The sequence below is a fragment of the Carcharhinus amblyrhynchos genome, chromosome 20 (assembly GCF_965287045.1).
Source record: "Carcharhinus amblyrhynchos chromosome 20, sCarAmb.v2.hapA, whole genome shotgun sequence".
NCBI classification, from domain to species: domain Eukaryota; kingdom Metazoa; phylum Chordata; class Chondrichthyes; order Carcharhiniformes; family Carcharhinidae; genus Carcharhinus; species Carcharhinus amblyrhynchos.
Genome location: NC_137343.1, coordinates 13,350,035 through 13,422,123, shown reverse-complemented (window position 1 = coordinate 13,422,123; position 72,089 = coordinate 13,350,035). Strand labels below are relative to the sequence as shown.

General features: G+C 41.5%; 2 protein-coding genes across 4 annotated transcripts; one reads left to right on the top strand and one right to left on the bottom strand.

Annotated features, from left to right (window-relative positions):
- Positions 1 to 29,223: 29,223 nt before the first annotated feature.
- mvk (mevalonate kinase) lies at positions 29,224 to 56,874 on the bottom strand. Of its 3 annotated transcripts, none has more exons than XM_080208100.1 (11): positions 56,699 to 56,874; positions 54,480 to 54,571; positions 49,023 to 49,170; positions 46,852 to 47,002; positions 44,478 to 44,633; positions 43,710 to 43,813; positions 41,030 to 41,075; positions 37,238 to 37,328; positions 34,168 to 34,287; positions 32,646 to 32,799; positions 29,224 to 29,938 (listed from the first exon to the last, which is right to left on the bottom strand). In XM_080208100.1, exons 2-11 carry the CDS (start codon positions 54,555 to 54,557, stop codon positions 29,781 to 29,783), a joined length of 1,206 nt encoding a protein of 401 aa, XP_080064226.1. In that variant the 5' UTR covers positions 54,558 to 54,571; positions 56,699 to 56,874; the 3' UTR covers positions 29,224 to 29,780. The 3 variants fall into 3 exon arrangements, with proteins under 3 accessions (XP_080064226.1, XP_080064227.1, XP_080064228.1); XM_080208101.1 differs by having other exon boundaries at positions 46,852 to 46,999; XM_080208102.1 differs by having other exon boundaries at positions 29,786 to 29,938; positions 32,725 to 32,799.
- A 322-nt stretch (positions 56,875 to 57,196) lies between these two features.
- On the top strand, positions 57,197 to 71,392 carry mmab (metabolism of cobalamin associated B). Its single transcript, XM_080208103.1, has 9 exons — positions 57,197 to 57,335; positions 59,514 to 59,575; positions 59,907 to 60,000; positions 61,699 to 61,756; positions 64,878 to 64,950; positions 66,363 to 66,460; positions 68,039 to 68,103; positions 68,819 to 68,878; positions 69,824 to 71,392. The coding sequence occupies exons 1-9, from the start codon at positions 57,229 to 57,231 to the stop codon at positions 69,912 to 69,914; spliced, it is 708 nt and encodes a 235-aa protein (XP_080064229.1). The 5' UTR covers positions 57,197 to 57,228; the 3' UTR covers positions 69,915 to 71,392.
- Positions 71,393 to 72,089: the final 697 nt, after the last annotated feature.

Here is a 72,089-nt window from a genome sequence, read left to right as displayed (position 1 = left end):
ACAGCCATCTTACACTGGATGCAGACTTAATTGCCTCACGTGGAGACTTCTGCCCCCATTTGGGGAGCAAGTCACATCTTAGAGAGCTGCCAACCACTTCAATTGGCCTGCCAATCCAGCAGTGCCAGGTTTAAGAGGTAGCCATGGCTTGGAGAATCCCAGAACAAGAGGAGGTTACGGAGGGAGGACTTCAGGGTAGGGCTAGGGTTTTGGAGAGGCCTGGCAGCAGATCTCAGCAAGGAGGGTGCAGAGACCAGATTTGAAAGGTGTTGGGTGGGGGCACAGGGACAGGCGCTGGGGGGGGTGGGGGTGGTGGTTAGAGGGGGAGGTTGGGGGGGATGGGCACTGAGTGTCTGTTTGTTTGTGTTTTTGTGTGTGTGTGTGTGTGGGTGGGTGGGTGGTTCAAGGGAAGGTGCCATTAGCCCAGGGGAACGCCAACACCAGCCCATGCAATAAAAGCTGCCATGCTAACCACCTGGCCTGGACCTCACCCTGCTGCGGGTGAAATAGTGACAGAGGCAGAATGGAGCATCTAGGTCATTACTTGACTGCTTAAACCTCAGTAGGCCCAAGGGCGGTCTGCTTGACATTTCCCTGCCCAGCATAAAATGAATGACAGGTTAGGGGTTAGTACAGGTGGTGGGACGGCCACATCTTGTATTTAACAAACCCTCCACCTTCAAATGCAGTGATGGGGGATCCAAAACTCCTGTCTACTAATTTCCTTTTACCTCTGTTCAATTTTAGTAGCAGATGGTTTGCTTTTTTGTCCCCAACTAAACAACAGCCCATTGTTAGACTGAGCTGTCGCCGTGGGGAGCTGGCAGCAAATGTAAGTGTTAGTGTAACTGCCCGTCTGCAATGAAGAAACTAATGTTTACATCGTACTGGGAAATGAGGCAGAAATTACAATAGAAAACTGTTCTGTTCAAAGTAAGCAGAGGAGGTGTGAGGAGGAAGGAGTATGATGGCAAGAATAATTGGAAACCAAACTGCAGACTGTATGGAGGAGAGCATTAGAAAAAGTATTTGGAAATGTCGGAAAGCAAGAGACAAGAGAAATGGGAAAATATTGTGAGTGAGAAAAATGAGAGAGTAAAAGATTATGAAAGAGCAAAAATATCTTATTAAAGCAAGTTATAAGTGTAGAAGCAGTCAGGTTTTGACATAAATATTCCCTTGGTATTTTTAATATAAATAATTACACATATTTACCTTGTAAAAATGATATTTTTAATGTAAAGAAAGCTTGTGCCATTTAGTTACAGAATTCATAGCAATGATAATGGTGAAGTGAGCGTTAAGCTTGCCTATCTAATGAGCTGCAATCACATCGACAATCAGCTGTCGCTTCTGCTTTTTTGTAAAGTAAATCCTATTTTACCTCCGTGTACAGGAAAGCAGCAGAGCTGGAAAAGGCAAAATATTTCTAAAGCTGGCCATGGTTCTTCAAAAGATTATACATTAAAAAAAAGATTCCAATAGTGGGATTCACTTCTTAAAGCCAGTTTGTGCTCATTAAATTGTGTGAATTTCATCACTGGGAGTATTTACAGTCAATGTCCTTGTGAGTTACAGCCTGAGAATATCTGTAAAATCAGAGATCGGACCTAGGACTTCTCCTGATTCCAATGTGTTTTCATGGGTTTTATGATTACATAAAGGCTGAAACAATGGCACAGTGGTTAGTACTGCTGTCTCACAGTGCTAGGGACCTGGGTTTGACTCCCGGCCTTGGGTAATTGTCTTGTGGAGTTTGCATGTTCTCCCCTTGTGTGGGTTTCCTCCAGGAGCTCCAGTTTCCTCCCACACTCCAAAGATGTGTCAAATTGATCGGCCATGATAAATTGTCCCTTTAGTATCAGGGGAACTATGAGGTGAATATGTGGGGTTGTGGGAATGAGGCCTGGGTGCGATTGTTGTTGGTGCAGACTTGGTGGGCCAAATGGCCTCCTTCTGCACTGTAGATTCTATGATTCTATAAAGGCATGTTCATGTTTAATTTCTTAGTCTGCTATTTTAAAAGTGACATTGTATATATACATTGTTTTTAAAAATGGTTAACTGATAAATAAATAAATAGGCAAAGGCATTTAATACAACCCAAACATTAATTTACACACAGTTAACTTTCAGGACCTATGTCCTCGATAATGTTCTCTTTCTTAAAGGTATATTTATTTTAGGAGAATGCGGCCCACATCGAATATGCAGTTTTCTCATTCTTGGCTGCAATTCTAAATAGGAAGGACCCGATCTTCATTGTTCTGTCTTTCATGATTCTCATGAGCTCTTGCAGGTGGCCATTTGTAAGTAGGAGCATGGGGCTGGATTTCCTCACCTGTAACTGACTAATGAAACTTCCTTAGTGAAATAAGCAAAGGGTAACTGAGACTCAAAAGATCTCTGTTTGAATGTCACCCACCATGGACCCTTTCCTCATTTCAAACATATAAGTAATTCACAACATTTGTAATAGTGTAATCCACATGTCAAAATCATGATGGTATAATCCAGATCATGCAGTTATTTGATGTACAATACATTACGTTTCCATCTTTTATACAGAGTGAGAGGTTTTACACTGGTTCTAGCTCCTTGATGAGAGTGCCTTAAACCGTGGCCTCTCTCCATTGAGTCTTTTCAGCAGCTGGGCCAAAATTCAATGTCTCCCTCAGCACTTGGTCCTGTTCCTTGGGACATCCCTGAGGGCCTTTCATTTCCAAAACTATATTTTATTCATAAAATCTGTAAAGTACCATTGCAGCACAATTCAAATATGGTAGTTGACATAATGAAATATAAATCAATTTGGTTAAGTTCAGTGAATGGGACTCTAGGGTGCTTCACTGTATGGACCCATCATAGAGTTTGAAGTGTTGTTGTGCAACCTGATGACAACATTGATGTACTAGCTTGCAGTCATTACTAATTTGGACAGTGTAAGGAAGCGGAATGAATATGAATCAATAATATTAATGCAGGATGCTTCAAATCTTCAAAAGAACATTCGGTGAGGATCAATAGACTCACTCAACAAAGCCAGGATGAGCAATGTGTTTATTGGCTCTCCTAGGTTTGGATTTATAACAGAAATATCTTCGGAGCTTGGTATCTGATAATAAAACCTTGCACATTGTTTTTACAAAGCAGACTCCATCTTCTAATTGGGAGACTGAGATAAAGTAAACATATGAGTATACAAACCATTCAGCCCCTTGAGCCTGCTGTACCATTTGATAAGATCATGGTTGATCTGATTAAGGTCTTTACTTCCATGTCTACACGCTATATTTTTGACTCCCTTGATAGTCAAGAATCTATCTAGCTCTGTTTTAAAAATATTCAATGACCCTATCTCTACTGCTCTCCAAGGAAGAGAACACCAGGCTAACAACCCTCTGAAAGTAAGAAAATTCTCCCCATCTCCATCATAAATGGGACACCCCTTATTTTTAAACTGTGTCTCCTGGTTCTCGTCTCTCCAGCGCACCACCACCAAACCACCCCCCCAGCAATGGGGAACATCCTTTCAGCACTCACCCTGTCAAGTTCCTAAAGGATCGTTCTTCTAAATGTCAATAATACAGGCCCAATCTATCCAAACTTCCCCTTCATTCCACAAATCAGGAGAATGAACTTTATCTGCATTGCTTCCATTTCAATTTTATCCTTCCATAAATAAGGAGATCAAAATAGTCCACAATGATCCACATGTGGTCTCACCAACACACTGTTCAACTGTAGCAAAATTTCTCTACTTTTATATTTCATCCCTCTTGAAATAATGACATTCCATTTGCCTTCCTAATTATTTGCTGTACCATCATACTAACTTCTTGTGATAAGTGTACCAGAATATTCAGATCCCTCTGAACCACAGATTTAGCAGTCTCTATTCATTTTAATAATATGTTTCTTTTCTATTCTTATTGCCAAGTGGACAAGTTCACATTTTCCCACACTGCACTGCAAAATTTTGCTGCTCACTTAACCTTATCTATATCCCTTTACAGACTCCTTACGCCCTCTTCCTAACTTACTCCCCTACCAATCTTTGTGTAATCACCATAATTTAAAACCATGCTTTGGTCCCTTCACCCAGCTTATTGATATATGTTGTAATGGTTGAGGTCCCAGCACTGAGCCCTGTGGTACTCCACTCATTACATCTTGCCAATCCAAAAAAAACTTTTATCCTTACTCAATGTTTCCTGTTAGCTAACTGATCTTTTAGCCATGCTAACATGTTACCCCCATACCATGAGCTCATATTTTGAGTAGTGTGATGCTAGTGTACCTTTAAGTGAAGCTTCTGGAATTTAAACTGAGGAGATTATGAAGTCTAGAATCCATTCAATTAGGTAGAAAAACTGTGTTCTGAAATTATGATGGAGATGACAGGAAATTAAGGAACACCAGACTGATGGATTTTGAAAACAAGGATTTAAAAGTCAAGGTACTGCTTGACCAGGAATTAATGTAGAACAGTGAACACATGCAATAAGGCAATGGCTGATCATCTACATCGGTTCCAAATTTCTGCCCTAAACTGTCAATTCCCCTAGGATTAAAAATGAATGACTATTAGAATGTGGAACTCAGCACCACATAGAATAGGTGAGGTGAATAGGTGAATAGTGTATTTGCCTTTAAGAGGGAAGTAGGTAAGTATGTAAGAAAGAAAAACAAAGAAGAATGTCAAGATAAAGTTAGATGTGATGGGGTGGCAGAAGGCTTGGGTAAAGCATAAGCAACAGTACAAATCCAGTTGTGCTGAATGGCCTGTTTCTGTGCTATAAACTCTCTGTAAACTCTCTGATGCTCCTGGGGAGCTGTGCCATACAGTTAGAGCCCAATATGACACAATGCCTTTCGGAGGAGGAGGAAAATACCAAGATAATACCAAGCAACTTGGGAACATATATAAGCACACAAGTGTTTCTTGGCAAGGTTGTGCTTCTTTATAAAAAAGATTCTGGAACAAGGGCCCTTTTAAGCTCGGGGGGAAAAAAATGATGCTTCCCATTACACCACCTCTTTAAGAAGGAAAAGCCTTAACAGTGTGAGACATTTTGTCAGCACACCTCTTGTTCCGCACTGTCTCAGTAATTCAACTTTCTATTGGAATTTAATTATGACCACACTTTTGTATTTAAATGGTAAGGAAAGGGAAAAAAAAGCACTTGTGATGGGTTCACTTGAAGCTTTCTTTCCCCTAAGAGGGACAGATGGTATTTTCTGTCAATGTCAGCACAAGGCTCTTTCTGCTCTGATGAATAGAGCCTAAAGAGCCAGTGACATTATTCCCGATAGCAGAGTGGGCATGAAAAGGGGTCAAGGAGAGAGAGAAAATGTCAGGGCCTGTGCAGATAAAAAAAGAAATCGCTGCCAATTGTCTGCATGATGCAATTCGGCAGTTACACTGTTGTTGGGAGACACTTTCTGGAGGAGTTTGAAATTTCACTGATTGGAAATAAGGCAACAGAGAAAGATTAAATGACAAAGACTGAAGAAGTGTAACTATTCTTTTCTCGATACAAAAATAAAACTTTCTCCCCTCCAACATTGTCCAATTAAATTTATGGAATATGTCCCTTATAATGAAACATTTTTTTTCAATTCCAGTTTCAGCTTTCCACCCCTGGATTAGACCATCTGGTGCTGAAGGTATCAGCCATGCTTCTAATGTTATCAGAATTTGACTCTTTCAGTGCGCTCCTGTAACTGGTTTCCCATATTCCACCCTCCATGAACTTCAGCTCATTCAAAATTCTGCTGCTCATATTCTAACTCACAAGTCCCACTCATCCATCACAGCGCCATACTTCCATCATATATTGGTTCTTGCTTCATCAACAACCAATCTCTCCATGGCTTCCCCTTTCCCCATCTCTATAACCTCTTTCAGCACCACAACTCTTCAAGAACACTCTTGCTCCCAACTCTTGGCCTCTTATCTATCCAGCATCTTCAGCTGCTGTGCCTTCAGCAGTTTAAGCTTTGGAAGTCCTTTCCTGAACCTCTCTGCCTCTCCATCCCTCCCTCCTCTGGTAGAGGAAATAATAATCATTTTACCCTCAGGGCTTCCTTCACAGTAATACAGACTATCAGAAACCCAACATGTGGAAATTGACATCTTTGTCTGGATGCATCTTGTACATAAGGTGTAATTCACTGTGTGAAGCTTTGAGATGTTTTGCGTAGATGTATCCATTTAGACATGTACGTATCAGCATGTCAATTTTAAGTTTTGTTAGGTGGGGTAAATTACTCTATCGTTTTCGCCTTCCTCTGTTCCAGCCTCTCCATGTCACACATTGGACCAGATGAGTGACAGGCTCCCAAGGCTCTGCTAAGATGCAAGATTAACTCCGGAATGGTTTGATCACTACCCTACATCCTTTTCATTCCTGTGGGAATGCCCTTTCCTGTTCTGATTGCAGTTACAAGATCAGGAATGTAACATACGGGCAAAATCATGGGTACTGCACTGGTGAAATTTGGTGTTTAACATTTTATGCAATGTTGTGTACGTGTTAGGAAAGAAACACGGGGTCAGTAAGTCAAAGCTCCAACTGTTTTTCAATTGGAGTAAGTCTGATACCCATTGAGATGTAACAGAAACACTGATGTTTATTTGTAGCAAAACAAATGTACCAACCCCTTACTCTTCTACTGACAGTTTCTTTGTAACCTGCTGTGAAAATGTTTATTTTCAACTTACACTCGACATTTACCAAGATCTAAAATCAACCCTCATACTGAAAGATGTTTTTGTTTATTAGAGGAACGTAGGAAATGCAAGGCAAGCTACATTTTTTCCATTAATATTGCGGTATCTAGGTGAAAAAAACATTGTATCAAATACAGAATACCAATTGTTCAAAAGATTAACTGGGCCTTCTCTGGGAAGTCAGTGGAAAAGGTTAGAAAGCATTAACCAAATGATACCAATCGCCTGTAAGCAACCAATGAACTTCTGTCTAATACACTGCACCCAACTCATTGGCATGTCTCTCCTACCCTTTCCCAAGTGTTAACCAACCAGCTTTCATACTGAAACATACTAACAGTCATCTATTACTATAAACAACTCAACTGAATGCCACCTTGGCTAGAATGCACTGTTAGTAGTCCATTAACCTGCATGCAACCCACAACAATGGATCCATTAGCCAATATGTCTCGCACCCAAGGCCTGATTTAGTGTTTGGCATGCGTGTGAAGTGGGCAGACCCAGAAGTGGCTGCAGAATCCGCCTCCAGTCAGATGATGTTCTCAATCGGATTTCACGCTGGATGGCTTATTAAGGCCAGTCCAGTGGGAAACACATCTTTCAGTTGGCCTGTCAGTGCTGGCTGGGGTGGGAGTGGTTGGGGGCTGTATCCAATGGTACATCCAGGACTTGGGAACTTCAATTAAACTTCCATTGGAAAAACAAATAGCCCCACATCATGGAAACTAATTTGGTGTTAATAATACTTCTTTTCATTTAAGAACAGATCCTGACTAATAACCTTAACTCCCTCAATGTATTTGTATACAGCAGCTCTGGAATATGTCTGGAAAATACACAGGCTTTGCCCAGTATCTGCCACTGATCTAATTAAACTTTGTGGCAGCAGTGAGGAAGCTGGGGGTTGGGAAGGGGTGAAGGAGTTGGGGAAGAGGGACTGTTCTCTTCAACTATTTACATTAGTGAAAAAAAATGAATAAGCATTTCTCCAACACCTTTCGTGACTTCAAGATGTCCCAGAGTGCATCACTACTTTTTGAAGTACGCTGTGTGGAAGATGTGCTGGCCAGCCAATTTTGTGCAGAGCAACCTCCAACAGACAGCAATGTGATATCTTTGACATCCACCTGAGAGAGTAGACATGGTCTCAGATTAACAGCTCAGCTGAACACTGGCACCACAGATAGTGCAGCACTCTCTCAGGACTGTGCTGGGACTGCAAACCCATATGCTCAGCTCTCTGGAGTGGGAGTCGAACCCATAACCTACAGAAATTCAGCAAATAGAATGTTCCAATATGGTAGACAGCTCCATGCCATAAGCAGTAGAACAGGTATACCTGCCATGTAGCAACTCCTGACTGCTAAAGTGGCACAGCTAGGGCTAGTGGCCATGGTGCAGGGACAAAGCGAGGGAGTACATGCTGGGGTCTGCAAATGAAGTGTGGTTATTCCTTTTTGTAGGGGAATCCATTTTATTGAAATTATTTTTAATTATGCAGGGATCTGACCATATTCCACTGCTGGGTCAGTTGAATGACAAACCTGCATTATCTGCACGCTGGGCATAATGAAGGCCTGGGTCGTGGGGAGTCTGACATTCAGAGAGCCCCTACCATCAGCTCAACCACCCCACCACCGAATAATTATAGTGGCAATATGCCAATGGGCATGAGTTTCCAAAGTCAATTTATTTTGTAAACATCATTGTTCCCCATGGTTTGTACAGACTAATCTATTTTGTTTAAACTTTGGCACAGATTTGTAGGTGAACCAGTTTAGCAAGCTTACACAATCAAACAAAAACCTGGCAAAACTCAGAAATATGACAGCAGCAAAAATCACAAATAAAATTAAAGTGCTTGGGCTCATGGGACCTTGGGTTACAAACTGATAAAAATGTAATGCCTGCCTGTCCTTTGTGTTCATGTGACAAGCACAAACTCTCACAGATAACATAAAATCAGAGCTAATCGGCTTTTTAACAGCCTTAATTAGCCTCTTGGTTGTTGGCGGACACGGCTCTGATTCCTCACATACCACTGACCTCAATGTTGCACACGTGCACGATGCATCGGGACACAATTTTACGCATGTTCGGGTCGGACATGCTCAGCAACTCGCTGTGAAATTCTGGCCCATGTCATTCCCGGGGATCTGTCACACTGCAAACTGGAAGCTTATCTGCAAATAAACACTCTGTGTGAACATAAAAATATAACCACTGAAACAATCAGAAGATGTACCCCAAGGATAACATGTTAAAGTTTATTTATTAGTCACAATTAAGGCTTACATTAACACTGCAATGAAGTTATCATGAAATTCCCCTAGTCGTCACAGTCCAGCGCCTGTTCGGGTCAATGCACCGAACCAGCACATCTTTCAGACTGTGGGGGGAAACCGAAGCACCCGGAGGAAACCCACATAGACACAGGGAGAATGTGCAAACTCCACACAGACAATGACCCAAGCTGGGAATCGAACCTGGATCCCTGGTGCTGTGAAGCAGCGGTGCTAACCTCTGTGCCACTGTGCCTCCCCACCCCACTGTGCATGTTCCCCCCCCCCGCCCCCAACACTGTGCCACCCCCTTGTTACTGTGCCACACAGAGCAGGTCATTAAAACATTGATCTTTTGAATTATTTGGATGTTGAGCTGCAGTTGGGAAATTGAGTTAAACTCAACACTCTTAGGTTGCGGAAAGAGAGAAGAAAAACATAATTTTGTATTCCAAATTAATCATAGAGTTGCTGTCTTGTAATGTCTGCCACGACCAAACTGTTGGTATGCAAATTCACAAACGAAGGGTACAATTGGGTGAAGTAGGGCAGCTGTTGAATTGGACCTAAGCTTCAGGCCAGCAGTTCAGGGGATAAAAGACAGGCAAAGTATTGTGAGCTCCCAACGGGTTAAAAAACATCAGCCTTGCAGAACGTTTTTGTAAAAAATGCAGTTACTGAACAAATTCAGTTTGATTGCTACATTGTAATCTTTCCTCAGAAGCTCATGAATAAAGATAACGGCTGATTTAAGTGTCGCTGCTGTCATTCCCTTTGAAAAAATTTATTTGAGATAACATAAGCAGGCTGACAAAGCTGGGAATAAGTTAACAGAGAGCGAGCTGCATGTTTGCAGGTTGATGAGTTTAAAATCCAATCTATGCAGGTCAACTTAAACAAAGAGAGAAAAATGCATCTTGAATTAAACGTATTCATCACAATATTTACTTGCTAGTAACCCTTTTTCCTCGTAAACTTTATACTTGCAATTTGTAACCTCATTTATTGTATCAAAGGTGTTTGTAGAGGAAATGGGTCTTCTTACCCAGAGGCTACAATTCAGAAACTAAATGACTTTACTGCCTAGAATTGTATTATCAGAAGGACCCATAGTTCCTGACTTCAGAGAGCAACGACTACACAAACATTATAAAAAGACAATGCGTGACCTTAACTATTTACCTAACCCTCCACTTCAAAAAAACTTCAATAATTTTCCTATTGCAGCCTAGTTCTCACATTTTCAAGCATGATTAACGCCCAGGTTTCAAACTGTGCGTGAAAATTCACCCACAGTTGTCACTTATTTTTGGACACAGGTGCAAACAATACTGCTTTGGATTGAGGATACAGATTTTTTGAAGTCGACTTCCTTTCATTTTTAGATCTCCCCATCTGCTTTAATACACTGTTCTGCACTGGAGAACACTTCCAAGGGTCTTTGTGGAACCTCACACAAGTCACTGTTAATCGCAAAAGCCTCAACAGTAAGTAGCAGCTGATAGCCTGACCACAATATGGGTTCACAGCCAAACCTGAAGAAGGGAGATGGTGGCATTTCAGTAATGTTACCAGAGTCGTATCCAGCAGTCTAGACAAATTTACTGAAGACGTGGTTTCAAATTGCACCTTGGAATTAACCATCTTGCATTTAGGCATAAACACCCATCTGGTTTAGGGAAGGAAATTTGCCCTCCTCTCCTGACCTGACCTACATGTGACTCCCACCCACTGCATTTCAGCTGGTTTGCCCCACTGGCACCACGAGCAGGGAAAAGCATCCAAGGTCCCTGCTTTTGAACATGTACAGATGGATGATGGGCGAGGGCAGAATCTGGCTCACGTTTGATGTCCCCTCAATCCAATAGCTTACTGATATTCATCATTTCTTAAAGTAAAGAAGAGGCACTAGAGTGAGATTCCACATTAACATTTGTGAAAATGTATTGCAAAAAATGGGAGAAAATTGACAAGGAGATGGTAAGGACAGGTTGGGTGTTAAGAATGATCCTCTATAATCTATCGATACAAAAATCAAATCACATCATAGAACAGGTTTGTAGACCCAAAACACATAAAAATTTCTCAAAAACCATTTATCTCATTATAGTTGTTTGATAATTTTGTTTGAGTATTGCTGATAAAAGATTCACACTATTGAGGTTTTCCATCTTGCAGTCATCAGGATAGTTTGCAAGAATACCAGAAGTAAAGACAGCAACAATTTGTAGCGTTTGAGAGTGTTGATAGACCGTCAAGTGGGTTCTGATTGGTCGAGGCATTGCCGTGGACAATGCAGGGAAAAGTCAGCTGCCAAATTCAAATCAGGCAGACTCTGATTGGTCAAAGCATTGCCATGGGGAATGAACCAGGGAATGTCTGAACCTATGGCTTGTGTTTAGTTGAAAATGACACAGGGCCCAATTTTACCATCAAGTTGCGCCTGTTTTCGGGAACGAAAACTTCGTAAAGCTGGGCGCTGCAGGATTTTGGGCACGTTAAGCCTCACCAACAGGCTTCTGCAGTGCAATTCGGAATTGCTGATATTTTTTCAGGCACAGTGCACATGGCAGCACCTGAGAACGGGTCTAAAAGTCAGATCTGAAACACTCCCAGTTTCAAGACTGCCTAGCACTTAGAATCAAAATGGTAAAATAGGGCCACAGTGTGTGACATACTCTACCAATCAGAGCCATACCAGAGTCCACATCCCAACCAATCAGCAGTCTCTTCTCATGCAACGTAAACTTATATTCCCTTGGTATTCTTGCCAACTATCCTGGTGAATGCAAGACAAAAACCTTCCACAGCATGCCACTTTTTGCAGTTATTAATCTCACTGTTATACTGCTTGTTCCTTTGACAATCTCTAATACACCAAGGTTGGGAATGTTCTGGCCGTGTTGTGGCATGACTTGCCGTGGGAGATTTGCTGGCCCAGCCAAACACCCATTGACTTTCAGAGAGAGCAGATGATTGCCGCAGTGGGCAGGGCCATAAAATTCTGTCCAATGTCTCCAGCTATAATGTCTTCTCATGTACCACGTTCCTCATTGTGACATTCACCAACCGTGTCAAACAGGCTATACTCCAGAAAGATCACAGTGCTCCCTGTGACACTGCTTAATCATTGAATCATGATACAGCACAGAAAAAGGCCACGCAGTGCATTCTGAGAATGATCCAATCAGTCTCATTTCCCCTATCCTTTCCTCATAATTCTGCAAACTATCTCGCTTCAAGTATTTGTTCAATTTCTTTGGAAGATTTTATTGAATCTGCTTCTACTTCCCATTCCAGCACTGCATTCCAGATTTTAATAGTTTCCAAGCATTTTGTCTCACTGTGCCACATGATGAAGCCTCGGGGTGACACTTTGAAGATAACTTTCAGTTTAGGCGTGGGTAGGAAATTAGTGCACAGACTGGCTGCCTGATTTGCACGTGGCCCATTTTGCTAGAAATGTAAAAATGGAGCCTGATCCACAATCACCAGCTTTCCAACTGCGGCCAAACTTATAGCCACCTTCATTAAGTTTAAATTTTATGTGATAATAATTTGTCTCAAGTTATGAGTATGAAAAGATTTTGGTGTTCTGATTTATGCTTTGTCTATTGAAACAACAGACCAAGAACCACCCTTTCCAAAAGGAAGTCTATTTGAGTGATTTCAAAAGGTGTTGGAATGCATGTGATGTGACAAATAGAAAAAAAGAATTCACCAGGCATTCCATAAGGTTGCCTTTGAGAATCATATTAAAGGAATGCATGGAACTCAAACAGGGGAAACCCAGTGTATAAGAAATAGGACATAGATACCTATCTTCAAAGTTGTTGGTATTCTTTCCTGGGATAAGGGCATCACTGGCAAAGCCCAATATTTGTTGACCTGGAATTGAGGGCAGTTAAGAACACACTAGACATCTGACCATGAAATCTGAAATAATCAATTCCTGATTTATGTCAGATGAAGCACATATCTGATTATAACAGTTGGAGTTTGCTTAATACAGTGTTTGGCACTGCTGCCTCACAGCGCCAGGGACCTGGGTTTGATTCCCTGCTTGGATCACCGTCTGTGTGGAGTCTGCATGTTCTTCCTGCGTCTGCGTGGGTTTCCACTGGGTGCTGTGGTTCCCTCCCACAATCCGAAACATGTGCTGATCGTTGCATTGGCCGTGCTAAATTCTTACTCAGTGTACCCAAACAGGCACCAGAGTGTGATGACTGAGGGATTTTCACAGTAACTTCATTGCAGTGTTAGAACATAAGAACATAAGAAATAGGAGCAGGAGTAGGCCATCTAGCCCTTCGAGCCTGCCCCGCCATTCAATAAGATCATGGCTGATCTGTCGTGGCTCAGTTCCACTTTCCCGCCCTCTCCCCATAACCCTTAATCCCCTCTCTTATCAAGAACCCATCAACCCGCGTCTTAAAAATATTTAGCGAGGCAGCCTCCACCACTTCAACGGGCAGAGAATTCCAGAGATTCACCACCCTTTGAGTGAAGAAGTTCCTCCTCAACTCCGTTCTAAACCGCCTCCCCTTTATCTTGAGGCTGTGCCCCCTAGTTCTACTGTCTTTTTTGAGCGGGAAGAGTCTCTCCACCTCTATCCTATCCATCCCATTCATCATCTTATACGTCTCAATGAGATCTCCCCTCATTCTTCTAAACTCTAACGAGTACAAGCCTAGTTTATTCAGCCTCTCCTCATAGCTCAACCCCCTCAACTCCGGTATCAGCCTAGTAAACCTCCTCTGCACTCCCTCCAAGGCCAAAATATCCTTGCGCAGGTGCGGCGCCCAAAACTGCACACAGTACTCCAGCTGCGGCCTCACCAATGCCCTATACAGCTGCAGCAAGACCTCCCTACTTTTATATTCAATCCCCCTCGCTATGAAGGCCAGCATCCCATTCGCCTTCCTGTAATGTAAGCCTACTTGTGACTAATAAATAAATTTTTATATGCTATGACTCTTGCCAGAACTCTTTGCCGGACCAAGGGATATACTAACCAATCACCTATCTCGCTGAAGTCTGATATGACATGCAGCATCATGCCTCCCTACCTGAGAGAGCATATTAAATTCCCTCCAACAAATCTCCATGCATTCCTTTAATATGATTCTCAAAGGCAACCTTATGGAATGCCTGGTGAATTCTTTTCTTTTTCTATTTGTCACATCACATGTATTCCAACACCTTTTGAAATCACTCAAATAGACATTCTTTTGTAAGATTACTCGCCTTTGAAACTCACTGCTGCAGACAATCCAGTTACACATTTTCAATAGGAAAAATTCCATTGAGCATGGCACAAAAAAATCAATCTTTACTTAAAAATCCCAAGGGTTGAATATTAAGTGAACATTTCAAATTTACTGTTAAAATGAAGGTCACATTCTGGAGATTAAAATTCCTACGTGTCTGAACTCTGTAAGTGCAGTATTTTAGACTTTTTGAGAGAGACAGTGTTGTATAGTCTCTTTCTCCTGATTCTAATGTATCGTGCTACAATTCCACTAACTGGAACAGGTAAACTGGACTTGTGGGTAAGTGAAATTTCAGTCTCTTCACTTCAGTGTGTTTACCTCTGTGTAAATGCACCATTCAACTGTATAAACACTTTGTGCGCGACACAGAGTCTCATAACCTTGGATAGACGGCTCGGAGTGTGGAGGACGGAGAGACCCATTGGTTTAGAACTTAATTAGTTGCTTTTTTTCAGTTATCTACACACAGATTGATCGATTCTGTTGGCATACATTGAATGATACCATCCAGTCGGGTCCATGACTGAGACTTTCCATCTTCCCCACCTCCCCCCAACCTTCCCAACCCTCACCTGTCATTGATTAGTGTACAATCTCAAAGGTGGGATGTGAGACTTTTGCCTACCACAAAGATACTTGTTAACCTCAGCCCATGTTGCAGCCTGTTAGAAAGAAAGAGGCTGGCATTCCAATGCTACAAACCTTGGCAGCGTTGGGACTGCGAGCAGTTGCTACATGACTTGCAGAACTGGATCTTAAAATTAAGAATTGCCTCCCCTTTTTTAGCCCTGGGGTAGCAAATGCACGAGTCCTGGCTGCTAGAAAAATCCTTGTACAGTTTCGACTCACCACTTATTTTTGGACTGTGTGTCAAAAAAGCAACTCTTGCAGCATAGGTTATTAGCCTGATTAAAGGGTAGATCATTCAGCCCCTTAAACATTTGAGCATTTGAACAGTTGAAATGGTAGGGAAACTTTCCAAAAGCCATATTCCACTTATTAACCTGCTTTTTACACATAATGTATGTCAACATGTACACTTCATCACTAAAGGAATCATAGGATCTTTACAGAGCAGAACAGACATTTGGCCCTAACCCCATAACCCCACCTCGTTATCCTTCTAATCTTCGTGACATTAAGGGGCAATTTATCATGGCCAATGAACATAACCAGCACATCCTTGGACTGTGTGAGCAAACTAGAGCACCTGGAGGAAACCTATACAGACACTCGGAGAACGTGCAAACTCCGCACAAACAGTAACCTGAGGGCAGAATTGAATCCAGGACTCTGGGGCTGTGAGGCAGCAGTGCTAACCACAGTGCCACCCACAAGGAGATGGAGTGGGAAGCTGGAGTGGAAGTGGGACTGGGTGGGTGAGAGCTACAATTAATCACTTGGACAATTTTATTGCTGTTTGTCCAAAAACCACCAAAAAAGTGACCAAAACTTTGCCCTGGGAGGGTAAAATACCCAGTCATCAATCTGGGTCAGGTGGAAAGTGCAGGTCCTGAGATTATATTTCATTGTGCAGTGTAGAAAGTTGCAGAGAGAGGGCAGAGAGCCAACAGTCTGTGAATGCACAGTCCCAGTGGGAAGATGGTGAGAATGTCATCACCTTCCTAATGTGAGTGAACTGGAAAAATGAGAAAAGTAAAGAAAATCTTGCAGTTATATTGTAGGAATGGTCGGACACAAGGAAGTTCTGTGGAACAAAGGGACCTTAGTGTGTTTGTTCTCTGAAAGCAGAGGGCATGCTAACAGAGTGGTGAAAAGGGCACATGAGACACTTGCCTTTATCAATCAAGCACAGATTACAAAAGCAGGGAAGTCATGTTGGAGTTGTATAGAACTTTGATGAGGCCACAGCTAGAGCACTGTATGCAGTTCTGGTCACCACATTATAGGAAGAATGTGATTGCATTGGAGGGGATGCAGAGGAGATTTACCAGAATACTGCCTGGGATGGAACATTTAAGTTATGAAGAGGGGTCACGTAGGCTTGGGTTGTTTTTGTTGAAGCACAGAAGACTGAGGGAGGGCCTAATTGAGGTGTAAAAGATTATGAGAGACATGGACAGAGTGGATAAGGAGCAGCTAGCTATTCCCCTTAGTTGAAGGGTTAGTTGTGAGGGGACATAGGGTTCAAGATGAGGGGCAGGAGGTTTGGGGGATGTGAGGAAATACTTCTTTACCCAGAGGGTAGTGACAGTCTGGAATGTGCTGCCTGGGAGGGTGGTGGAGGTGGGTTGCCTCGTATCCTTTAAAAAGTGTCTGGATGAGAACTTGGCACAGCATAACATTCAGGGCCATGGGTCAAGTGCTGGCAGATGGGATTAGATTGTAGTTCAGACATTTCTAATGTGTCAGTGCGGACTCAATGGGCTGAAGGACCTCTCCTGCACTGTACGATTCTATGATTCTATGATACATACCACTTTTCATTGCCACCAGACATTTCAATATGCTTTACAGCCAATGCTTACATGCTTTTTGAAGTATAGGCACTGTGGCAGTTAATTTACATTCAGCAAACCTCTCACAAACAACAATGTGATAATGATCAGATAATTGTTTTTTGTGATTGCATTTGCGGGATAAATATTAGTTAGGACACTGGGAGGATAATCATAGAATCATAGAATCCCTGCAGTGCAAAAGAAAGCCATTCAGCCCATTGAGTCTGCACTGACCACAATCCCACCCAGGTCCTATTTCCGTAACCCCACATATTTACTTTGCTAGTCCCCCTAATACTAAGGTCAGTTTGGCATGGCCAATCCACCTAATCCACACATCTTTGAACTACTCTTCTTCCCCTGCTCTTCTTCAGAATATTGCCTTGATTTAATGCCTCCTCCAATAGTGCAGCACTCCCTCAATACTGCACTGGAATGTCAGCCATGAAATTTTACATTCAAGCTTTAGAGTCGGACTTGAACCCAGAACCTTTCACTACAGAGACACATGGATTACCAACTGAGCTAATATACAAATGAGAAGAAAAGACATTTCCTTGTAGGACAAAGACAATTTGGAAGGATGTTGTGGACCAAGGGGGCGTAAGCATATGGGTGCGACCTGATTCAGATGAAAATGCCATAGGTTTTGGCCATGAGTCTCCATATAATAAATTCCCAACCATTTAATCAGAGATCAGTTGAATGAACATGGAGTTGGTCTGCTGCCTAGCCAGAGTCAACCTTGCCCAATATCTACGAATGCAAAAGCAAAAACGATTAAAGGCCACAACCTGAAACTTTAGCCCAGATTTTCCAGTCCTTGGATCATAGGACCCCTCGGAAGTTCAAATGTGATGACTGCATAGGAATTGCCTGGAAAGTTTGAGTATGCAATTCTGTTGCTCCCACTAGGACCATCAGAAAATGTCTCTGACTCTGAGATAGAGTTAGAGACTTCAGATGGTTCTGACTTACAGTTACCAGGAAATTAGACATATTATAACCTAAGTCTAACCCCTGGATAACTACAGCACTGACACCCCAATCATTCACACTGACCACTCCCAACTCCTGCTGACACCCCAACTCTTTCTGACACCACCCCCTTCTCCCCTACCTAAGCCCCCCTAACATCTCCCAAACTGGTCTGACTAACCCTCTCCATCCAATATACCCCTGGTCCTGTCCCCCCCCAACCTGACCTAATCCAAACTCACCTGCCATACCCCCTCACTCACTTTACCTACGTATCCACTTTACCCTCTCACCCACCCTCCCCCTCGCCCACTTACCTTACCCACATTATCCCCTCATCCTACCACCTTACTAACTGATGTAGCTTTTCAAAGAAGCTTTGGGACATTTAAACTCTTCCCAGAATATGGCAGCTAATGTTACTGAAAAGGGCATTGTTTATGCATATATTCTCTCTGCTGCCTCTTCTGAAATTTCCTGACTGAATGAGTCCTGCCAGATCTTCCATCGGAAAGTCTGGGAGCATCTGTGAAAAGGGAAACCGAATTAATGTTTTGAGTCCAATGTGACTCATCTTCAAGTACCACACAAACTGGGAGAGAACATGTTTCTATTTTTTAATCAAATTTGAATTTTGATGCTTTCTGAAAAAAATTGATACCATTAACATAGGGTGGCATGGTGGCATAGTAGTTAGCACTGCTGTCTCCCAGCGTCAGGGACCCGGGTTCAATTCTGGCCTCGGGTAACTGTCTGTGTGGAGTTTGCACATTCTCCCTGTGTCTGCGTGGGTTTCCTCTGGGTGCTCCAATTTCCTCCCACAGTCCAAAGATGTGTGGGTTAGGTGGATTGGCTATGCTAAATTGACCCTAGTGTCAGGGGATCATGAGGGTAAATATGTGGGGGTTACAGGAATAGGGTCTGGTGGGATTGTTGTCGGTGCAGACTTAATGGGCCAAATGGCCTCCTTCTGCACTGTGGGGATTCTATTACTCTATGAATGTCCTGCTCGTAATACTTCCCCCAAAACAAAGCAGTTTGTTCACTATTACTGGAGATAATAGCTGGCAGAATAAACCTACCTGATTTCAAGTACTCACACTGACACCCTGACATGAAAGTGTCTGTTGAGCTTCGCAATGTCAGTGATTATTCATTCCTTGCTTTTACTGCTTTTGTGAACAGAATGTGGGTGACACTCATAACGCCAGCACTTATTGCCCATCCCTAATTGCCCATCCCTAATTGCCCTTGAGGTGGTTTTGAGCCATCTTGAACCGCTGAAGTGCACGTGGTGTAAGTACACCCAGAGTACTGTTGGGAAAGGGATTCCAGGATTTTGATCCAACAACAGTGATAGTATGGTTTCAAGTAGATTATGTGTGACTTGAAGGGGAATTTACAGGTGGTGGTGTTCCCACGTGTCTGCTGCCTGTTATGATCACTATTGATGTTATAACGGGCTCAATATGGCTCAAAAGACTGACTGTAACTTTTACATTTTTGTATAAAACCTGGAGGAGTAAGTCACAGGACTGCTAATTAGTTTTAGTGACAAGAAAAAGGTATTTATTAGGCATGAAAAGTTAGATTACTATACAATACTCCTTTACTCCCCCTCCTTGGCTTAACAAATACGCACAGATTTTACGAGTAACACGGATTACAAAGGACATCTTAAGCTACAATGGTCCCCATTAACACAAAGACCCTGTGGTCAAATACACACACTCTTTGCTCTGAACCCAAGTTAGTGTGTGTAGTTTTCTCCTCAGAATCCCCCCAGATTATTGTCAAATGAGTGTTTCCAAACTCCACTCCCAAAAATCACATTTTAAAACGTTCTCTGAATAACACTTTCACTTAATGGTTTGCATTGCGAAATCCAGACCAGGTTTTCCAAATGACACTTCTAAACAATGCTTCTGTACCATTTTTAGTAAGAAGCCTCGCAAAACCAGGTTAAAGTCCAACCAGTTTATTTGTCCTTTCGGTACCTTGTCTGCTTTCTTGCATCTTTGTAAAAACTTGATGTCAGTGTTGATATGTGCAATCTTCTTGGAGATCCTCTCCACTTGGATCCGGCAGTTTGAGGTGTTGATGGTAGTCATGATGTAGGGATGCTTTTTTAACAGTGAATCCAGTCCAGGATTTTACACCAATACCTTTAACATTTCTTTGCCTTGATTCCTGTATAAATTGTTCAAATTGTTTTAACTTTCAGTTCCTGGACTTGAATAAAATGACATCAAATGTTTCATATACTTCTGAAGTCTGCTGCCCCACTTAAAATCTGGTTACTGCAATTGTCTCTTTAACTCAGAACACTTTGTTTACTCCTCCTTCTGAACAATACTTTGGCCTCTGTTCTCTTACAGCTGAAACATTCTTTCTGTCCCAGTTCCCTGGTTATCTGGTTCTTTGGGAAGCTTGCCTCTTTGCAGCTCCTGTCCTGTCCAGTCTTTCTTCTGATGTGGAGATGCCGGCGTTGGAGTGGGGTAAACACAGTAAGAAGTCTCACAACACCAGGGTAAAGTCCAACAGGTTTATTTGGTAGTAAATGCCACTAGCTTTCGGAACCCTGTTCCTTCGCCAGATGAGTGGAGAGTTCTGATCACAAACAGGGCATATAAAGGCACATACAGTTTACAGAATACTGATTAGAATGCGAGTCTTTACAGCTAATCTGCTATTCAAGTCTTAAAAGTGCAGGCAATGTGAATGGAGATAGCATTAAGCATAGGTTAAAGAGATGTGTATTGTCTTCAGACAGGACAGTAAGTGAGATGTTGCAAGTTCAGGCAAGTCATGGGGTTACAGATAGTGTAACATTAATCCAAGATCCCGGTTGAGGCTGTCCTCATGTGTGAGGAACTTAGCTGTCAGTTTCTGCTCAGCGACTCTGCGCTGTCGTATGTCGTGAAGGCTGCCTTGAAGAACATTCATCCAAAGATCAAAGGCTGAATGCCTGTGACCGCTGAAGCATTTGCCAACAGGAAGTCTTCAACATATCACTGATGAAGACGAACATCTCGCCAGGGCCATCCCCACACCCCCACTTCTTGCCTTCAAACAACTGCACAACCTCAGACCATTTTCTGCAGCAAACTACCCAGCCTTTAGGAGAACAGTGACCACAACACCACACAACCCTACCACAGCAACCTCTGCAAGACATGCCAGATCATCACCATGGATGCCATCATCTCATGTGAGAACACCATCCACCAGGTACATGGCGCATACTCTTGCAACTCGGCCAAAGTTGTCTACTTGATACGCTGCAGGAAAGGATGTCCCAAGGCATGGTACACTGGGAAGATCATGCAAATGCTACGACAACAGATGAATGAACACCGCCCAACAATCACCAGGCAAGACTGTTCCCTTCCTGTTGGCGAACACTTCAGTGGTCACAGGCATTCGGCCTCTGATCTTCGGATAAATGTTTTCCAAGGTGGCCTTCATGACATACAACAGCGCAGAGTTGCTGAGCAGAAACTGATAGCCAAGTTCCGCACATATGAGGACAGCCTCAACTGGAATCCTGGGTTTATGTCACACTATCTGTAACTATCTGTATTCTATCTGTAACCCCCATGACTTGCCTGAACTTGCAACATCTCACTTACTGTCCTGTCTGGAGTCAATACACATCTCTTTAACCTATGCTTAATGCTATCTCCACTCACATTGTCTGCATCTTTAAGTCTTGAATAGCAGATTAGCTGTAAAGACTCGCATTCTATTCAGTATTCTGTAAACTGTGTGTGCCTTTATATGCCCTGTTTGTGATCAGAACTCTCCACTCACCTGACGAAGGAATAGCATTCCAAAAGTTAGTGACGTTTACCACCAAATAAACCTGTTGGACTTTACCCTGGTGTTGTGAGACTTCTTACAGTCTTTCTTCTGGCAAAGTTGGGAAATGTTCACTTCCTGAAGTCATATCTCCAAATGCCAACAAATTCAACTAAAAATAAAACTTAAGAAGGTTTTTTTCCCTTAAAAGGGCCTTCAGTTGCTGAGCAACATCCATATACCTCTGCTGGCCTACTTACTCTTCATGCCATAGCCCTCTCTCAGCACAATAGAAACACAGCTGTAACTTAACCAATCCCCATATGTATAAACACATTTGTCCAGCATGAATCTCACTAGTAGTTTTACCCTTCCAGGCACAGAAATATTAAATTGAACACACTTAAAACTATACTTTATTTCTAATGTTTACCAATACAAATATAAATCCCTGAAAACTACCTTTGCTTTCCTAACATGCCCTTGTTCTTCTAAGTGATGGAAATTGTCAGTTTGGAAGGTGCTGTCAAAGGAACCTTCGTGAGTTGCTGCAGAATATCTTGTATATATGATACACTTTGCAGTCACTATGTGTCAGTGCTGGAGGCAGTGAGTGTTTAAGGTGGCGGATGGTGACCTGATAAAGTAAGACTGCTTTGTCCTGGATAGTATCCAACCCCTGAAGTGTCATTGGAACTGCACCCATCCAGAAAAGTGAAGAGTATTCCATTGCTCTCCTGACTTGTGCCTTGTAGCTGATGGACAGACTTAGGGGATTCAGGAAATTAGATTAAACAATTTAGGCTTATAGTCACTGGAATTCAGAAGAATGAGAGGAGATCTAATTGAGACATATAAGATGCTAATGAAGATTAACAGGGTAGACGTACAGTGGATGTTTCCACTTGTTGGACATTGTAGAATGAGAGGCCATAGTTTTAGGCTAAGTGGTGGTAGATTTAAAACAGAAATGAGGAGGAATTACTTTATTCAAAGGGTTGTGAATCTGTGGAATTCTCTACCCGAGAGTGCAGTGGACACTGGAACACTAAACAAATTTAAGGAGGCGATAAATAGGTTTTTAATTAGTGACAGGAGGAAGGGCTATGGAGAGTGGGCAAGAAGGTGGAAATGAGGCTGAGATGAGATCAACCATCAGTCATATTGAAGGGCTGATAAGAAGCAAGGGGCTGAATTGCCAACTCCTGCTCCTAGTTCTTATATTTTTATGTTCTTACTCACTGCAGAACACCCAGTCTCTGATTTGCCTAAATAATCAACATAACCCTTCTTTCATTCCATCCCAATCTCGCTTCTCTTTGTTATAAACATTACTGGGGTCATTCCTATTCAACTCCCCCCTCACAGGAGTTTATCCAGCATTCTCATTCACCTTCTTGCATTCTCACTGGTAGAGTCCCACAGACACCAGTCACCCTCGAGTATGTTGTCTGGATACTCAGTCTTTTGCTATGAGATTGAATAGTTGGTACTGACAGGCTACTCAATATTGGAGAGGGGGGTAGTGGGCAACGATACACTCTGTTCAAACGTTTATGTTTGTTGGCTGCAATACTCAAGAAACAAAACATCTTCTGAGATGGGTCCCTGTGCAACCAGAGTTCTGATGCCAACTCAGGATGTCTTCTTCCAAATTAATTGCATTAATGACTTGTGCTACACTGAAGTGCATGTATCGCACTTGCAACATGTGTTTTCTTGTTAATTTCAGTGGGGAAGGTGGAACCTTCATTGTGTTTCAAGACTAGGAAGATCGCAAGGGTCTCCTCTTATAGCAATAAGGATGCTACAATCGGACTTAGAACACTTAGGGGAGAGGTGAAAAGAAAAACAGGCAAGGGTTATTGTTTAGGATCACTCTATTGTAGCACCCAGTGGAAGTGAACCCGTATAGCTGGCAGATGAGAACACATGGGCGGCATGGTGATTAGCACTGCTGCCTCACAGCACTAGCAACCTGGATTCAATTCCCTGCTTGGGTCACTGTCTGTGTGGAGTTTGCACATTCTCCCTGGGTCTGCATGGGTTTCCTCCAGGTGCTCCAGTTTGCTCCCACCGTCTGAAAGACGTGCTGGTTAGGTGCATTTACCCGAACAGATGCCGGAATGTGGTGACTAGGGGAATTGCACAGTAACTTCATTGCAGTGTAATGTAAGCCTTACTAATGACTAATAAATAAACTTTTTTGCTTTGCTTTACAACTAAATTGGGCTGTGATGTTCCTTCCTTATTCTCAAATTATTAAATAGCCTCTTGGCACCTATTGAGACTCACGTGTAGCGTGGGCAGGTTAATAAAGAGCAGTGCGGAACAGTTAAGAAGCAACAAGATGGAAATACAACAGGGCCAGTATTCCAGGAGAATAAGATCAAATGGGCCAAAGGAAAACTTAATTTGAATCCGTCTTGTTAAACGATCACAGATGCCTTCAGAAGAGAAGATTAGAAGGGAAAATTATATTTTCTCTCATTTACTTTCCAAATGGAATTCAAATGCAGAAAAGCCGAATGCCATGCACTGCATTTGCAGTAGATATAGCACTCCTGTAATTGACTCCAATAAATGTCAAAGTAACAAGCAGACTGAGCTACATTATATGCACCCAGCTGTGTAATGATGCAAAAAGTGCATTTGATTGGATTTAATTACATGTTGTCACGTATGCTGCAGTATCTAATAATTATTTCTTTTACCACAATAAATTGAAAGATTCGCTGTAAAAGGTCGAATTGAGGCCAGTAGAAAATCATTACTTTCTGATAATTTTCTGACATAAAAAAAATTTGATGAGGGATGGTATTTTATTTTGATGAGAGCCTTGGTATCACCAAGTCTAATCAATGTAAAGCCGCTTCTTCATGTATAATAAAATGTCAGGAAATGGAACACAGTTGAATAAACTGGACAGGAGCCAGACTTTCAATCTGTCTCTCTCTGTCCTTGTACTTTTTCTCCTTGTCTGTCTCTCACATTCTCTTTTACACCCATCAACCTTTTTTTTCCTTTTACCTATATTTCTCCCTAGCTTATACAGATTCAAAGAACGATTATTGTAGGTCGAGAGGAACCTGATTCAGGCCATCAAGTCTCTTTTGCTAGTCAACTAGATCATGGTCAATTTGTACTTTATCTCATCTATCTACCTTAGTTCTGCAAACTGTAATAGCATTGCCCAACACAAATCTGTCAAGCTTTGCTTTGAAATTCTCCAATGATCAAACATCAGTAGCTTTTTCGGGGGTTTCCACTGCCCTTTATGTTAAGAGAACATCATTAAATTGCATAACCCTGTGTCTTATCAATAGCTGTACAAATCTCTTTCTATCACATCCCTCAACCACAGGTTTTCCCGGACGCAGATCGATTGGTTCTAATTTGGCATGGGGGCACAATGGTTAGCACTGTTGTTTCACAGCACCAAGGACCTGGGTTCGACTCCTGGCTTAGGTCATTGTCTGTGAGAAGTTTGCATGTTCTCCCCGTGTCTGTGTGGGGTTCCTCTGGGTGCTCTGGTTTCTTCCCACAATCCGAAAGACGTGCTGGTTTGGTGCATTGGTGGTGTTAAATTCTCCCTCAGTGTACCCAAATAGGCGCCAGAGTGTGGCAACTACGAGATTTTCACAATAAAATGTAAATCTATTTGTGACTAATAAATAAACTTTAAATACAAAGAGTCCCTGAAAAACTTTGCGAGTCTGGCAGCATCTGTGGAGCAAGAGAGTTAATGTTTTGTTCTCCAGTATGACTTTGGTTCACCCCCGTGTATTTGCTCGCACAGGTACGATGGGCCAACTGGCCTCTTTTTCTATCGGAAGCTTCCTAGAATTCTATAATTTATCTATTTTGACTGCCTTCTCTTTTAGTTTCATTTGTTTTAAAAGAAGCTTTTCACTCGATTTTCTTCCATAATTTTGAATAAGGTTTTTTTTAACAAATCAGAGTAAGGAAAGACAGGTATGCGGTTGTAAGACACCAATCAGTGAATTTGGGAACTTTTGAGATCCATCAGAGAGAAGCATCAACAAGGGGTAAGAAATCTCACAACACCAGGTTAAAGTCCAACAGGTTTATTTGGTAGCATGACCTTTGGGAACGCTGCTGCTTCATCAGGCAAGTGAAGGTAGGTTTCACTCCACAGCAAGAAGCAGAAAACCGTTTGCACCAATATTCTTATTTCCCTGAGTTACTGATGTTCCATTTTAAATCATAAAAGGCCAGTTCAGACCAGTATTCTTATCCCCCCGTTTTATTGTTTTTTTTCCCCTTCTGGGCAGGCTTGGATCAGATAGCTTTGAATAGGAATAATTAGCAGACGCTTTACTGGTGCAAATTTAAAGCATAGGGAGGTAGATTATAAACTGCTCTGCAGTTTCTCTACAGATTTAAAGAAACAGTCACATACACTCCCATTTCCCATCAAATATTAGGTACACCGTAAAACTCTTGAGGTTACTTGCATCTGAAGAATCCTGACCCATTGGTTCTATTTTAATTTCCTTGAATGTTATAAAGTTCATTATTAATGGCCTGCATTCATTTCATTGCACTGTAATTTTCATGGGTTTGTAAACCATGAAATCAGTGAAATTAAAATCCTCATGAAAATGATAGTATTATATTACTAATATATATATATATAATGTGGAATTAGATGCTCTCAAATGAATCTGTTGTCCCCCCCATCCCCACCTCAATTGTATTTCAGGAAATATCCCTATTTATTTTATAAGTCAAGCAGAAAGGAAGTTTTTACTGCCCTCTGCTGGTATTTTCTTTTTTTTTGTTTAATCGTTTTCTTTTAATCTAATCGGAGAGTTAAAAGAAAACATTCCGTCCGTGAAGATCCCACCTTTAATTGCCGATCTATGCGAAATCTGTTGGTATCAGTTATGACAACAGTTTAACGGCCTCGGTGTCTCTGGCCTAGAGAGAGATTAAAAAATTCAAAGAACACCGGGATTTCTGCTATCCAGTGATCCATTCTCGAAAGTGCATGTCGGACAGACAGTGAGTGAGAAAAGACTGCAGTTCGGCTGCGATGGTCCCCATGCTAATTTCTCCCAGCCCATTATCAAGTGCCTGGGCTCCTCCATGAAAGATGGGCTGAAATAAATCTCAGGCGGTCAGCATTCAAGGGAACTCAGCCCCAAGCAAGCAGTCGAAGCTTTCGAGACGAAAGAAAACAGGGGAGAGAGAAAAAAAACCACTTCGACATGTCTGAAACGAAGTATTTTTAACGACACCATGACTGAGACAATATAATGACTTTACTCTTTAGGGATGTATTAATAGCAGCTTTTTGCATTCGAGAAAATACAAATGATTGTATTGTGCTGCTGGCGCCGAACAATCACAGAACGGTAAAAGAAGCTTTAAAAATGTATTAAACCAAGGAAACGTGATAAATGGTTCAATTACAAAGGAGTACTGGATCTGTGGAATTATACACCCGGTTACACATTTAAACACACTGGTTAAACATCTGGTAAGGAAGAGCATTGAGGTCATGGGGATAATATGGGTGGTTAAATGTTATGTGGAACACGGTGATCTGACAGGTAAGGGGAAATCAATGTTTTGTTTGATGAATGTTTCCCGGGAAACAGGAAGAAGAGTTTCAGAAACTTTTCTCAGAACATTAAGTGGGTTAACAGTAACTCACTTCAAAAGCCAGTTCAAGGTGTAAACCTCAAGTGAATTTGGTACAGTTACATCACATGAATTAAACATGCTCAGAATATCCACACGTCATCCCAATACTTTTTCTGGGGGTTCATGCTTGCCAATTACGCCAAAAAAATCGAAAATTATTAAAATATTCAGGGAAAATTACTTCAGAGGAAAAAAAATGTCTCTGGTCAAATATCTAAACCATGTCTTCTAATCTAATCAGCTCTGACAAAAGGTCACCCAGAATTGAAACGTTGGCTCTATTGTCCACAGGTGTTGTCAGACCTGCTGAGATTTTCCAGCATTTTCTGTTTTTGTTTCAGATTCCAGCATCCAGTACTTTGCTTTTATTTTTCCTCTAATCTAATCTTTCACACTATCCAGAAACTGTTATATCTGCTTTTGTTTTAAAAGCAGAACACTAAATATGGTCAGTCTTGACGCCCCCCCCCCCCCCGCAAAAAAAAGCCTTGTTATAGAACCATTAATGTTTTACTGGTCCAAAACAATATTCCTGCATCATTTACCCCACATAAAGAACGATTACAGGGTGTGCTAAAATCAAGTGCGTTTCACATTAATCTCCTATAGCACTGTTCATGGTGAGTGTGGTCTGGGAATGTTTACTCCCCACCCTCCTCCCTTCCACCTTTAACATTTTCGCTTCAGTGCTGCCCGTACAGATGAATTAAAAAGGCAGATCCATCCAGCTGCAGCTGCTTCGCAGTTTCGGAGGTGAGTTGTAATTGCTCGCAAATGTCTGGCTCCAGCATGATCTACTCAGTGATTAATTGTCACTGTCTTGTTTTAAGATTCTTAGGTGCGAGGTTTTTACAAGTGACACTGATGGTGAAACTAGGAAAAGCCCAAAGCTTATCTGGCCACATGGGAGGGTCTCACTGTGATTTCAACTTTTAAAAAAGTCATCCTTCCTTAAACAAAAAAATACATCTCCAAAATCCTCTGGTTACTCAAACGAGGCAATGTTTCTAACGGTCTCTGTTGGAAATGTTTAGTCAGCCAATTGTGGTAAGGATTTTGTGTCACGTCACTATCTTCAAGGTTAAAGAGAGGAGACGGTCACTTGGTAAATGCACATCCTGTCTGCAGCTAAGCTTCCAGTTTTAATTCCTGATTTACACTGAGCCAGCTAATCTCAGCTTGGGCGAATCCCCTGATATGCTCCTGGCAACACAGTCCTACGGGCCTCACGTAGCCTTCACATTTCAAGACACGGTTAGCAATCTAACGAGAGACAGCACTCCACAGAAATTACTTTTTTAATGGAAGGAACATCAGAGATTCTGGGCTCGGGATTTTTATCAATCAACGTTATAAAGGCGTTGTCAGAAATCGAGATTTTATAGTGACTTTATTAATCTGTTAAAAGCCCAATAATTAAATCACCACATCTGACCTCTACTTTAAGGGTGCCAGCGGAAGGAAATAGCTTCAAGCTCGGCTCCAGTTTCTCTCTTCCGATGGTTTAACTACCTATCAACACTTTGTACATGGACTTTGACAAACGGCGAGGCGGATAGTGACTACGGATCAATAAGATGAAGCAACCCCCATCATTAGAAAGGGAGGGGAAAGAAAACACAGGCGGGATGAAAGAGAAAGAGACATTTGGTAATAAATCAGAAAATACCCTGTCCCAGACCAGCACCATGTTTTATTCCAAGTCCCTTCCTCCCCCCAAAATTAAACAACTGCGCTGGGGGCTGCAAAATCAAAAGGAAGATCTTTCAGGGTGTCGCACAGTCTACAATAAAAAATTCTCATCAATACTCTTCTCCTAAACCCAATGTGAAAGTTACCCTTAGAGGTGTGTTCACGCCAGGAGAGATTACAATAAACCAGCTCCTCTCCTCCTAACTGGAAAAAGTGAAATACAGCGAATGTGTCAAACAGTAAAAGGATTGGGTCACCTTTTCCCAGTAAACTCTCACTACAACACTCTTCTCCAATACGTTGTTTCAAGAGAAATTACAAAAAACACTTTAATAACCGGTTTATTGTTTAAGTCAAAAAGTCAACCATTACAGAATGCATCTGGTGCGCAATGTCCCGTCCACTGCGGCATTTTCCAGCCCAGTACAGCACTTTGAATAATCTCCCCCTCTGCATTGATAACTTCCTCTTTAAGATACCACGCTTCAATCGGCCACTCTGTTGGAAATAAGCAGCCCTTTGCATTGAGAAACGATTCTACAATGTTACATGTACAGAGGTAAAAGGCAGTCGTTTCTACTGGGCTGAGCTCTTCACAGGGTACAGGAAGGAGGTGTGGAAGTGAAGAATTAGTGACCAAATCCCGGGCACGTTGACACAGCTCGTCGAGTACACAAGCTGTGTGTACAAGTGACCAGCACAGCAGTAACCAGTCCCCCTCCCAAACTCTTCACTGGCAATTCTTCACATCAGTAAAAAGTCTGACAACACCGGGTTTACTATCAAGTGAGTTTACTATCAAATAAATCCGTTGGACTTAAACCTGGTGTTGTCAGACTTTTTACTGTGTTTACCCCAGTGCAACGCCGGCATCTCCACATCAATTCTTCACATCACACAGAAGCTGAAATACGTCCTTGTGTAAGGAGGATGGTGAGTGCAGAGACACACCCGAGCCACCAATAACTGCTTCCCAGCAATCGTACCCTAAGTCTTTCAGAGCCCGTTTAGATGCTTCCACCACAGGAGGGGTTGTATCTAAAATACAAAATTAACAGGAATGACCAGACTGAAATGGGAGCAAATACAAATCTCATGATGTGATTCGCTAAAGCTTTCAGCTCCAATACCCACAGCACATGTTATGTAACACCAGGGGGGCGAGATGGTTAAACAGGTACGAATATTTGTGTAGACTAAACACAGAGGTGGATATGCTCAGTTGCACTGAACCAGTGCAAAAGATAAAGGAATTTAAAGTACACATTAGATACAGTGCACACATTAGATCCGCTGCAAATCTAAGTTTGTGTGATCATTTGCATTAGTTATTTTTTTAAATGTTGCATTGGATGTCAGCCTCACTCCCAAAACAGGTTATTCCATGAATCAAATTATTCATCGTGCTGCTCCTGTTCATGAGCATTCAAACAGGTTCTTAAAATTAAACTTTAAAATCAAAAGAAATGCAAGGCCACATTAAAATTGACTCTACCAATAAAAGCTATTCAGAATAATTTACCAATCTCAGAAGTTATTTCCAGCTTTAAAGAGTTTTTATAAGTTTATTTATTAGTCACAAATAAGCTTACATTATCACTGCAATGAAGTTACTGTGAAAATCCCCTAGTCACCACACTCCGGCACCTGTTTGGGTACACTGAGAATTTAGCATGGCCATTGCACCTAACCAACATGGTCTTTTGGACTGTGGGAGGAAACCGGAGCACCCGGAGGAAATCCGCGCAGAACTGGGAGAATGTGCAGACTCCACACAGACAGTGACCCAAGCCGGGAATCAAACCTGTGTCTCTTGCACCGTGAGGCGGCAATGCCAACCACTGTGCCACCCAAAGAATCTGATCATTCACATTTATTAAGATTTCCTGTTTATGATAAACCCCCGTTTTTGGCTGCACTAACATCACAATCAGTTTCCATTCTGCAAATATATCAAGACTTTAAAAAAACTAAAAATACTTTTCTAAAGAACTCCCCGACCTGTGCAGGTTCATGGGGGAAAATTAGCATGGGAAAATATGCAAATGATGTGGAGCAGAAACTTAAAACATTTTGACTTTGAGAAATGCAGCTCGATTTGCACTTGGATTACTGTTGGTAGACAAAATGGAAGTGAGAAACGGCAGTCTCCCAAACTACAGAACATATATATACATACACACCAAACTTGACTGAGGCTAATCGAAATGCACTCAATTAATCACTCCTCACTATGTCAGCAGTGGAGGAGAATTCTTGGCTGCAGTGACCATAGGAATGGCGATTACATAAACGTGTAAAAGCAGAAAACAAGCAAGGCAAAGTGGTCACACTGCAGCAAGTAATTGTGACAGGAATGATGGATCAGCATTGGCTATAAGTGGTGAGTGAATGAGGCAGGTATCAATTTAATTCAGAACATCATACAAATATATATTGACTAAACCCCAGAGAATAATTACCTCACCTCAAAATGATATCTGAGAAATGGTGCTTTTTTTCTGTGATTTCAAAGTACAGTTAACGGATTGTGCAAGTTTCTCCACTACTTACTAGAAGTTATTGAGAGCGTAATAGGTGCTGATGCAATATCAGAATAATATCTTTGAAAGTGTGAGAACTAAATAGGGGACTGAAGCTTTTTGGGTGTGTGATTATCTCAATTGATGGCAATTAAATCTTTTCTCTTCCCTGTGGAACTTGCTCTATTTTTACAAGTCCTTCACTTCTGCAAAAAGAAGACAGGGAAGAACTAACAGCAGGGGGATTGGTGCAGCCTGCTCCATAACAAAATGAAGCCAGCTCACCCAGAGGCAGGTTTATTGGTGCCAAGCTGACCGAGTGATGGATTGTTAGGCCGGTCTTGCAATTAAATACATGGCACTGACATCTGGTGGCCAGATTCTGATACTGCATATACATATTGCTGGGTGCAAAACAAGTTTCCAGGCAATCAATTCTGAACAGAAGAAATAAACTTGAGGCGCTTCACCCCTAATAACATGATGACCGGGAATTGGGAAGTTATCGCTTGGACGGATGCACAATTCCAAATATAATTTGCTGCAGAAAGCACACAGGGACATATCAATGAGCTGTATAAATTCATTATTGCTGAATGGGCTACATTCTGTAATTTTAAAATCATTAGAGACATCAATCTCTAATTAGACAATCCATACCTAAAGCATACAAATGTTTGTAGTTAGGAAGAACCTCCCCGTGATTGGGACTACATAATGAAGCATTAATTATTGAAGTGAAATGTTAGTGTCTAATGCAATGCCAGGCTGTTTCTGGAGGACATCAGCAGCGCAGTGTTAACCATGGCTGAATGTTAACATCCTCACCTTCGATGTAAGTTGTAATGGGGCACCGTGATGTGGAGGGCACTATACAAATGTATATTTATTGTTATAATTTCTACATTTAGATACCAAGTCTACTGAGCACAAAAACACACCAGGTTTCCTAACACCCCAATTATTAGGAAAACCAGGTGGTGGGCCAAGGGCACAGTTCAATCACTAGGGTTCAAAAGAGATCAAATAGATCAAAGATGAGTAAAACCCTTCCTATTCACATGTAGCTGCTTATTTTTCTGTCCCTTTAGTAGACTTAAGGTGAAGCATTTTCACTTTGTTCCAAGACTTTGAACCAGTAATTAATTTTAGCGCAAACATTTGCAGGAACTGAAAATATTTAACTCATTAAAGTTAAATCAACAAAATAAGCATTGATATACCTGGCCTAAGCAGTGTTAAGCCACATCCACCACCTCCTGCTCCAGTTAGCTTGCTGTGCAGACCATATGTTGCAGTTACCTGACACAACCTGTCCAGTGATGAATGACCCACTCCAATGACATTAAGATGATGCTGGTTGATGTCAATAAGTTCCTGAAATCAGCATGGAAAATAAGATTGGTAAGAGGAGAAAATCACCACTGGGATGATGTTTAATTCTAATTCTAAACTGCACAACAAAAAATGAGACTCAGGCAATAAATGCAACATGCGGCTGAGCCTCACAGATACGCAAATACAACTTCACTTCTGGCCCTGTGTGGGATTTCAGTTGTTGGTAGTTACAAGGATGCTACAAACACTTTCAGTAATCTTTGTTCTGGGGAGTGATTGAAGTCAGGCAGGATTGCTGTTTCCTATTACTCTCCAGGAAAGTTGAACGAGGCCAAGATTAACTGCGACAGGGAAAATGCTAACTTGATCAGGTTTACTGAAACCTTGGATCATATGGGCTTGCATTTCAGGAGAAACCAAATACCAAGAGACAGAGCAAAGTAACAAAAGTCTGTCATTAAGAGGTGGCCTCTAGGCCTGTCAACCATGTCCTTCCCCTTCAATTTTCAATGTTGCATCCTTTTTGCTTTGCATTTCATTCCCTTTGCAAATTTGCATTCAATTGTTTCTTATAGAACAGAATCCTTATAATGCAGAAGCAGGTGAGTTGGCCCATTGGGTGTGCACCAACTCTCTCTCCAATAAAACATCTTACCCAGGCCCTATCCCCGTAACCTCACATATTTACCCTGCTAATCTCCCTAACCTTGGCATCTTGGGACAGTAGGTAATGTAGCATGATCAATCAACCTATCCTGCACATCTTTGGACTGTGGAAGGAAACCCATACAGACACTGGGAGAATGTGAAAACTCCACACAGACAAGGTGGGAATTGAATCTGGATCTCTGGTGCTATGAGACAGCAGTGCTAACCACTGTGCCATCCCTTAAAGCAAATTTTATTCACCCCTGATAACGCACATCAACTGCGTTTTGGCTCCTTTTATATTCCTAACGTTATCAACAGCTGCAAATTGAAAATATATAAAGCCTTTCCTATAAATGAAAAAATATTCACAAATTTTTGCGATACCTTTCATATGATCCACTCCAATAACATTATGAGCACGAGTTCTGAGCCAAGGGCAGGACTTTCATCCAATAAATCATTACACAAATCCATTTTTTAAACAGAGTTGTTCTCTCAGTTCTCACGCTCAGAGCTTTAGTGTAGAGTTATTCTCAGCACAGTGACAGAGGGGCTGTCATTAAAATACGGCACCAAAACTCCAAAGCTACCCCAGCACATTTTGTGTTGATTTTCACACAAGCAGGTGCAAGTTACCAAACATACAACATATGGTTGTTTCTTCCAGCACAATCCAAGAGTCATCAACTACAACGCTTAAGTTATAATTTGACCAGACTCTGCAGAAATGCAGCAAAGTGTAACGGGAACAGTTACCTCCAGGAGTGCGTAGTGTTCGTCTACAGCAATGCCAGATGCTATTGCAGCCAAAACACGTTCACATTCATACGAAATAGCATCTATTGAATCCAAGACAGGTTTTATTATGCTTGGCAGCTAAAGGACGAAAAGAAAATTAATTCACTTTATTCACAATTCTCTTTTATATGACAAATGGCTGGAAGAATAGGCAAGTCCACCACAGATCACCCATAAATTTTCAACACACAAAATAAATTTTCTTCGGGGCAGCCACTTCGAAAATGTGTTTTGTGCTCATCAATGCGAGGTACGTTAATTTTTGCTCTTGAAATGTAGAGCCCAGAGGAGTCATATATGAACATAGGAAATAGTAGCAAGCCATTCAACCCATCCAGCTGCTCCACATTCAACTAGATCATGGCTGATCATCGACCTCCTCAACACCATTTTCCTGCATCATCCCCTGATATCTTTAAAAGTTTAGAAATCTACTGATCTCAGTCTTGAACATATTCAATAGACTGAGCCTCTGCACTCCTTTGGGGTACAGAATTTCAAAGATTCACCACCCTCCGAGTGAGAAAACTTATCATTTCAAGAGTCTTAAGTGGCCTGCTCCCTATTCTGAGACTGTCCCTTGTTCTAGACTCCCATATCTACCCCTTGAGTCCTGTGATAATTTTGTAGAATTCAATGAGATTGCTTTTCATTCTAAACTTTAGAGAATACAGGCCCAGTATCCTCAATCATTCCTCAGTGGACAATCCCACCATCTCAGGGATCAGCTTGATGAACCTTTGTTGGATACCCTTAGTGGCAAGTATATCCTTCCTGAGGAAAGGAGACCAAACCTATGCATGATGCTCCATGTACCATCTCACCAAGGCTCTACAATAACTGATGCTCCTGTACTCAAATCACTTTGTAATAAAGGTCAACATATCCCTTGCATTCCTAATTGCTTACTGCACCTATGTGTTAAGCTTTCAGTAATTCATGAACAAGGACACCCAGGTCATACACTTCCCAATCTCTCACCATTTAGGAAAAGTCCACTTCTTGTTTATCTTACCAAAGTGGAAAATGCAAAATTTTCAATATTATATTCTACCTGCCATGTTCTTCGCCACTCACTTAGCCTTTCTAAATCTCCTTGAAGTCTCTTTGCATCTCCCTAACAACTCACATTTCCACCAAGTTTTTTGTCATCAGCAAATTTGGTAATATTACATTTGGTCTCACATCCAAATTATTGAGAGACAATATGAATAGCTAGGGCCCTAAGCACTGATCCTTGTAGTGGTCACACAGCTTGCCAACCTGAGAATTGACCCACTTATTCGTATTCTATTTTTGTCCATGAAAATGTATTACTCCCAATCCTAGATGCTCCTGGTTTGGTTACCACCAATGACTGTCCATCCCTTGTTACTTTGAATAGATGGTGGATCTTCACATTGACCTAATGAAGCATTTGTATTCATGATGCTTCCACAATGTTGCTCTTAGGGAATTCCAGTATCTTAACCCAGCCATCAGAGAGTGACATGACCAAACTGGGGTGGCCTGCTATTGGTAGAATTCTGGCGATCCCAGAATCTTGTTACTCTTGTCCTTTTAGGTGACAGAGATCATGGGGCAGTGATTTGCTGTTGAATTATGCTTGATAACGTCCCGTGGTGCATCCTGCAGTTAATAGAAGTCATATTTAGACACAGTGTTCTTGTGGAGGACTGTAGTGGTTATTGCTCAAATAGACTGTTTTACCTTGGAGAGTGTCAAGTTTCCAGTGATATTGCAGCTGCACTCTGAGTTGATAGTGGAGATGCTTTAAGTGGGGAGGTGAGCGACTCACCAGAATACCCAGACTGTAACTGTTGTCGCCATATTGTTCATACAGAAACTGGAATAAGTAATTCATCTCAAGCCTGATCCACCACTCAATTAGATCTTGCTTCACTTGTACCTCTTACTTCATTAACCTACCTTTGTTCCATGTTCCTCAATACTTTTACTCAACAGAAATCAGCAGTCAGTCCAGTTAACTCTCTGGACCATGGTGACTCTCAGGATGTTGACTATACAGAATTCAGTGATGGAATTGTTGAAGTTGAGGATGAGGATGTTCATTATGCCTCTAGCCCCTGTTAGTTTGACTATTCTATCACCATTCTTGACTAGATGTGGTAGCGACCAAACATAGCTCTGATCTACTTAACTGCAAGTGTAGCCAGCTGCTTTTGGTATTAAACAAACCTTAGTTGGTTCCTCATTCTTAGGTATGCCTGACTTGTCCTTCTGTATAGCACTAAAGAATAGAACATATTCCATTCCAAGGACTTAGCATTCAGGATCAAGCTAAGATCATTTTAAAAAATTCATTAATTCACAGGATTTGGGCATGTGTTGCCCATCCCTAATTGCCCCTGAACTGAGGGAGTTGCTAGGCTTGCGTTCAAAAGTCAACCACATTGCTGTGGGTCTGGTATGACATATGGGCCAGACCAGATAAGAATGACAGATTTCCTTCCCTAAAGGACATTAGTGAACCAGACTGATTTCATAGTCATCATTAGATTATTAATGTCACATTTTTATTGAGTTCTATCTTTTGGGATTTGAGCCTGGGTCCCCAGTGTTATACTGGGTTCATGGATTACTAGTACAGTGACAATACCATTACACCACCAGCTCCTCTATATTGCAAAAACAGAATAAAATTTCCTTATTCTGTACCAACAATGTGCTTCAGCCTCGACTTCAAGATTGTCCTTCACTGCATTCTTGACATTTTTCTATTTCTTACACCTGCAATGTTGTGACACCATGGACCAGAGATTTAACTTGATGCCCACAGGTGCCAAAGTGCGGACAGTCCTGAAACAGGAAACCATGCTCACAGTTGTTCGAGACTGTCAAAATTTCTGTCACTAACACCAGGAAAAATCTAGATAAAATGTCAAGGACATCAGGATTGAACAGAATAAAAATACTGGGTAAGTAGTGAAGAAATTCTTCAAACTCAATTATCTGAACACAAGAGACAATTCAGTTCTGCTGATAGGAATCATTTAAAAAAACTCACCTTATTAAGTTTATCTTTAACTCCTGCTACTAACACTTTCGTACTTCTTGGCACCTTTGTGTTAGTAAGAAGTATCCGGAGGGTGGGGACACTCAAACAAAGACAGCAAGAGAAAAACAATTATTTGAATGCATTTTCCTGACTGCACTCACTCTTTATTCTGTCTACATTGCTAAACAAAGGAAACACTTTGTTCAGCATGTGACATTCCCTTTAAGAAACTAATGGCATACAAAGATTGAATTGCATCTGTACTACTGAGCTGAAATTTACTGAGCTGCTGTATACTAGAAACAATACAGACTTCTGTTTCACCTTACAATGACATCAACTTGTGGCATGTTTACATTTGTATGCTGTAAGTCTTAAATTCATAGCCATAGAGGTTTACAGTATGGAAACAGGCCTTTCAGCCTAACTTGTCCATGCCGCCCTTTTTTTTTAGAACCCCTAAGCTAGTCCCAATTGCCCAAATTTGGCCCATAAGCCTCTGTACCTATCTTACCCATGTAACTGTCTAAATGCTTCTTAAAAGACAAAATTGTACCTGCCTCTATGACCACCTCTGACGGCTCATTCCAGACACTCACCACCCTGTGTGAAAAAATTGCCCCTCTGGACACTTGTATCTCTCCCCTCTCACCTTAAACCTATGCCCTCTAGTTTTAGACTCCCCTAACTTTGGGAAAAGATATTGACTATCTAGCTAATCTATGCCCTTTGTTATTTTATAAACCTCTATAAGATCTTCCGTCAGCCTTCTACGCTCCAGAAAAAAAGTCCCATTCTATCCAGCCTCTCCTTATAGGTCAAAACATCAATTCCCGGTAGCATCCTAATAAATCTTTTCTGCACTCTTTCTAGTTTAATAATATTCTTTCTATAATAGGGTGGCCAGGACACAGTATTCCAAGGGCGGCCTTACCAATATCTTGTACAACTTCAACAAGATGTCCCAACTCCTGTATTCAATATTCTGACCAATGAAACCAAGCACGCTGAATGACTTCTTCACTACTCTGTCCACCTGTGACTTCATTTTCAAGGAACTATAAGCATGTACCCCTAGATTTCTTTGCTTTGTCATCTTTCCAACATCCTACCAATAACTGAGTAAGTCTGCCCTGGTTCAATCTACCAAAATGCATCACCTAGCATTTATCTAAATTAAACTCCACCTGCCATTCATCAGGCCCCACTGGCCCAATTGATCAAGATCCCGTTGCAATCCTAGATAATCTTCACTGTCCACAATCTTGGTGTCATCTGCAAACTTACTAATCATGCCTCGTATATTCTTATCTAAGTCATTAATATAAATGACAAATAATGACAAATTGTTAGAGCATAGGCTTTTAAATCCATATTTACTTTAATAGAAAGACGGGAAAATAATTTGTTTAATTAAATACAAAATTACTCTGCTTTCTATATATGCCACATTTCTTAAACAATGAATCGCCATCTATAACTATCTGACTACATTGTCATGAATTGAAAGTAACCAAACTCTGTGGTATAGCTTTTCAAACTGGGGTCCAAGCCAACGGCCCCAAAGGATCTTCCAGAGGACTGGAGGAGGAAATGAAGGAAGGTCATCAATAGTAAGATGAGGGACATTGAAATTGGAGAATTTCCCAGTTTTGGCTTGAATTATTTTAGTTTGATGTTCCAGTAATTTATTCCCATTTACTCCACATTCGGTAAAAAAAGTCATGAGATCATGTCCTTTTACTTTGAAACAGTTAAAGTACAACATTCTGATTTGTATTTTTACTAAGTTTTCATATTTATGATCACCTGGTACACTTGCTTCCCCCCCCCACCCCCGCCGCACCTTCTCAAAATTAGTCCCTCTACACTCAGTGCAGTTTTACACCATAAAAAAATCAATGTTTCCGTAGTTATTCTATTTTGCTGTATTCTTTGATTTAGAAAGTTGTTTTCTGAAACGATATTATAATATTTTGGGTCACCTACTAAGTTGGAGCAGGGGCCTGTCACTATACGGCAGAGGTTCTCCCATTTCAAAAATACTCTTATGATAGCTTCATGTGCAATTAGCGAACAGGTTCTCGCTTAGTGATGGTTAGAATCCTGGAACAATTACCAAATAACAAGAACAAATATAAAATCTTCATGCCATTCAGTCCATTTCCCCAAATGTGTCAGCATTTCTTCTTAAGGAATTGGTCAACTAGGATGAAAAATTAGACCAAATTTAATTTAAAAGTTAAGTTCAATTCAATGCTTTTTAGCTTAAAAGATAATGCTCAAAGCAGGGACCAAGTTCAACTTGGGTTCTGCATCCCTGCACCATGTTCCTCGTGTGTATTCCAAAGGAAAGATTTGGAGAAAAATATCTTCATCCATTGTAACATAGTTCACTTGAAACAAAATTTTATCTGCACAGGGAGGGCTGGTGCTTAACAATTTGAAATAGGGTAGGCTGGCTAGTCTGCTGTTTGCTTAAAGAGACAAGCAATTAACCTGGAGCAGATTTTTTTACAATGTGACTTGTTAAGTACAGTTAAGCTGGCGTGCAGCAAATATTGTCACATAACAAACGACGAAGAGATGTTCCCTACATTCAGATTGACTACATGATATTTCACAAGTGCTCTGTCATGGCCTTTAGGATGTGCCTTTACAGCTGTTTATCAGACTATATGGAAACCCCGCAGAGTACAACAGGATGTATGTGGAGAACCAGAATATTCATAGAATCCAATCGGCCCACTGAGTCTGCACCAACTTTCCAACAGAGGATCTTACCCAGGTCCTCTCCCCGTAACCATATGTCTTTACGCTGCTAATCACCCTAACCTACACATCTTGGGACACCAACAAGCAATTTAGCATGGCCCGTCAACCTAACCTGCACATCTTTGGACTGTGGGAGGAAACCCACGCAGGCACCGGGAAAACGCGCAAACTCCACAGTCATCCAAGGCTGGAATCATACCAGAGTCCCTGGTGCTGTGAAACAACAGTGCTAACCATTGTGCCATCCATAACATTATTGCACTCTGAGATGGACACATCGCATGTTTATAATGTTCTTTCACATATTTTACTAACAAAATATACTTCTGCCAAAACAAAAACTGCAATCTTAGAGAAGGAATTTAAATAATCACTCCAGCCCAGCCCCTGTAGATCTCCCTTTAGCTGGCTCAGCAGTACCAAGCCGTGGCTGTAAAACTGCACTGAGTGTAGAGAGGGACTAATTTTGAGAAGGGGGGGGTGGAAAGTAAGTGTATCAGATGATCATAAATATGAAAACTTAGTAAAAATACAAATCAGAATGTTGCACTTTAACTGTTTCAAAGTAAAAGGATATGATCTGATGACTTTTATTTTACAGAATATGGAGTAAATGGGATTAAATTACTGGAACAACAAAAATAATTCACGCTAAAACTGGGAAATTCTCCAATTTCAGTGTCCCTCATCTTAAAAAGAACATTTATCTTTTGGATTGGAATTTGATAAATTAGTAAATAAACAGCCTTCATTATATTGAAATATTCAATCGGTCGTCAATATTTAATTTAATAGCATTAATTATTGAATAGTTTATTTTTGAAGGGTACTACAAATTTATTAAAAGTTGTACCAACAGAGATCCCGATGTTGAATTGATGATCAGCCATGATCAAAATGAATGGCAGAGCAGGCTCGAAAGGCCAAATGGCCTACTCCTGCTTCTAGTCTTTATGTTTCTATTTTAGAAAGTAGCTATAACATTGCCTGAGTCAGTCAATAAGTCAAATAAGTGAAAATAGGTACCTCGACAAAGGAACAATTTTACCTGCGTGGTATTTCAACATTCCCCCTAAAGCAGAAAAAAACATTTAAAATTGGAAACACTTTATTGACATATTAAAAACAAACATATAGATCTTGGGTTCTTCTCTGAGCTTCTCATATCTCTGGGGTAAATATATCTACTTACAACAGAATTTCATTAAAACACAGATAGTCTCAATTGATCAGCCAATGGATGAGCTATGCAGTCAAGGCAAGTCCAAAACGTGATCCCTAGTTTTGTACTCAGTTACCAAATTCATCCATGTTGGCAATGGAAACATGCTACTATTCGGTGACTGTGTGATACAAAAGAAAAATATCGGCTAGAGATCTTGGCTTGATCATTGCCTGATAACCCCTACTGGAGGGCTCCTTGATTTATTAAGTATTGATGTCCCACCTTCAGTTCTAAGCCACACATGGTTCCCAAGCCTTGCCCATGTGCCCTTAAAAGCACCCTCTCATGCCACTCTCCCGCTCCCCCAACCAAGTCGATTTTTTAGGTGAGTACATTCACATCACCATGTTATTTTCTTGACAAACTACAAGGTCACCACACATTTAATTTATTCTTTATCCCCTCTCATTAGATAATACCAGCAAGATTTGTGTTCCATATCAGCAGAGAAATAAGAGACAAGTGAGAAATCGGAATTGCTGCAGTAAGCATGCCATCTGGTGGTATGATTGAACACTGTGGGATTCCAAATCAGAGATCACTCTTTTACAACAAGCTACTCATTAACACTTTCTACCATCAGTGTACTGTCCTAACTAAGTTAGGGTTACTGGTTTTAAACACAAAGAAAATATGGTTTTCACATGTAGATTCAAACTAACAACAACAGATTTATTGATGGGACTGTTACCTGTGCAGAGGACAAAAACTAAAACACCAGCCTGCGCAATACCCTAATGACATCACCATTAAATCATGTGATCAGCCCTTAAAGCATTCATGCAACTATTTAAACATAAGTTAGTAATTCCCAGAAAATTATCTTGTTATTTAAAAGAATATAAGTTACAGCACAGAAACAGGCCAATAGGACCAAAAGGTCCATGAAATCAAATGCTCCACACAAGTCCTCTCCCCACCCAACTATCAACATATCCTTCCTTTCCTTCTCCCTCATGTGCTTATCTAGTTTATGCTATTCTCCTCAACTACACTATGCAGCAACAAGTTCTACATTGCATTGGAGCTATCAAAACAAAATCTTACAGAATTATGGACAGAGGTCTTATCTTGTAAGCACAGGCTAGGCAAGGTACATGTGGGAAAGATTCACATAACACATGGTATTTGGAAGCTGCACTCTTTCTCAAGAGGCAAGTCACTGAGGGAAGTGATTGCTGACTGAAGCAATTGCTGAGTCTGACAGTGTAACAGGTGAAACAACATTAAATAACATTTATGACAACAGGAGGCTAATTAATCGTTATATCTTTGCAGTTGTTGGTGTGGAGGAATTGAATTGCCAGCAATTCTTTCAACATGATCACCCTGAAGCGTTATGCAGAATTTTATATTTTGAATTACTTGTTTCAATTATGACATACTGTGTCATAGGGAATATTTACTCTTCAATGCAGGATTACAAATCTTCAGATTTCCTCCTAATGAGGTCCTTTCACTCCAATTGCCAATGCCCCTCTCAGATTGCTGACCAGGTCAGACATCAGGGATATCTAATCTTCCTGTTCCCAACAAAAAGATACAGATGCAGCATTGATGTCTTCCCTGGAATCCATAAAATCCCTACAGTGCAGAAGGAGGCCACTTGGCCCATTGAGTCTGCACCAACCACAACCCCACCCAGGCCCTATCCCCGTAAGCCCACATATTTACCCTGCTAATCCCCCTGACACTAGGGTGAAATTAGCGTGGCCAATCAACCTAATCTGCACATCTTTGGACTGTGGGAGAAAACTGGAGTACCCGGAGGAAACCCACGCAGACATGGGAAGAATGTGCAACTCCACACAGACAGTGATCCGAGGCTGGAATTGAACTCAGTTCCTTACACTGTGAGGCAGGAGTGCTAACCACTGTTCTACCATGCCACCCTTGCAAACCATGAGTCAAGTTGTAATTGGGTAAACCAAATTATTAGATCTACATCTTTTCACACAATATGGTGGCGTTTTGACACACAGCTTCATTATTAAATCAAGTCTCAATGACACAAGTATAGAGACTGTGGTACAAAAATGTTAGATATTTGTAGAGATTTCCTGCAAGATATGTATCCCTGATGGTGCTTCCTTGGGTAGGAGTGCATTATAACATGGACATAAGAACGTGTTCATGCTGATTTAAAGTAGTTGACTATATATATACATATCGCCAGGGAACAAAGGAACAGTATTTGTGATGTTGGGTATTGTTGCTCTTCATTTAGTTTTCTTAATGTGCTGTCTGTTGCCTGACCCAATGGAGATAAAAATACTGGTTTTGTGTTGCTTCTGACCACATCACTCAGGATCCCTGTGAATTTAAATTGCTGGTATTTGGAATGGTGGAATTCATATCCTTCATTTTGTTGGATGCCGTTGATGGTACTTTATCGAGGCAAATTACAACAGCTTGTGAAATAACAGTCATAACCTCTAGACACTGGTAAAATGTTTTGATTTCAATATAAATAACTGTTACCCCATGTTCCCACAGCATTATCCACACCAGATGGGTTTCCATGAATTAGCTTCTCTCCTTGAAAGGCCCACTTGTTAATCAGTTCCAGTTCATCCTCACTCCATCTGGTTGTGGGTAAAGATGGAAAAATAACTTAAATCAAAATTGTGGTCAAGAGGAACAGAATTTATATCTAATGAAACACAACCAGGGCATTGCCATACTGAACTGTGCTTAGTGGTTATTTTTCTTATATGTACTCCCTTGTGTCCAACATCTGCAATACAATTCATCAGATTCTACGCTTTCCTAATCCTACTAAAATCTCACTTGATGGCATCAGTTGCAATTTATACCTTTTCTATGATCAAACTCCTTAATGGGGGAAATGCACACTTCTTACCAAGGATATTAATTTAGTCTGATTAAAAGTTTCCTTGGTGATCTAGTAAATCAGATTCCACAATTTCATCAACATCCCCAGGTTTGACTCCCAATCAGGAATAACATTTTCTGCTATAAAATTCCTACAGTATGGGAGGGAACCTGATTACATCACCAGCAAGGGACAGCGAAAATTGAAAATGGCTACCTCGCCAGCAAGTTTTGTGATTTCTGGGTTTCATTCGATCTTAAGCCTGGGCACAGAGAGATGTGCTCAAGAACCCACATCGAATCTGGCCTTCAATAATTCTTTTCCCCCCTTTGACAAGATAAATTTGCAAGCCTTATCGTTAGAATAATATGATCACAGGATAGGCTGTAAAACCTCAGGGTATCTTTGCTTGCCTGATGGTATCTTTCTCCTGTGGAACAGGACAAGTAATGACCCCAGTGGCTGATAAAAGAGCTGCTGCCAGACACACAGAGTACGCAGCACTGGATCCTAGGCCTGCTCCTATTGGAAGTTCAGACCAAACCAGAATGTCTATACTTGGCATCTGCCTGCAATTTAAAATAAACAAGATTAGCACAATACCATTTTAGGAGTTTTGATTGCTACAGGAATAAAGGTTAGTCTTAGAAGTTGCATCTTTTCCCAATATCAGCTTTCTACTGTTTTTATTTGTTTTAATTGCAAAAACTGTAAATGATCCTCATGTTGCCTTGAAGATGTATGTAGGTTGATTGGCCATGCTAAAATTGCCCCTTTTTGTCCTGAGATGGGTAGGTAAGGGGAATATGGGGATAGGGTCTAGGTGGGATTGTGGTCCCATTAGATGGGCCAGATGGCCTCTTTCTGCACTGTAGGGTTCCTGTGATTCTAAGCAGGAAAAAAGTACCGTACAAAGTTCTGTTTCTATCCATTTTCTGGTTGTGTCTTTTCTTGCTACTATTTTTGCTGTTTCTGGCTAACACATCTACCCCAGCACCCATTCTTTCTTCCCTAATACTTCTAAACACACTAATAGCCATCCATCCATCCCAGGAGACAATGGACTGTGTTCAAGTGTGTACGCAGCTTCCGGATTGAACACTGTTGTGGCTATAGAGGCGGACTCATGAATGGAATTCTCTTCCACACTGAACACCATTGATCCAAGGTTGGCTAATGTTTTTCTCCTTCCAATGAACCCTCTTTTCTGCCATGTGGTAGTTTCCTTCATGCTCCACCTTTTTCCCTGCTCTTCCTGACTGCCTCACTCTAGGCTCTCCAGTCAGCAGCAAGGACTTCCTTTGTATCAACTTCAATCACTGTGAATTCAAAATCTCACTTGCAGATGTCTTTGTATCATAGACATGGGTGACCTGTTGGTCTTGCACTGATAGCAAGCACATTACAAAGCGTGCCTTTGGGAATGCGGTGTCATCCATTTGGATCACATGATTCAACCAATGGAGTCACAGATTGATTTGAGGGGAAAATATGCTGGTTTGCTTCCATGCTTTCCAATCTCTTCTGTTAGGAGATCCCCAATATTCATCTCAGGCAGCAGAGGTGGAAGCTGTTCACGCCTTGCTACTGTAAAGGAGGATGCTGCCAACACAAGCATGGTCTATACAGAGCTTCGTATTTTCAGTTAGTTTGCTGTTGATCCACATTCACCTTCTCAACTTTGACATGACAGTTGTGGCCTTGGCGATCCTGTTGCTGATTTCAGCATCAAGGGACAGGTTGCTCATAACTATTGATCCAAAGTACGTAGAATCCTACAGTGCAGAAGGAGGCCATTCGGCCCATTGAATCTGCACCTATCACAATCCCACCAAGCCTCTATCCCCATAACCCCATGTATTTATCTTAGCCAGACCCCCTGACACTAAGGGACAATTTAGCATGGCCAATCCACCTAACCCACACTTCTCTGGACTGTGGAAGGAAACTGGAGCACCTGGAGGAAACCCATGCAGACATGGGGAGCAAACCCATGTTTGCTCATGGAGGAAACCCATGCAAACTCTGCAGACAGTGATTCAACTGGGAATCAAACCCAGGTCCCTGGAGCTCTAAGGCAGCAGTGCTAACCACTGTGTGCATGAAACATTTGGCAACCCCCAGAGCTAGGCTGTCAGTGCTGATGGAAGGTGGAATCTTTATGTATCTGCCCATAACTTTGTTCATCCTGATGCTGACTGTCAGTCCAAATGCCTTGCAGTCCTGGAGAACTGATCTACAAGCTGTTGCAAGTGAACTTCAGGATGGAACACCAGTGCGGTGCCAGCAGCAAACAGTAACTCATGGACTAGGACTTTATGCAATTTGGTCTTGGTGTGCGGTTTTCCCAAATTGACAGCTTGCCATCACCTGACCAGGTCAGTGGTGACATGTTGACTTCTTGAATGTTGTAATTACTGCCAGTATCTGAACCCATATTTTGGTTACCCCATTACTAATCATTACTCCTGTTTGTTTTTGTAAGATATTTTATTGTTACTTCTATCATCTTTTCCATTCTGAGTACGTATGTGAATTTTTATCTCTATCATATTGATCTATGTTCTCATCCAATCTTTTATCTTTAGATTACAGTTCTATCCACTCAAACTCCCTCCCAGTGAAAATGTATTTATTATACATTTCTAATATACTGCAACCTAAATAAACAGCCTAAACAGCTGTAATATTGACATCATTCTGCTGCCTTCCATAATCAAAACTGGCACCAAGTTGAATCATGTCTTTCATACTGCAGTGAGTTCATGCTGTACAAAATTTCATTACCCGCAGCTGGTGGAGATAGCACCATACAGATAAAGGAAGCAGAGGATACTGAGACTCATTGTGTCTGTAGAACCTTCTGGAATTCCTGCAAACCGTCTCACTTGATTCACTTGTTCCTGGCTTGTAATCTTTGGATTCAGCACATCAACTACTAAAAGAAAAAGGGGACAACAAGCTTCATGAGTAAGGGTAACAGGAAGTCAGTCCATCAACACAAACTGCTCTGTGGCACCGCTACTTTTCTTTTAGAGAAAGGAACGCCAGAAGCAACATACAACATCCTGATCGTTTGAACAATTATCAACACATTTCTTGATATGAGAAATATCGTTGAAAACTAACTATAGCAGAGTTCATACCCGAGGTATATATCCCAAAAAATGATTTTTCCACAACTGACCTCTCTTACATTGGCAGCATGTATTCAATTAGTTAACATACAAGATTTACATGTACAAAATAATTGAAAAAAATTGGCAATGCATTTCATTTACATAGCACCTTTAATGTAGAAAAATGTTTCAGATGCTTAATAAAGAAGACAGCAATCTGACCAAGGACAAGCTTTGTCAAACTTGCTGGTCTAAATCAGTTCCAGTAGGTAGACATGTCACAAATGTGTGTGAAAATGTCAGTACATGTTATACTTGATAAATAACCAGCAGCAATATTTTCCCCTTGGATTGGTAACCCCAGGAAAATATCCACAAGTCCTTTTGCTGGCAATAGTTGCTCAGGATTCTTTTTTAAAAGAGTTGGAATATGTAGAATTGTTGCCAAGTTTGAGTCTCTAAACCTAACTACTAACAAATCCAAGTATGTAAAAAGAAATCTAAGTCATTAAGTGATGGGTTTCAAGAGAAAGGTATGCCCACTGTCTAGCAAATTTCCTTTTCAGGGTACTCCGTGTAATCAGGTTCATTAGCTGAACCCTTTCTCCTGTCACTGCTTCTCTTCTTTTGCCATTAATCCAGCCTGCCATTAATGGATCAATGGGAGTCTACCTGTTGAATGTCTGCAGGCTCAGATCAAAAAGGAGAACCACATGGATATATGTTTATATGTGTTGTGAAATTGATTTATAACAAAAAATGATTTTTGAATTTACTGGCTGAAAACTCCTAGTTGATTTTTTTAAAAAAGATTAAAGCCACATTCCATTGAACTGGGATCATAGTCAAAGATGGCTGCATATTTGTATCACTATATCTTCTACATTTCAAAACTATTGGAAGAGACACAACCCATCTGTAAAGCCGCACTGGGGCCAAGTTTCTTGAAAAAAATGATAAATGAAGTTCATCTCTTAACCCATGAGCAAAGTGTCCAGACAATCACCTGGGTGGAAGCAAACCATTAGTTACCACTTGGACAACGGGACACTGCTTGAGAGGGGAATTCCAATGCATGATCTAATCAAGGTGACTGGAATGTAGTAGTTAGGACCATATTTGGGTCACTGGACAGTTGGAAACAGGTCAAGTGACAAACCAACCCATGGTGTGTAATAAGCACCTGATTTCCTCTCAATATTTCATCACAATTAATTCCTGATTCCCTACATCCAATTTATTGCCAATTTTGCTTTGATCTGACTACTAGAGAATAAGCAAGAATCCCTTCCAGGATAGTTCCTACCCACAATAAAATGGCCTCTACTTGTGTACCTCGACACAACAACCTGGCAGAGATTTGGTCCCCACTGGTCTATAGATGCTGTCTCCTAGCATGGTGTTCTATGGGCTGTACCACCTTGCAAGCTCATGTCCTTATGAATTAACGTCGCTGCCCCTCCCCTCAAGTAACTTGTGCATGGTTCAGTAGCACAGTGATTAGCACTGCTGCCTCACAGCGCCAGGGACCTGGGTTTGATTCCTTGCTTGGGTTACTGTCTGTATCGAGTGTGCACGTTCTCTCTGTGTTTGCATGGGTTTCCTCCAGGTGCTCTGGTTTCCACCCACAATCCGAAAAATGTGCTGGTTAGCTGCATTGGCTGTGCTAAATTCTCCCTCAGTGTACCTGAACAGGTGCCAGAGTGTGGTAACTAGGGGATTTTCACAATCACTTCATTTCAATGTTAATGTAAGCCTACTTGTGACTATTAAATAAATTTTACTTTAGGTGCATTGCCTTTTATTCATTACAATTCGATTCATTTGGCTATATCTTACCATCAATTGCTGATTGCAGGAACTGGAGGGCAGCATGTTTCCAGCTAAGATGGACGTTAATATTTGGTAAGTTTAATTGTACTTTTTGATCAGAACATGGTTGTACCCGGAGATATGTTTTTAAGTTTACGCTGACTGCCAGAGCCACCTATAATCACAAAAATAGTTAATGTGAATATCTTAGAATTTAAAAAGAAATACACCTCTGCAAGCTCTTCACACATAGAAGAAGGTCAGCTCTCTCTCTCTGCTACTACAACAATACCGAACAAAAGCATTTAATTTTTAGATGCTGATTGACATGTGCCATAACATCCATTTTGTGAAAGGAACAAGAAAAGGAAAATTACAAAAAAATTACCCTTCCAATAACACTGTGTAGGTCATTAATAAAAATCAAATACAGGGAGCGATTACAAGTCAGACAAGTGATTTGCTATATGTTCAGAAATTAGCATTTAAACTGCCTCCAGGACATTTTATGCAAAACTACATTAATCAACCAATTAATTAAATGAAAGGTCAAATTGGAGGTTAGTCAGAACGGTTACACTGGTACGCGGGATAGAAAGCATAATGTAGGGTGTCCCTAGGGTATGTAATGTTCAATCTCCGGAGGTCCCCAGCATCACAGTTGCCAGTCTTCAGTCAATTCGACTCACTCCATATGATATTAAGAAATAGCTGAAGGCACTGGTTACTGCAAAGGCAATGGGCCCTGACAAGATTCCGTCAATCGTACTGAAGACTGGTGGTCCAGGACTTGTCTCTCCCCTAGCCAAGCTGTTCCAGTACAGCTATAATATTAGCATCTACCCCGCAATGTGGGAAACTACCTAATGAACAATACAAATCAAGATATTTTGTCAAATTAAAATCGCTGGAACTCATTCCTGGGTATCACACACAGGATTTGGTCACTTCTCATCATAGAGACCATTCAGACATGAACAGTGCAGATGTAAGCAACGAGGCCGATCCCTGTTGTTAGAGGATCAAGCTATGAGGAACAATTTGAAAATAAGAATCTCAGAGATGACTCTGCAGGAAGTTTGTTGAATTCAGCCTGGAGACAACATTAGTCCCGTGCAAACCGATCTGGAATTAGAGGAGCCCTGCATTTCGGGCGTTGATTCTCACCATCATGAAGATGATGCTGGACAAGGAGGTAGAGCCTGCAAGTTTGTAATGTAGTCAGCACAGTCCACATTAAGCCCCACAATTACTGCACAAAGAAACAGTTTTAGATATGCTGCAGAAAAGACCAAAGGACACAGGTTCAGTTTTGTGATAGGCAATATCAGGCCAGATGTCAGAAAGCACCTCTTTGATGAGCTCAGTGCCTTGCAATCGAACCTAGTCAAATAGGTTGCTTTTTACAAAGCCTCTCTCTCTTTCATGTCCTCTTGCCACGAGCTCAGTGTGAGCAACAAGAGAGAGCGAGGGTGGCAGAGCTACAAAGAGCATGGATTGGGAAGCTGGGAGCTCAGTCCAAGCAGTTTCCAGTCAAGAGCACAGATTCAGAGAAAAAAAAAAATCAAGGTCTGAAATCATAGGGCTCAGTAATGATTGCTTGGTGAGTATTTCTGATCTAAACTATAGCATAAACTGTAGCTTTTTAAAAATCGGGCATATTACTACTAGCAATGTTTATTAAGTATTAGTAGGAATTAAAATTTCTATAATATACATGTAGTTATGTTTATTGGTATTGCTAAAGATTTATTAGCAGGAGTAGAATTAATTAGTAGCAGTAAGTTAATTAACTACAGAGAAAACAGGGCTGCTCTGACATCAAGAATGCACATCCTATGCTATCTGGGAACTATGTAGGGTCAATTAGGGACCAAAAAGGAGATTTACAGATGGACACGGGGGCATAGAGGAGGTATTAAATGCACACTTTGCATCTATTTTTAACCAAGGAAGAAGATGCAATACAAGCCATGGTGAAAAATGAGGTAATTCAGACAATAGTTGAGCTTACAATTGATGAGGAGGGGAAACTTGATAGGCTATCTATACTTCAAGTTCATAAGGCACCAGAACAGATGAGATATCTAAGGATACTGACAGAAGTGAAGATGAAATTGTGAAAGCACTATCCATAATTTTTCAATCTTCCTTAGACTCAGGATAGGTGCCAGAAGACTGGAGAACTGCAAACATTACACCCTTATTCAAACATAAAGAAAGCGCAGCAACGACCCAGCATTGAGCTTAACTTCAGTGGTGGGGAAACATTGAGAAACAATAATTCAGGACAAAATTAGTAGTTACATGGACAAATGTGGGTTAATTAAGGAAAGTCAGCATGGGTTTCTTAATGCAGCATCATGCTTAACTGACTTTCTGGACTTTTTTGTAAAGGTAACAGAGCAGGTTGATGAGGGCAATACTGTTGATGAAGTTCTAAAAGTTATTTGATACAGTGCCACACAACAGACTTGTGAAAAAAGTTATAGCTCATGGGATAAAACAGACAGTATTAGCATAGATAGGAAAAACAGCTGAGTGACAGGAAATGGGCTAATGAATGTTTCTCAGGCTGGAAGAGGTTAATAATTGTACTGGGACCCTTGTTTTTCCTTACATGTATTAATGATCCACACCTTAGTGTAAAGGGCACAATTTCAAAATTTGCGGACGATATAAAACTTGGAAGACACTAAACTGTTGAGGAGAATACAGAATTTCAATGGGACATAGTCAAGTTGGTAGAATGGACAGACAGATGATAGATGAAGTTCAATGTGAAAAAATGTCAGGTGATTCATTTTGGTAGGAAGAACAATTCTAAAACAGGTGCAGGATCAGAGGGACCTGGGTGTATATGTGCACAAGTCACTGAAGGTTGCAGGAAAGATTAAGAGAGTGGTTAACAAAGTATACAGTATGCTTGAGGGTTATAAGGTAACTAGGAATGAGTTAAAAAAAAAGGGCTTAGGAGAGCTGGGAGGGGACATGAGAAGTCCTTGGCGGGTCGGATCAAGCAAAACCCCAAGACATTTTACTCTTATGTGAGAAATAAAAGAATGACCAGGGTGAGATTAGGGCCAGTCAAGGATGGTAGTGGGAACTTGTGCAGGGAGTCAGAAGAGATAGGTGAGGCGTTGAATGAATATTTTTCTTCAGTGTTCACTAAGGAGAGGGGCCATGTTTTTGAGGATGTGTGTGAGATACAGGCTGATAGGATGGAGATGTTCTGAGGGAAGATGTATTAGTAATTTTGAAAAACCTGAGGGTCACTAAGTCCCCTGCGCCAGATGGGATACATCTTAGGATACTTTGGGAGGCAAGGGATGAGACTGTGGAGCCTTTAGCTTTGATCTTTGGGTCCTCACTGTCCATGGGGATTGTGCCAGAGGACTGGAGAGTGGCGAATGTTGTTCCTCTCTTCAAAAAAGGAAATAGGAATGACTCTGGTAATTATAGACCAGTTGGTCTTACTTCGGTGGTCGGTAAGTTAATGGAAAGGGTACTGAAGGATAGGATTTATGACCATTTGGAAAGATGCAGCTTAATCTGGGATAGTCAGCATGGTTTCGTGAAGGGTAAGTCTTGCCTCATAAATTTGATTGAATTCTTTGAGGAGGTAAGACGAAGGTAGAGCAGTTGATGTCGTATGCTTGGATTTTAGTAAGGTGTTTGATAAGGTTCCCCATGGTAGACTTGTGAGGAAAGTAAGGAGGTGTGGGATAGAAGGAAATTTGGCCGATTGGATAAGTAACTGGCTGTCTCATAGAAGACAAAGGGTGGTGGTGGAGGGAAAATTTTCAGACTGGAGGCCAATTGCCAGCTGTGTACCACAGGGATCAGTGCTGGGTCCTCTGCTATTTGTGATTTTTATCAATGACTTGGAAGGGGGGGCTGAAGAGTGGGTTAGTAAATTTGCTGATGACACTAAGATTGTTGGAGTAGTGGATGAGGTGAAGGGCTCTTGTAGGCTGCAATGAGACATTGATAGAATGCAGAGCTGGGCCGAAAAGTGGCAGATGGAGTTTAACCCTGATAAGTGCAAGGTGATTAATTTCGGTAGGACAAACTTGAATGCGGATTACACGATCAATGGCAAGGTTCTGAGGAATGTGGAGGAACTGAGAGATCTTGGGGTTCATATCCACAGATTTCTGAAGGTTGCCACTCAAGTGGATAGAGCCATGAAGAAGGCTTATAATGTGTTAACGTTTATTAACAGGGGTTTTAAGTTTAAGAGTCGTGGGGTTATGCTGCAACTATACAGGACCTGGGTGAGACCACATTTGGAATAGTGTGCGCAGTTCTGGTCACCTCACTATAAGAAGGATGTAGAAGCATTGGAGAGAGTGCAGAGGAGATTTACCAGGGTGCTGCCTGGTTTGGAGAGTAGGTCTTATGAGGAAAGGTTGAGGGAGCTGAGGCTTTTCTCTTAAGAGTGGAGGAGGAGGATGAGAGGCAACTTAATAGAAGTTTATAAGATGATGAGGGGGATAGAGTGGACATTCAGAGACTTCTTTTTCAGGTGGATGTAGCTTGTTACTAGGGGGCATAACTATCAGGCTCACGGCGAGAAGTATAGAAGGCATGTCTGAGATAGGTCAGAGTGGTTGGGGTGTGGAAATGCACTGCCTGCTGTGATAGTGGAGTTGGACACTTTAGGAACTTTCAAGCAGTTATTGGATAGGCACATGGAACACATCAGAATGATAGGGAATGGGACAGCTTGATCTTGGGTTCAGACATAGGTCGGCAGAACATCGAGGGCCGAACAACCTGTACTGTGCTGTATTGTTCTACGTTCTATAGTATCCTAGGCTTTATTCATTGGGGCATAGGGTACAAGACCGAGGAGATTATGTTGAACTTGCATAAAACCTTCAGCCTTAGCTGGAGTATTGCGGGCAGTTCTGTGCACCACACTTTAGAAAGTCTGCAAAGGCATTGGACGGAATGCAGAAGAAATTCAAGAGAATGATTCCTAAGTTGAGGAATTTCAGTTACAAAGATAGACTGGAGGAATTAGGACTGTTTTCCTTGGACAAAAAGAAAGCTGAGAGGGCATCGACAGAGATATTCAAAATCGGGTTTGGACAGAGTAATGGGAAAACTGTTTCCATTCATGAAAGGATTGAGTATGGGGGAAGCAGAGGTTGGGGCACAGACTTAAAATAATTGGTAAAAGAAGCAAAAGCAATACCAAAAAAACTTCTTCACACAGCAGGTGATTTGGGTTTGGAATATACTACCTGACAGTGTGGTGGAGGCAGGTTCAATCAAAGCATTCAAAAGGGAATTAGGTTTGAAAAAACTTGAAAAAGAATGTGCAGGGCTACAAGAAAAAAGCAGGAGAATGGCACTAGGGGAATTGGAGAAACAGTGCAGAGACATTGGTTCAGATGGCCTGTGCTGTGCTGTAATAATGTTGTGATTCTGTGATGTAGAAATATAAAGACAAATTTTCCTTAAATTATGATTTACCTTTCCATGGACCACAGCATGTTCTCCATGCAAAATCACCTTCCCTGGAGCAGATATAATAAATGTTTTGTCTGCCATTCCGAAGTTGTGTTCTAAAAGAGATACATTTTAACTTAATAAAAATTTCAGCTCATTAATTTCTTGGTTAGGACCATTTATTTAAATCAGAAAGTTAAAGTTAAAAGGGGCGGCATGGAGGTTAGCACTGCTGCCTCACAGTGCCAGGATTCAGGTTCAATTCCCAGTTTGGGTCACTGTCCATGTGGAGTCTGCACATTCTCCCCACACCTGCATGTGTCAGTTTCCTCCTACAGTCCAAAGATGTGCGGGTTAGGTAGATTGGCAATGCTAAATTGCCCCTTAGTGTCAGGGGGCCTAGCTAGGGTAAATTCACGGCATTATGGGAATAGGGCCTGGTGGGATTGCGGTCAGTGCAGACTCAATGAGCCAAATGATCTTCTTCACTAGGATTCTATAATTCACACAATAAAATTATTACAGAAGTTTTGAACAATTGAATGATCCTAGAACAATATATACAGAACATTAAACAAATGCCAAAGCTTACAATGAAAGGTCATCAGGGTAAGTGGGAATGTGGAATTGAGGCTGCAATCAGATCAGCATGATATTTATTGAATGGCAGAGCAGGTTTGAGGGGCTTTTAATTTGTGTGTTTGTATATCACAATCTTCATGAACTATCGCACGTATGGTAATGGCAATCCCATTGGGGTGCTATGTAGGACACTAAAAAAAGGCAGTCACATCAATATAGCAACTTTTGGGATGTCCCAAAACACTAGACATCTGATGAAGAATTGTTGGAAGTGTAATCACTTTTGTAACATATGAAGCATGGAATCAACCTACATACAGAAAGCTCCCACAAACGTGATAAAAGATCATCTATTTAGTAATGTCAGTTGAAGGATAAATATTAGTCAACACACCAAGAACAACTCCCCTTAAGAATGCTAACCAACTACCCACAGCAGTGCTAATCTCTGCCTGAGAACGTAGTTTTCCAAGCCTTGCCCACCCCGGAATCAGGGCAGGCATGCCAATAAAATTCCAGCGAAAGAGTCATCTGGACTCGAAATGTCAGCTAGTTTCTCTCCTTACAGATGCTGCCAAACCTGCTAAGATTTTCCAGCATTTTCTCTTTTAGTTTCAGATTCCAGGTTCTGCAGTAATTTGGTTTTATGAAGTACAACTCCCCTGCTCTTGTTCAAAGTAGTGCCTTAGGATCTTTTATGTCGGGGGGGCAGATTTAACGTTGCACCTGCAAGGCAGCACCACTGGCAGTGCAGCACCCCCTCAGTGGAATGGATGCATTGCTTTGCTCTCACGGCGATTTCTGACTCAAAAAGGCCTGTGTGCTCCCCCACTGTAAGAAGTCTGACAACATCAGGTTTAAGTCCAACCGATTTATTTGATAGTAAACTCACAAGCTTTCGAGGTTTCCCTCTTTGTCAGGTGAAGGAAGAATTCTGGCCTCAGACAGAGCATATCACAGCACAGTTTACAGATTACTGATTAGAATGCGAATCTTTACACCTAACCTGCTATTCAAGTCTTAAAGTGACCGACAATGTGAGCGGAAGGAGCACTGAGCACAAGTTAAAGAGATGTGTATTGTCTCCAGACAGTACAGTAAGTGAGGTTTTGCAAACCCAGGCAAGTCATGGGGGTTACAGATAGTGCAACATGAACCCAATCTGAAACCCCCATGACTTGCCTGGGTTTACAAAACCTCACTTACTGTAATGTCCGGAGACAATACACATCTCTTTAACCTGTGCTCAGTGCTCTTTCCGCTCACATTGTCGGTCACTTTAAGACTTGAACAGCAGGTTAGGTGTAAAGATTCGCACTCTAATCAGTAATCTGTAAACTGTCCGTGCTGTTATATGCTCTGTCTGGAGGCCAGAACTCTTCGTTCACCTGACGAAGAGGGAAACCTCGAAAGCTTGTGAGTTTACTATCAGATAAATCGCTTGGACTTAAACCTGATGTTGTCAGACTCCTTTCTGTGTTTACCCCAGTCCAACTCCGGCATCTCCACATCGTGCTCCCCCACTGGCAGCACCTTTAACGGCTTATGTTATTGTTCTTGTTCCCCTGATACACCCTCCAACTTGTCCTTTTACCTCCTCACGTCCGACCACATTCCACTTTGCTGGCTGGATGTTTGTTCAGATGAGAAAGGTTCATTACCTGGAAGATTCAAGTGCTGCTGCTACTGCTGCGCGCTTCCAGCATTTTCTGCAGCTTTAATCTATTTTATACAGCTTTTGATCGAAGAGGGCTGAGGCAGCAGTGGAAATGTCCCCTTATTTACACTGACGAACAGACCAAGCTCACTCCCACCGCCCGGCTGACGGCCGGCTCCGCTCGAGACGGGGTCCGAAGAGGCGGGACTCGCACCACCCAGCCAATGGAATGGGAGCGTCCCCGTCACCGGCACCAATTAAAACACAGGCCGGCCCATCAATCAAATCCACATCCAGCCAGTCAGCCGTTAACCCGCCTCTCAGCCAATGGCGGAGAGCCGCTGAGAGGGAGAGCCAATCAGAGGGCGGAACCGCTTTCACGCAATCGGAGCGCGAGGCGGGGTGGACCAATCAGCGTGGGCGGGCCGGACGCAGCGAGCCAATGGGGAGCGGGTGGGCTGAGTGGGCTTGGCCAATGGGAGTGCGGGTTTGGAGGTGGCCTGAGGACTCGGGTTGCAGTGGGGGAGAGGCCGGATGGCGCTGGCTGCCTTCAGGCTGGGCGCCTACCTGCCGCGGCGGAGAGTGGCAGCCACCGTCTGGTTATGGAGCCGGCCAAGCTACTGCAGCACAGGCACCGATAGGTGAGCACCGTGTGAAGAGGGGTGGGAAATAAATGGGGAGATAAGTGTTGACATTGGCTAACCACCCTTACAACTGACTGCTGTAATCCCTTCATCACAGACCCTTCCAGGTAATAGGACCATCCTGCTGGATGGATATATGTTGTGTTTCTCTTCAATAACGAAGCCCTTATGGGAAAAACGTTCGGAAAATAAATAGGAAGTTTATTTATTAGTCACAGGTAGGCTTACGTTAACATTGCAATGAGGTGACTATGAAAAGTGACCATGGTTCCAGATGACTATAGGCTGCCCTCCCCTGTGAGGGAGAGAGCAGACTGGTGCAGACTTTTAACGTGAGGATCATCACTTCTCAGGTGAGGGGTAAGGTTGAGAAGGTGGGACCTTCATAAATAACCTCAGTCAGTACAGGAATTGAACCTTGTTGGCTGTCCAGCTGAGCAGAACCAACCCCCACCAGTAAAACGATGCAGTGCCAACAGTGCAGAAGGAGTACATTTGACCCATTGAATCTGCACCGACTCTGACAGAGCATTTTACCCAGGCCAGGCTCCATCACCACCCACGCCTGCCAATTTGTATAACTTTGCACATTTACCATGGCTAATCCACCAAACCTGCACATCTTTGGACAAAGAGCAAACTGGAACACCTGGAGGAAACCCACACAGACACGGGGAGAAGGTGCAACCAGACAGTCATCCAAGGCTGGAATTGAACCTGAGTCCCTGGTGCTGTGAGGCAGCAGTGCTTACCACTGTGCTGCCTCAACCTGTCTGAATTGGTCTTGTAAAGTGGAATTGCAATATTACTGGTGCCAGCATTACTTATTTCTTTTGCTGGGATTTGAACATTTTGAATTGTTCTTTTCTGGTAGAGGGAATAAAGGGGAAATTGAATCAAGTTCCACAGCTTGCTAGGAACTTCAATGTGTGGATTAACATTTTGGTACAAATGCAATACACAATCTTAACTAAAGTGTGAAAATAATTTTTAAAAGAACTCCAACTGTTTTCTGCATTTTACCTGGAGATGAAACTGACAAGTGCTTTCATTTGAAAGACCTTTGGCCAAACAACAAACACTGAATTTGGTCTTGTTTCAATTGCACTAATATATGGTATTGAATGGAAAGTCCTGTCAGCAATAGCTACCATGTGAAAACCTAAGAAAAAATCTTACAGGTTTGTTTTTTGGCTACAAAATAAGACATGATTGAATAAATCAAATTGAATTTTTAATAAATGGTGATAATGTTGTACTTTAATTTTTATACATATGTATAAATACACACACACACGATGCTATACTTGATCCCTAACTTCAAATCATCTATGTAAATTGTAAAAGTACAGTCCCAACACAGATCCCTGAGACACACCACCAGTCACTGATCACCAGTCAGAAATACACGCATTTACCCCCACTTTTTGCTTCCTGTCAGTATCTCAATCCTGGACTATGGATGAATAAAAAAGACACAGTATGAAGTCTCACAACACCAGGTTAAGGTCCAACAGGTTTATTTGGTATCATGAGCTTTCTGAGCATTGTTCCTTCATCAGATGAGTGGAGAGTTCGATTCACAAACATGGCATATATAGACAGAGATTCAATTGCAAGATAATGGTTGGAATGCAAGTCTTTACAGGTACAGACAATGCGAGTGGAGAGAGGAATAATCACAAGTTAAAGCAGTATGAATTACCTCAACCAGGACAGTCCAAATGGTTTTGCAAGTCCAGACCAAATGGTAGGAGTTACATGTACTGTGACATGAACCCAAGATCCCGGTTGAGGCCACCCTCATGCGTGTGGAACTTGGCTATCAGTTTCTGCTTGCCAATTTTGCATTGTGTGTTTTGAAGGCTGCCTTGGAGAACACTTATTCAAAGATCGGAGGCTGAATGCCCTTGATCGCTGAAGTGTTCCCCGACAGGAAGGGAACACTACTCCACATCATGAATAAAAAAGAGCCATCCTTGCTTAACCCAGTGATACAGATCTGTTGTTGCACTCCAGTTGCTGCCCCCCAGCTAACTGAAAGAAAACAGATAATGACTGTGGAATTGCTTGGTTGATGATTCATTAACAACTAAACTTTTAGATGATTCTACAGATAGCTTATGCAGTTAATGTGTTTCTCCAGTTTTTTTAAACCTATGTTTTGTTTTGCAGTTCTAATGCCAAACCAGAGAAGCCCAAGACCCCAAAGATTTATACAAAAACTGGAGACAAAGGTTTGCAATGATACTGTTTGCCCCATTGCTGAGGATTATAGCTGCTCCACCAGATTTTGTAAAAGAGTCAGAAAAGATGGATAAAATTTCAAATAAGATATAAAGCAATATTGATGTAATATAAAGCAATTCTGTGGGTTTTTTTAATTTCCATGTGTTTGGGGTTGGAATATCCTTTAGACATTTGTCCACACCTTGATAACACGATGAAAAGATTTGCTCAACTGTAATTGTAATTTAGTTTTAATTCTTTGTTGAATTAATCTTCAGAACTCTTGGAGCCTTTCAAAGATGTTTGTTCCTTATGTCTTATAATTTCCATGTTTTACAGGGTTTTCCAGCACATTCACTGGGGAACGTAGGCAAAAGGATGATAATGTGTTTGAAGCTTTGGGCACTACGGATGAGTTGACATCTGCAATCGGGTATGTAACCTTTAATGTTTGCAGAATTTTGGGAACTATTGAGAAACTTGAGCTGGCAGAATGCTTGTACTACTTGAGGTCTGCAGGCACTACGCAGTGAACTTTCCAGACCAAGAAGGTTTAATCCTTTGTATGCTAGCTTAATCAGGACAGCAGGTTATGTAAGATAATTGGCTGCAATGTTCTGAGCTTTGGAGAAGGAAAAGTACTCCAGGATTTTCACTGCTTCTCCAGATTATTGTAGGGGTGGGGGTGGATAAGAATATTGCTTTTGATGTTTCCCATAGTTAAATGACACTGGGTTAAGGTCCAACAGGTTTATTTGGTGGCACGTGCTTTCGGAGCACTACCCCTTCATCAGCACTACCCCTTCATGTTGCGAGACTACTTACTGTGCCGACCCCAGTCCAACACCAGCAAGTTCACATCACAGTTAAATGATGTTCGCTGTTTTTATATGAATATTAGCCTCAGCTTGCATCCATGGAAACAAACTCGAGCAGGAACCATCATCTTTGGGAAGGAAAGGGGCAACATGTGGTTAGGTGTGAGAGAAGTATACAAATATAATGCATAGTTCTGAACCACCAGAAACTCGTCTTTCTATGTTTTGCAATAAACCAATGGACTGGATTGCAGTATGTTGACACACTGTTCTTTCATTGCTGGAATTTACGTTGAAACCTGATTGGTTTCAGGGACAATATTTCCACTTCACTTTCTGTTATGGACCAAGTAGAGAAAGTTTGGAGATTCAAGGTATTTGCTCAGTGAATAAAGCCACAAAATCCCATGGATTTTGAACAAATGAAAATAGACTTTATTGTACAAGGTCAGAAAGATAAAACAATTTACCAAATCTGTCTTGCACTCTAACATTCAGGGTTAGTATGAGATTGATGTGAAAAAACAAACTGTGGTCTAACACATGGCACGATAAATCTGTGAGCAAATTCCACAGATTTCTCAACAACCCTTCCAGATGTCAGTAATGCTGTGTGTCAGTTAATTTTACTGAATCTTTGTCTTTCTCATGAGGGATTCCAATCTTCATTTTTGAAGATTTTGGCTTGGAATTCTCACCAAAAGACACTCCAACCTAGGCAGCATCAACCCACCTCAGAAGGTTTCAGTCTTTATCCTGAGACTGAGTTCCCCTGGATTCCTGAATTTGCACTCGAGCACTGACTCGCAAGCACAACTTTGGCCACACTAAGCAGAATACCACTGTTCCAAAGGATTACCTTAGTCCCAGTGGCCCGCAGCACTGAGTGACCAGCCTTCTGCCACCACCTTCGATTAACAAGGCTTTCTCCAAGCCCTCTTCGATTAAAGTCTGCTAACCATAACCATTTATCTACCCTTTAACTGGGACCTCTTTCTTTCCCTGCCCCCTGTTTGGGACCCCTCCCTGTCCACTCTCCCTTTGGGGTCTCTCCCTGTCCCTTGCTTGGGATCCTTGTCTTCAGTGGTGTGCTCCTCTTGGTCACATGACCTGGGTTTTCTTCATGCATTGACAGACTGAGTTCATTCTCAGCCCTAAGAACTTAAAATGCAGAGCTGTGCATGTACAGCCCGCTCCTGGTCTGCGTGTTTGTAGAAACTCCAAAGACTGTCAGGGTTTGGAATTCCTGATCTCTGTTCTTGACAAGGAGATAAGTCTGGTGTTCATAACAGTTGTCTATTGTTTCTTTTCAGGCTGGCCATCGAGTTTGCCTTGGACCAAGGTCATGAATTTGAGGCGGAACTTTACAAGGTACAGTTAATCATTGAATCAGATAACCCAAAGGAGGCCATTTGTCCCATTGTGCCTGTGCCGTCTCTGTAACGGTCATTAGTCCCACTCCTCTATACCAGATCTAGGAAACTGTGTTCAGTTGTAGGCTCCATATCTAAGACATGATGGCTTTGGAAGGGGTACAGGGTAGATTCACCAGTGTGTTACCACAATGCCGAGGATTAGATTATGAGGAGAGATTATGTAAAGAGACTCGTATTTCATAGAATATAGGAGGTTAATGGGATGATTTTGCTTGAAGTTTTTAGGATTTTGAAAGAAAATGATGGGGTAAATAGAAACTTTATCAGTTGTTGGAGGAATCTTGGACAAGGGGATTCCTTAAAACCAGACAATTCAGGAGAGAAGTTAGGAAAACACTTCATGCGAACAGGCTTGGATGTGTGGGCACTCCCTCCACATGAACAGTGGATGCTAACACAATAATGTATAATTTGCGATTTTTGCTAACCGTGGTTGATAGATCAAGTTAAGATATAAATCAACCATGTTCTAATTGAATGGAGGAATTGACTCAGGCCTGAAGTGTCTTCCTGTTGCTAAGTTCCCTCTGGTTACTGATCCCCTTGCCAGTGAAAGCATTTTCTTTTTAGGTGCTCTATCAAGATTTCTCTCTTTTCTCCTCAATTCCTTTTAAGAACAATCTTAGTTTATCTAGTCTCTGGTGCAGTTGAGATTATTGATGGTCTTAGGGATACTTTGAGATGGGTCATCAAATGTGGCAGTTCCTGGAGCTTGTTTTTAAAAGTTTGTAAGACTTGAGTTTCAGGAACTTTATCAGTTGTGTTTTATGAGTGAAGTAAAACCAATACTGTTGGACCTTTTTTTATGTTGTTGTTTTCGTTTACGTAATTTAATGTCCAACTTTGAATCAAACTGAAAAATAAAAACAAAACATTTACCTGGAAAATTTGATTTAAAGGAATTAAATTATCAATGTTCCTAATGGTGTAATGTCAAAGTATTCTACTTTAAGTAAGTAAAGTAACCGTAATCCCAGATGACTCTTGACTCCTTGTCCCTTCGAGGGGGAGAGCTGACTGGTGGTGATTTAACCTGAGGATTGCCACACCTCAGATGTGGGGCAAGGTTGAGAAGGCAGACATTTGTGAATAACCTCAGCTGGTTCAGGAATTGAACCTGAGCTGTTGGTGTCCCTTTGCATCACTAACCAACTGTCCAGCCAACTGAGCTAAATCAAACGTGATGCTTAGCTGCTAAGAAGTTGCAGGTCAAAGCTGAACCAGCAAATAAGAGTCATGTTGGCACACAATTGACCTTGGTATTCGTAGAATAGGAAAAGAAAAAGCTGGCCATAGAGTCATACAAAATAGAAGAGGTCTATTGGCCCATTGAGTCTGCACCAACAAAACTGCACTGAATTGATGCTCATCCCACTTTCTAGCACTTGGCTCATAGCCCTGAATGTTCTGACATTTCAAGTGCTTATTCACGTACTGTTTGAAGTTTTCTGCCCCCGCCCCCCCGAAGTGCATTCCAGACTCCCACTTTCCTGTGGGTGAAATAATCTTTCCTCAGAACCTCCCTAAATTTCCTGCCCCTTACCTTAAAATTATGTCCCCTTGTTATTGACCGTTCAAAAACGGGGATCAGCTGCCTCCTATCCACCCCTGTCCAAACCCTTCATAATCTTATATACCTCAATCAAGTCCTCCCTCAACCTTCTCTGCCTATCGAGGCTCTCCTTATAGCTCAAATGCTCCATCCCAGGCAACATCCTAGTGAATATCCTCTGCACCCTCTGCAGTGCAATCAAATCCTTCCCATAAAACTGCCATGATTCCTATTGTCAGTTTGTCTGCAACCTTGGTGTCATATTTGACCTCAAGATGAGCTCTGACTTCACGTCTGTGTCATTGCTAAGACTACCTATTTCCATCAGCTACAGTCACGTGACTCCACTGCAGCCTCCACCCATCTCCTGTTGAGACTCTTGCCCATGACCCTACTACCTACAGACTTGACAATTCCAACACCTTGGCCAGCCTCCCACATTCTAGTCTCTGTGTATTTGAGGTAATCCAAGACTCTGCTGTTGTGTTCTTACATCATCTCGCATCAAATTCCCTTCACTCATTACTCACACACTGACCTACGTTGGCTCCCGGTCCAGCGATTCTCAACTTTTAAAATTCTCATCTTTGCTTCAAATTCCACCATGGCCAAGCCGCTATCTATCTCAATACCCACTTGCAGCCCCACAGCCCTCAAATATCTACACTCAATTTAATTTTGGCTTCCATTGTGAGTAGCTGCACAGCTACCAAGGCCTTATGTTCTGGAATTCCTAAACGCCTCCGTCCCACTTTTCTCCTTTAAGCAGCTTCTTACAACCTACTGTTTTGAGCAAGTTTTAGGCCATCCACCACAATACCCGTTATGTGGCTTGATGAGCGGAAGTGTGGTCAGGGTAACTGTGAGTCATTGGGCTTATGGTGGAAATTGGTCAATAGCCTATTCCTACAAATAGAGATGTTGAGAAAAGGAAGAGTCCAAGATGACCCATGTGGAAGCAAGGGAAGTAAAGGAGGGATTAAGGCACTTTTTTTGTATTTTAACTATCTGCAAATATCAAGCCTTAACAAGAGGTTACAAACTAAGATGCCGGAGCAGTCTTTGAAGTTTGAGGTTTTCTAGAAAGAAAAATATCATCAATATTACTCACTCAGTCCATGAAAGGGTCTAGATGTGTAGTTTATTTTATAGAAAAGTGAAACTCATTTAGTTACGGTACATAAAATAGTTTATTAATTGTATTGAGCCTCATCTCTTGAGCGTAAATCATCCACTTGCTGAAAGATGGAAGCACAGGTTAGAAAGGCAGCATATCTAGTTCCCATCACAAGGGTCTTCCGAGTTGTACTATCAAATATTAGGCAATACCAGCAAACCTCTAATTATAAGTGAATATGGGGTAGCCAACATAGCTGAACTTAATTAACTATGGTATATCTGTCATTTGTATAAACACTGTGAAGAACGGAGATAATCGCTACATTCATGATGTAATCTACAATGGCTATATTAAACATTGCATTTTGTTTGTCTTGTTTCACAGATCCAGTGTGTGTTACAGGATATTGGATCCAACATAGCTACTCCTATCTCCTCTGCACGAGAGAGCCACCTTAGTAAGGAATTTTAAAAGAAATCAATTAAGGCTGATTTAATTTTAATTCTCCTACTTCTGTAGATTCCATAATTCCAAACCCGCCCCCCCCCCTTGACACAAATTATCTGATTGATAGTAAACAGGCTGTCATCCCTAAACACCTACTGGTGTTGTCCTGAATGAGCAGTCAGGCAATGCTTGAGGGTAGTGTGTGGTTGTTAACTTATCTAAGACATTTCCCTTTCTCTCATTTGAAAAGGGTGACTAGCTAAAACTGGGAATGGTCCCTGTCCACAATAAAACTGCAGTGGTTAGCACTGCTGCCTCTCAGCGCCAGGGACCTCGGTTCAATTCCTGGCTTGGATCACTATCTGTTTGGAGTCTGCACGTTCTCCCTGTGTCTGTGTGGGTTTCCTCCCACAGTTCAGAAGATGTGCTGGTTAGGTGCATTGGCTTTGCTACATTCTCTCTGTGTACCCAGACAGGCACTGGAGTTGGCAATTAGGGGATTTTCACAGTAACTTCATTGCAGAGTTAATGCAAGCCCTCTTGTGACACTAATGAATAAACTTAAACTGAGCAGGTGACTATCCAGTTACAAAATTAAGCAGCAGAAGATATCCTGATGATTCACCTAATACTGAGGAAATACCCAGCTCTTAAGTACACACTTCAGTGAGCATCACCTGTTCTCAATTCACTCTGTGGCTACTCCTGGTTTACTCTTAGAAGGGATCGTATTTCTAACATTGACATCCTGCCATGTTGCCTCAAGGAATTAATGTGCAAAGAGGTGGGCTAATTCTGCCTGTACCACAAGATGGTGCTAGAGCACAATGAAACTAGCTTGTGTTCAGCTTCTCCCCTTTGTAAAGGGCTGAGATTTGCAGCACAGCATTGCTGGTTGGCCGATATTGCAGCTGCTGTATTGATGTCTCAGCACGCTACATCACTGTACTGTATGTAACTGGGCTTAACAATATTTAAAACACAGCATAGTACTGACTTAGCATTTAGTTATTTTACACAGGATTCTTTAACATCCATAGTGAGCCCAGGACGTTTTTGGGGCAGCTGGGTGGCACAGTGGTTAGCATTGCTGCCTGTCAGCACCAGGGGCCCAGGTTCGATTCCCGGCTTGGGTTCACTGTCTGTGTGGAGTTTGCACATTCTCCTCGTGTCTGCGTTTCCTCCTGGTGCTCCAGTTTCCTCCCACAGTCCAAAGATGTGTGGGTTAGGTTGATTGGCCATGGTAAATTGCCTCTTAGTGTTAGTGTCAGGGGGAGTAGCAGGGTAAATACATGGAGCTACAGGGACAGGGGTTGGTTAGGGTTGTGGTCAGTGCAGACTTGATGGGCTGAATGGCCTCCTTCTGCACAGTAGATATTCAATGATTAAATTGTTGATTTATCCTTGGTGTGTTTATACTAGAGAGAACGGCATTCAGTGAAAAGCCAGTGACTGAGCTGGAAAAGTGGATTGATCGCTATACAGAGCATCTCCCACCTCTCACGAACTTCATCTTACCAGTATGTATATCATGGGATTCTTTCCTGCAGGATACTGTACTGTCAAATCTTAATTCCCATCAAGCTAAAGCACATGTTTGTAACAAGGTGCTGCCATGTTGTTAAGGTATTTTGCAAATCCACTTGTGTTCTTGTACTTTATCGTGCTGTGGATTTATTGAAGACATAAAAAGACCCTCTTTCAACATCAATTATATTTACCTCAAAACTAGTTTTAAGCAAAAGAAACATATTTTTTTGTTGGTCAGTGTGGCTGGGCCTCCAGAGCAGGGCAATTTCAAGAGCTGTGCGTGAAATCTCAGGAATGGAGAGGGTAGCTTCAAATATCTGTAACTCTCTGTTTCAGAGCAACAACATACAGAGTGGTGGACAATGTATGTGGCAATTGCACACACTGTAGTTTTCATCGGAAGTGGGGCCTGATCCATCCCAGAAGGACAATTACAATTTGGGAAGTATTTACGAACCTTTCCGAAGATGTCCACAGAGTGCTGGAAAGGGCCTGGTAGGAAACTGTCCCCTACCCCTGTCAGCCCCCACCATCCTCTGCCACCACTCCACCACCCACCCACTGTCACAGCTCTGCTAACAAAAAGCATGGGAAAATCCAAATCCACAGATTCACTTTCTTTGGTGACTAGTGGAGTGCCCCAGGGGTCGGTGCTGGGGCCTCAGATATTTACCATTTATTTAGATGATCTGGAGGAGGGAACCGAGTGTACGGTGTCGAAATTTGCTGATGACACCAAGATTGGTGGAACAGCAAATTGCGCGGAGGGTGCCTCAAGATAAGAGCGGGGGGTGGGGGGGCAGTTTAGAACGGAGTTGAGGAGGAACTTCTTCACTCAAAGGGTGGTGAATCTCTGGAATTCTCTGCCCGTTGAAGTGGTGGAGGCTGCCTCGCTAAATATTTTTAAGAAGCAGGTTGATGGGTTTTTGATAAGAGAGGGGATTAAGGGTTATGGGGAGAGGGCGGGAATGTGGAACTGAGCCACGACAGATCAGCCATGATCTTATTGAATGGCGGGGCAGGCTCGAAGGGCTAGATGGCCTACTCCTGCTCCTATTTCTTATGTTGTTATGTTCTTAAAAGCATTGAAAACATTTTGTAGCTGCACATCAGACTTTCATATTAATGGAAGTTAGCAAGGAAATGAAATATCATGCCACCTATCAGCTCTCCAAAGACTCAAAACCTTGCTTTATGATATTTCAGTTTGAAGTATATTTATTCAGCCTCATTCTTATTTACCATCGAAGGAAGCTGTTTCCAATAATTCATAAGCAGGATGCACAGTAGTGACTCAAACTCTAGTTTCACCTTCCTTGTGCCCTTCATGGTTTGACCATGATTGGGTATTGGAGTGAAACTTATTGCACCTACTCTAGTTTCACCTTCCTTGTGCCCTTCATGGTTTGACCATGATTGGGTATTGGAGTGAAACTTATTGCTTCTCTGGCAAATGCATTTGTTATGTCCAAAAGCTATTGTTACACCATCCACTGACTCAGATTGTCTGCTTACTGTTTATATCTTGTGTACCACTGAACAAAGACTACCACAATCTTTTTTTGCAGTCAGGAGGAAAATGCAGTGCAACCTTGCACTTGGCGCGATCAATCTGTCGTAGGGCAGAGAGGAGGTGAGTTAATGAACAGGATTTTTGTTTAACTGCAGTTCCAATGATATTTTCTGCCTCTCTCATTACCTTTTTCCATTCAGCTGCCATGAGGAATGTAATTAAAGGGGACTGCAATGTAAGGAAGTATTGCTTAAACTTGAGCATTATATGAAACCTGGCACAGTGGTTAGCATTGCTGCCTCACAGCACCAGGGACTCCGGATTTGATTCCCAGCCTTGGGTCACTATCTGTGTGGAGTCTGCACATTCTCCGTGTCTGCGTTAGTTCCAGCCGGGTGCTCTAGTTTCTTCCCACAGTCTGAAAGGCGTGCTGGTTAAGTGCGTTGACCATGCTAAATTCTCCCTCAGTGTATCTGACCAGGTGCCAGACTGTGGCGACTGGGGGATTTTCACAGTAGCTTCTATGCAGTGTGAATGTAAGCCCACTTCTGACACTAATAATTAAACTTTAGAAAACAGAAAAAAAAAACTCATTCTGGCCAAGTGAATACACACTCTAACATGATATTTCCCCCTCACCATGTTTTTTTTTGGCAGCAGTCATGAAGCATGGGCTGACCACTTGGGAATAGGTGGTAGGTGCATTGTCTTGGCTGCTATCTTCTGACCAGTCAGACGAAGAGTATAAAAGCAAAGGGGAGAAATTTCAAATTAAAATCTCAGTATCTTAGGGGTTTACACTAGTCTGCCATCTAACTATGCATTTTTTTAACAGCATGGTCTCTATTGTGCAGGCTGGAGAAGCTGACCTAAATGCTGCAAGGTACCTCAACAGGTAAACCAGTTTTGTGCTATAGAAATAGTTAATGTAAAGCTAGACCAGAGTACTCATCTCAATTCCCATCTGAATTGCCCAAGAGGGGTAAATGAACACTAGGAAAAGCTGGTATTTGTATTAAAGGAGAAGAGTATTAATGCAGAGAATGAGTGACTCCCTCTTGGCCTCAATGGGAGGGGGAAATTGAATAAGTGGGGTTTCGTAATTTTTTGTACTCAGGTTGGTGGGTAGGGTCAATGGAATACTTACATTGTGGACACATGGCCAGAAATAACGCTGCCAGCATCAGGAATACTACAGCAATTGCAGAGTAAAGCTTTTACTCTGTTGAAAACGTAATTTATCCACAAAAGCATCTCTATTGATGTGTGCATTTCTCGTTCCAATTTATTGGCTTTCTGAGCAAAGTTACCAGTCATCTGGGGAGAGTTTCTTACTGTAAACCTTTGATCATTAGACTTGAGATCCTTTCAGATACAGGTTTTTTTACATCTAGCTATTCTGAGCTAGGCAATAGAGGCATTTTATCTGGCTTCTTTGTATTAAAGCTTCTAATTGCTGTGCAATGTCTTTGCTGGAAACGTGTGTGATCATTGGCTGACATGGTAGTGAAGATGCCCATCATGAAATAGTAGAATTATTGCTTGTCCTGTCTCTGGCAGAATGGTATCTGTCAGAGAGCTTTAGGGCACCTTTGCGAGGAGGGCAAAAATGTGGAAATTGCGATTTGATTTAAACACAAAATTAATTGAAGTTCACTCAGGCACTTGTTAAAAAAGCAGCTTCTTTATGAAAGTATTACCTACATAGGTGACATTCAGAAAGTGGGTCAGTCATCACATTTCCCTACAATGGCCCATCCTCTCTCACAGAAATATACCATATTGATTTGTAATACTTTACAGTGATAACGATCCTCTGGGTTTTCCTGTTTCCTCACAGGCTAAGCGATTACCTATTCACGTTGGCAAGGTATGCTGTCATGAAGGAAGGCAAAAAGGAGAAGATTTATAAAAGGACAAATGAAGACTAGATGGGTGCTGTCCCCATGTTCCACTTAAAATGAAGATGGATAAACCTTCAGAACTATATTTTACAATTGTAAATCTTTGTGTGTGTACTGGTGACACAGATATATGGGTGGCTTGCTTTGAATTTGAGATTTCAGAAGATTTTAGTATTAAGCTAGCTGCCTGAATGACGCTGCATTTGTGGGAATATAGATCTCTATTGTTGGAACAAAGTTGGGTTGTGCTTTAATTTTCCAGTGCAGTTAATGGTAAAAAGTGATTAATTGTGTTGTTAACATAATTTGAAACAGTTTGAGCTATCTTTGATTCTGTACTTGTGGTCTGAAGCATTTGTTGGAAAGCTGGGCACAATTAAGACCGGGGTGTATTAGTATGCACACCATTCTGAATGAAAGTTTCACTTTACCCAGTAGCACTGCATCTCTGGTGATAATGTTCAAACAATTTTCCCTTTCTCCTTATTTTCCTGGTTTGTAATTGTGTAGAGCTATTTCCCTACAAAGACCATTAGCATTATTATTGGTTAAAAGTAATTGCTTGACTTGAGGTGGGGAAGGGAAGTGTGATTTTTGTGCTCATCAAAGGAAGGGATGTAAAATGTAGAATTGTTTTTTGCACTGTATCCCACATTTGAGGTTGGGTGTGGAATAAGTTGGATGCAGACTTCTGTTTCCCTGTACACTAGCTCCCTACCCCAGCTTCAGAAAAACGCTCTTGAGTTGTGACTCTTGCTAAGAAAGAATTGCAAAGAAACCACCAAACCTATGACCCAAATACTCTCAGTAGAGAGGAAACTTAGAATCTGTTGATGAAATGATTTACAACTCCTGTCTTCCGAGAAGAATTATACTCATCTTTTCTCCTTCCTGCTATCCAGAGAGTGGATAATCCAGATTTTTGTTAGACAAGGACAGCCCAGAGTTAGTCTTCATTCAATGGGGTACATCAAACTTTTGCTCTGTTAGTATGGCTAAGCTGTGATATTAAACAAAGTCAGAATTTCCTATTTTGTGGATTCATCATGATAGTTATAAATTTGCAGTCTGGTTTGAAATTGAAAATGCTAGCAAAGGCATTGGGTTCATCTGCTGCTGAAAGAAACCAGTTAACATCTGGGTGAAAGTTCTTCATTCAGATGCTGCTCAATTTTTATTTGTGCAGATTTTCTAGTTGATATTTCCTACAATTTGTTTAATTATAATCAGTGTTGCTAAGCAATCATTATCCTGGGGGACTAACTAGCAGGGTAAATACATGGGGTTGTGGGGATAGGGCCTGGGTGGGATTGTGGTCAGTGCAGACTCGATGGGCCAAATGGCCGCCTCCTGTACCGTAGGGATTTTATGATTCTAAAGAGGTGTCTTTGTGAAGATTCATTACTGAATTCATTCTGTAAGGTGTTTAAGTTCCATCAATGATTTATGCTGAACTGAAAATGATTTTTAAAAAACTTGCACTCTAAATAAAAATATTGAAATCAGTGAGACTAAATTAACCCTTATTTTTTGTTTTCGCAAAATGGATACTCTGTAGGAAGTCAATGGAGCTGGGAATGGTGACTGTATGATTTGCTAGCCAAAGAAAAATCACTAGGCTATACTTACAAGTTTTAAAAAGATTTTGCCATTCCTTCCTTAACCTTTTTGCATCAGATCTCTATTACAGTTGTGATCTTCTGGAACATTCTTCGGAACAGAGGGATGGGGTAGGTCATTCAGCCCCTTTTGAACTTTTACCATTCAATTATATCATGTCTGGTCTACGATCTATCACCATAAATACCTGTCTATACCCCATTTCCCTTAATACATTTGGCTAACTAAAATCTACCAACTGATCCAGCAGTCGAGTTCCAAATTTGTCACCCTTGTGTGTTTCCTAAAAGCCTGGCTTGAAATTTTTGCTGCACCTCAGGAACAATATATTAACTACCAGAGCTAAAAATTAAATTATGGGGAATGGCCATGTAGACTAGGTTTTTATTCTGGAGTATAGATAATTAACACATCAGAGATTTAGAATTTTGATGTGATGGATTATTTCCTTTCATTGGTGATTAGAGAGTAAGTGGGTATAACCTTAGAGCCAGGTTATTCAGTGGTAATGTCACAATACACTTCACATGAAATCTAGACCTTAATCCCCATCCACCCTTAAAAAAAACTTAATTTGAGAAA

Excerpts from the sequence above, each read along its gene's own strand:
- mvk (XM_080208100.1), bottom strand. The coding sequence starts at position 54,557 with ATGGCAGACAAAACATTTATTATATCTGCTCCAGGGAAGGTGATTTTG. Across the intron at positions 41,076-43,709 it reads TAATGCTGTGGGAACATGGG|GGGGAATGTTGAAATACCAC; the intron begins GTAACAGTTATT and ends TTTCTGCTTTAG. Across the intron at positions 37,329-41,029 it reads AAAATTGTTCCTTTGTCGAG|TGTCCCCACCCTCCGGATAC; the intron begins GTACCTATTTTC and ends TCTTTGTTTGAG.
- mmab (XM_080208103.1), top strand. The coding sequence starts at position 57,229 with ATGGCGCTGGCTGCCTTCAGGCTGGGCGCCTACCTGCCGCGGCGGAGA. Across the intron at positions 57,336-59,513 it reads TGCAGCACAGGCACCGATAG|TTCTAATGCCAAACCAGAGA; the intron begins GTGAGCACCGTG and ends TTTGTTTTGCAG. Across the intron at positions 60,001-61,698 it reads GAGTTGACATCTGCAATCGG|GCTGGCCATCGAGTTTGCCT; the intron begins GTATGTAACCTT and ends GTTTCTTTTCAG.